We start from the raw sequence: 72,089 nt of genomic DNA on the forward strand, positions 1-72,089 counted from the left end.
ACCAAGCTACCTGCAGAAGTAACAGTTGATCTTTCTCTTGAATGCCACAACTGTCGATGTTGGAACTTCATAATACAAATCTTTAAAAAGTTTAAAAATAAGTATATGTGTCTTTGGAGCTGTACTTCATAATTTATATATTGTTTTACTCTTAAAGTTCACGATTTAAACTGTTCTCTCAGTACCAACGGGGCTGTCTAGAAAGGTTACTAGGCTGAGGTAAAAGGAAATGTGAATAACCACAGTGATTATTAACTTCCTGCCCAAAAGGGCTATTCCTTACCACAGCTGCTTTTTCCAATTATTTAATCCACCCCCACCCCATCTTTCACTTCTTCCCACATGCGTCAGAAGGATCATTCTGCTCCAAGTCAAAATGTTAGAACTATGACCAAACATTTTTATGTGGGGATATTAAACAAATATCCCATTGTGAATGGAAATTTATCCTCTCATTCTTAACTCTTAACACAATTTTCATAACAGACATAATTCTAACACATCAGTTTCAGTACTGCCATCACATGTACTGGTAACAGCTTCAGTTAGAAACCAAACAAAAAGCGTACAGAGAAAAGTCATATGGTGCACAGCTGTAAAGCTGTGCCTGTACATTTTTAAGAATATTTTCCCAAAATGTATGGCAAATCTTATATTTTGCTATCAATTTCTATATGTTATGAAATCAGATATGAAACTTGTAAATCCGATGATAAACAATCATGCATATTTCATGTATTGTTTTACTTTTGAAGTTCTTAAACTGGCACAGTAGGTCTGGTCATGTTCTCTGGTGGGTCTGAGGCTTGAGTCCTGCTTAGGGTGCCTTGTGACGGACTAGCTTCCCGTCCTGGGTGTTTCCCCTCCCACTCCAGCCTTATGCCCTGTGTTACCGGGTTAGGCTCCGGCTTGCCGCGACCCCACTTGGGACAAGTGGCTTCAGCCAATGTGTGTGTGTGCGTGTGTGTGTGTGTGTGTGTGTGTGTGTGTGTGTGTGTGTGAGAGTTCTTAAATTAAAGAACTTTCTTGAAAGTGAAATTTGAAACTTAGAATAAAGAATGAAGCTTAGAAAAAAATGAAACAAATTTCAGTTAGCAAAATATACTTCAGTTTGAATTTAAATGTATGACGAGATTTAAATCAGAGAGGTAAATCAATATTTTCCATTTGCTCTTTGTGAAAATTAATACCATCTATGAAGACCTGATTTAAACTTTGTTGGAACAATATCATAAGATATTTGGAATTCTGAAGTTTTAATTTAAATAGAGTGTTTACAAAAGGCACCCCTCAAATACTTGTCTAAGTTCATATTTTACACATTTTTGTTTGTTCTGCTTTTAACAAGACAACTTGATAGGAAGAGATCTGAAGCAACAAATGAAAAGTGCGCTACGTATCTGTTTTGTCACTTAAGAGTTGGGAAGACTCCACACAAGTGAAAAGTTAAACTCTATCTTGTAAAAACTATTTTATTGTAACCCAGCATATTTAAGGAAGGGTGGGAAGTTGCAGCACTGTCTGAATCTCGCCCACATGGTCACTGGAAATTTCTGGAAAAGGCACAAGCCCACTGGCTGGATCCCATTTACTGGAACTGCTGTGACACCTTTGTTTTGGATACAGCTTTGGAGGGCCCTACAGCAGTTACATGGACTTATTGCATCATAACACACTGTGACATTGTATGGGGTAGGGATTGCCACATGGGTGGGACAGAAGCTCAGAGACATCAGGTTTCCTCCATGGAAAAGGCTTAACTTACAAATGAAGCTAAACTGAAATGGGGACACGGCAAAACCAAAAGCATAACTAATGATGAGATGAAACAGAGAAGAAAGCAAACAGAAAAGAGGCTAGCATAATACAAAACCATGGCCTATTTCTGTCAAATCCTCAGACCAGCTGCCTTAAATGAGGGTTTATGAGTCCTCAGTTGGTAACCGCTGGTTGACATTAATTGTCCTTTGGCAAGGGCAGGTAGTAGGGAGCTGTCATGATCTAATGCACAGCTTGCCTGGGAATCACCACCAACCATTCACTCATCCTTCCCTCAGTTTAGGTCCATCCAGGTCCCAAGTGACAGCAAAATCAGAGCTGGTAGGAGGCTATAGTGCTTTCTCCCTCCTGGGTTGAAAGTAGTAGCCCAAACATTTCAGGGTGCCACTTGGGCACCAGGGCAGTAGTCCAGTCATTAGTCATGTTCCTGGTATCCTAGTTGTCTACCATCCTCAGATTCCAGGGTTCATGTAGCCAGGAAGAATTGTTTTGCTTGGCTGGTGTGTTTGTCTTCCTGGCTTGAACTTCTTCAGGCTCATCTGATTTGACTGTCTGGTCTCCATTTAACTTCCAGATGAAGAAGACGTGTGCCTCCTAAGCTGCCTTCTGCATTTGCTCTCAACCAGCAGGTTTTTCTCTTCTTTTTATTTTTTCTTCTATTACACTGCAGTGCTGCTTGATGCACAGGAGAAACATGACCTGTCTTGCACATTCCCTTCCATTCCATTCCCTTGTCCACAACCTCTTGTCTTGAGCAGGGTCGCTGTGAGCCATAGAAAGCAGAATATAACACTCTGAATGGCATTTTTTCAGTCATTTTAAAATAGACAACTTTAATGTCGCTTCAGTCCCATTAAAAAAAAAAGAAGCCACACAGTGGATTGCCATCTTTTCTGTGGTGCACCATGTCATGCACAATGTTCCCATGTTTCAAAGAGAATGGATCTGGAAAAAAAGAACATAACTTTTATCTTCAGAATACATCTTTTTGTATGTTTGTTTTACATATATGTTGTTTATTGTATGCCGCTTCAAACAAACACAAGTCCCTTTGGGATTCATTCATTCATCTCCAGCTAACCCTAGGGATTTATCTGTTTTATTAATAGTTTATTTACTGTGATGCAGTGGTTGGACTTATGAACACACACACACAAACACTTTCAGAACCGCTTGTCCCTTACGGGGTCACGGGGAACCGGAGCCTCCCCGGCAACACAGGGCGTAAGGCCAGAGGGGGAAGGGGACGCACCCAGGACGGGACGCCAGTCCGCCACAAGGCACCCCAAGCGGGACTCGAACCCCAGACCCACCAGAGAGTAGGATTGCGGTCCAACCCACTGCGCCACCGCACCCCCAATTGACTTATGAACAATTTCAGTTAAAAACATACTTCTGTCCCCAGTTATGTTCATAAGCTGAGGTCCATGTGTATTACAAGTTTTAAAAGTCAGTTTTTGAGACTTTGCTGGAGTGCTTTAGAAGACATTATTAGAAACAAGACTTAATACTGGAGAATTTTAAAGCCAAACTGTGAATCAGCCTTTTTTTCATATTAGATACACTTGAAATGAGCAGCCTTGGTGGAGTTCCTCATAGTCACTGGAACAAGCATTTCCTCCAGTTCCACACTGGTGATGAGCAGTGCCACTGAATCACTATGACGCAAACCACTCTGTGATATAGGGTCTTTTACTCACACCACAACGGAAATTTACGTATATTATGCGGGTTGTACGCACCCTTTCTGTGCATCACAATTTCCTTGACAACTATTACAAAACATACACATAAACTTTTCAAAAATCCTGTTATCATCAGCTAAATTGGGTCTTCGTGAGTCATGTCTAGCTATATTTAGTAACACAACTAGGGGTTTAAAACACATGTCAGTGTTGTCTCGTTTCACAACAGTGTCGTTCCACAGATGCTGGAAGGCTCAGCCAAATGTCAATAACAAATAATCTTGTGTGGTATAGGCTGTATTTATTTTGAGAACTGCTACTTTCTTGGCTTCAGGGTAATATATGATGCAATGGTGAATGGCCGTTTTCAGTTATCTTTAATTGGTCATATGTAAGACAGGTAAACGCAGAGAAGACGTGAAAAGTCACTTGTCGAAGCAGATAAACTGTCCCAGTTTACTAGTTGTTAGTACATAGAACAGTAAAATGTATTATTTAAAGCTCAATAAGACATTTTGATAGACATCTCTCCTACCATTAGTAAAATACACTTGTGGTTTCTATGTCAGTGGTGAAAAGCATCTGCTAAATCAATAAATGTACATGTGAAGAAAATAGCAAATCAGTATAAGTGATTTTTTTGCGCGGGGGTGTGGTGGCGCAGTGGGTTGGACCACAGTCCTGCTGTCCCGTGGGTCTGGGGTTCAAGTCCCGCTTGGGGTACCTTGTGACGGACTAGCGTCCTGTCCTGGGTGTGTCCCCTCCCCCTCCGGCCTTACGCCCTGTGTTACCGGGTAGGCTCCGGTTCCCTGTGACCCCGTATGGGACAAGCGGTTCTGAAAGTGTGTGTGTGTGTGTGTGTGTGTGTGTGTGTGTGTGTGTGTGTGTGTGTGTGTGTGTGTGTGTGTGTGTGTGTGTGTGTGTGTGTGTGTGTGTGTGTGTGTGTGTGTGTGTGTGAGATTTTTTTGCAATTCAAATAAGATATTTTGGAGAGGCTGATTCTATTAGAGGAACTGTAAATAAAACTGGCTTGTCAGTGTATAGACCAGTACCATGAACTAGTTCTTTTCACTGTGAAACTAACATTTTCCTAAAGATTTTACTTTAACTTAAACACTTTTCAAGCATTCCTTTGCTGCTAGAACTGTTGTAAATTTGAAGTATTCAGCACATCATACAGGCTAAAGCCATAATCCTTGCAGATGCTTCAGGTTAACAGGCTGCAATTATCTGTCATATGTTTTTATTCATGTGCAAAGGAAGTGTTGTCAAGGGGTAGAAGTAATTTAGAAATGAATAAACTATGAATAATTTCCTTGATAACAACTTGAGGACGTCTTGCCATGCTGTCATTCAACTCATCACAAATGTATTTGTTTACTGAACTATTCATTAAGGAACGAAAGCCTGTCTCTGTGTGAAAGTTGTGACTTTCTCTGAAATGTTGATAGAGAAAAACAAAACAATGAAATAATAATTTAACTTTTGCTCTTGGTTCCCTCTCTACCTTTAGATAATAGTGGCTCACTTTTCATTGAGAACCCTGTGCACGAGTCTCTCTACTGGTAAAAACCATCAGAGGTATTAAAATTTTAGGTTCCAAACTGTTCTTGAAGACACACAATCATTGGGAGACCTTTAGCAAAGTGCAACTTTTTTTTTTCATTGGACCATCGCCTTGCTGATCTTCTTCAAATTTTGGCCACTGAGTCCACCATCACCGCAAAAGACTAAATCAACAAAAAGTTAATTGTTGTAACCAAGATGGATAGGTTATATGTAAGCTAATTTGTTATTGTTTTGTCTGTTAGGACTCTAACTGTAATAGCATTTAAGCCAAACAGGTGTTCTTTACCAGTTTCCCAGTGCTGAACTTTCAGTTTTTATACCTATTAATGTACAGCATTCTTACAGAAAAGGCAATGTCAAATGATGTGTGGAGTATAACATTTTAGAATAACGTACATTTCGTTTCCTCTCTCCCATTTCAGTTACATTTTCCAGATTCAATTTGCAACAAGCTTTAAAATGCAAATGTGCAAAAACTATTTAATCAGTTCTTTTGTCATGAGAATTTTTATAACCTAAGACAAATTCATTTATCTCTAATAATGCTGCTCAGGGGCATATCTACGTGCTTGCCATGGGTGGCCAGTGCCACCCCTGACAGAAGCTCGGCCACCCCTCTGGCCACCCCTGTTGTGCAAAGCATTCTGACAACACTGACAGGTGACTTTTTTTGCCGCTCGAACTTGTATGACGCACATAATGATCCGTGCAGCACTATTAGGCTGAAGAGCCGTGAACCGCCCACACAGCACAAACCTTTGTGTATAGGAGATAGGAGTTGGAGCGGTAAAACTGAATTTCGGAGTGTTTCTCCAGCCAAGTCCAGCGTAAGTGAGCAACGCAAGAGGATACGGTGATAAAATCAGTGTTGTTCACCTACATTTCACTACTGTTTCACGAAAGTTTGTTAAAGTTGAGGTACTGCAATGTTTCATCATGAGAAACAAATGTAGCTTAATATTGCATAACTTAGCTAATGTTAGCTAAGATTACTGCAAACTGCTAGCTAGCTAATTTTTAAAAATAATGTTACCACATAAATGTTACCACATCATACGCTTACATTATGAGCCTGTCACTGTTTTTTGGAGGTAGCTATTCAATTTAATGACAATAAAAGTGTTTCTTATAGGTGTGTTTGTCTGAAGTAGAGAGCATGAAAAGGAAAGCAGGGGAAGATGGGAAGATTCTTTTTTTACAAAGAGGACTAGTAGCAGTGAAACTGAAAATGACAAAGAGGCAGGGGACATGTGTGTTGCTAGAGACAAGAAGGAAGAAGCGATACAGTCGGAGGGCGAGATTGTGGAGAGCCCTACAGAGACAGCACACGTCAGAGCAGGATCAGAGATGAGTAAAAACACTCATGCAGCCAGTCTTTGCCCACCAGGTATGTAGGTTACATCAGTTGTATTGGCAAACATAAAAAATTATTTCCAATACCCAGTTTGTATCATTAGCATCTAAATATACAAATAATGTAGAATAAGGATCATATTAAATTATATTATAATGTTATTTTACAGACATTTCTAAGTCCAGAGGTGAAGGTCCAGTACAGCCACGACTGAAGGTGTTTCCCAGGACTCTTCAGAGAGACAGAAGAAGAAGCTCTAAGAGTTAATGTTACACAAGTCACCCCTGGTTAGAATATTCCACAAGTGCAGACTCTGCCTTCTGTTATTTTTGTAGACATTTCAGCCTCCCCAGCCACACAGAATCCGCATTCATTGCAAGCTCAGGATTTAAAAACTGGAAGAAGGCGACGTTCAAAGATGGAGGATTAGCCGCACACAGTAGAACTGAGCATCACAGGGATGCGATGATGGCATGGAAAGAATTTGAGATATCTGAAAAAAAACAGGAATCTCTAATTGGAAATTGAAAAAAAGAGTACAATAAGAAGGTTAAAGAGAATGGGGATTATATTAAAATATTAGCTGAGGTTTTGCTTTACACTGAAACACAAAACATTGGCAGAAGAGGGCACAATGAAACAACAGAATCAGACAGGAAAGGGAACTTTTTAGGTATATTAGAGCTGATTGCAAAACATAATCCTAATATTTTGAAGAAAATTAATGCAGTCGGCAATGCAAAATATACAAGTGCCGATACCCAGAATGAGATTCTGTCTTGCTTAGCAGAGATGGTGCGCACCTCAATAATAAAAGAGGTCAAGAAAAGTGAGGTGTTCAGCATACTAGTAGATGAAACTAAAGACCTTAGCAAAAAAGAGCAAATTTCTTTTGTAGTAAGGTACTATTACAATGGTGCAATAAATTAAAGTTTTTTACAGTTTGAACAGGCTGAACACTTAGATGCAGAAAGATTGACACAAAGGATTATTGACACTCTGGAAAGATATGCTCTGGAACAAAAAAAAGTTTTCTGGTAAGTCAGTCTTATAAAGGTGCTGCAGTCATGAGTGGCAGGCATCTCGATGTACAGACACATGTAAAGCAGGTGGCAAAGCAGGCCTTTTATGTGCACTGTAATGCTCACTGCCTGAACCTTGTGCTTGTTGACACAGTAAAAGCCTTCCCAGAAGCTAATTGCTTCTTTTCCTTGTTACAAAAGCTATATGTCTCCATGTCTGGATCAGTGGTACACCAAAAGTGGCTGCAAATTCAAGGTGAAATGTATCTGGGTGCTCCCAGAGAACTTCAATGGTTGAGTGACACATGGTGGGCATGCAGGTATTTGGTCTGTGTCATGTCCACAGTAGGAAGTCAAGCAGCTCTAAACAGCAAAGAGTGTTTCAGATCAGGAATATTTTACCAGGTTTTGGACATGATGCTAAATGAGCTGAGGACTAGATTTTCAGAACAAAATTGTGACATAATGAGAGGTATCCAAGCTCTAAATCCATCTAGTGAAACATTCTGTGAAAAGGATGTTCTGTTTCCTTGTCTGATCTTGAAGACCTTGTGCACGAGCTGTACCAAGTAAAGAGAATTTTGGATCGAAAGGTAAAACAGGGGATACAAAAACCATCCAGTATATTAGACCTGACTGTTTTTCTTTGAGCCATTAAGGATGTTTCCCAGGAATTCTTTAGGCTGTGTAAAATTGCAGTTGCAATTCCAGTCACTATGGCTGCATGTGAGCGCAGCTTCTCCTGCCTGAAGCTTATCAAAACTCATCTCAGAAGTAGCATGGGAGAAGATAGGTTGAATGATCTGGGGATTTTGAGCATAGAATGTAGAAGAGCAAAATTGCTAAATCTGGATGAGTTTGTGGACATCTTTGCCAGAAATCACAAGAACCGTAGGATTCAGATGCTATAATCTGGAGACAAGTAAAATGTTAAGTCCCTTTAGTAAACTGATATTGTTCAGGAATGCAACGATTTGTCATTTGCACTTACACAATGCATTGTTCGTCTCCCCATAGTCTTGCAAAGACTCAAGGTTCTTGCTTTTTTGTTGTTAAATAAAGTGCATTTTTCACCTGTCAGTGTCCAGAGATTTAGTACTGTTGAACATTTGGATTTTAGTTTTTTTTTTTTTTGGCAATACATATAAACATTTACGTTACATTGCAGGAGTGGCTCTGTAAAGAATTGAACATTTATACCTTACAGGTATGAACATTTATACCTTACATGAACTTAAGAGATTTTATTTTAGTGTAGGACATTTCAGCAAACATATAGCATATTACATTACTGTATTACTAATAAGACTGTAAGTTTTCCTATACTATAAAAGCGTACAATTTCATTTCATTGTGTTTTACTGTCACTATGGTGTTCACTTGTTTTCCTACAGCAAGATAGAGAGGCTACACATATCTGCAGATGTCAACCAGAGGTATAAGCAGATACAGCAAAAACACGTTGCATAGTGTCGTTTGTGTTGAGCCTAGCAGTTAAAATTGGCACATCTCTCCTTATGTACTCATGTTGTAAGAGTATAATACATATTTCAACTGAAAATAGAAAACTCATTTGTGGTAACTATGTCAGATACTATATCATTTTAACATTAACTGATCTGGCCCAAAGACACACTGCATGTACGCCATCCACTCACATAATCTTTCTGACAGTAATCCCTCTGGTCCTGGTAACTCATGCTAAACTGCAGGGAATAGTTGACATGGTTCTTCCTCAAGAAGGGCAAATCCCACTCCACCCTGTTGCTGCACAACATAACCTCATCCTGACCCTGCTGTCAATCCTGATGCATCTCAGCTCTCCTTCCCTCTCCTCAGTGTGTCTCAGTGCAGTGCTGCTGGTACTCTTCCTGTCTCCGGGGGTAACTGTGCTCACTTAAACACTCCTCTGAGATGTCTGTGAAATGTCTCTCTCTCCCTTCCTCTATATGTTAATGTGACACCTGTGCTGCATGACATGGTTACTTAGACTGGATGCTGGTGACTGATACTCTAACTGTTGTAGTAGGTCCCCGTTTTCACCCTTAGGCACCTGAGTTCTTGTAAGTGATGTGTTGTTTCTGACAAATGTGCAGACACCCATCCATCACCAGTTGACGAAACTTAAATCAGGCTAATCCTTTTTATCCAAGGGTGCTAAATCATTTTTCTGGGTTTCTTTGGTGAAACTCCTGGCTTTCCACTGATGCTCAGGGCCACACAAATTAGGTGTTTACATTTATTTATTTATTTAGCAGATGCTTTTCTTCAAAGCAACTTTCAGTGAACTCTATGTACTATTATCAGCCCACACACCTTATTCACCAAGGTGACTTACACTGCTACATACACTACTTACAATGGGTCACTCATCCATACATCAGTGGAACACACTCTCTCTGTCACTCACACACTATGGAAAACCTGAACAGCATGTCTTTGGACTGTGGGAGGAAACCCACGCAGACACAGGGAGCACAATGCAAACTCCACACACACTGAGTGAGGACCAAACCCACATTCTCTCACACCACCCAGGCACTGTGAGACAGCAGCACTACTCACTGTGCCACCGTGCTACCTGATTGTCTATTTATTTTACAGTTAGCCTGCTGAGGTCACTGGCCTGTACAATTTTTGTTCTTGCAACAAGAAGTAGCATCATGGGCGCAGCCAGAACTTTTTTTCAGGGGTGGCCAGGTAAGAGCCAGTGATTTCATCAAGGTGACGAAAAAAAAAATAAAAAATATCACGACTATGACATGTTGTACCAAAAGCAAATTCTACAGACAGAAATTCTATCAATTCTACAGAATTTATTACAAATGTATACAAGAAATTTAAAGTTACCCATTTATTTCCAATGCCATACAAAAGAAGGAAATAATGTAGGCTAATAATTTCAGAATGAAATGACAAACAGCTTAGTAAAGTCGGTGAACAAAAAATCTTATGGGACTCTCATTAAACAAAATGAACACAAGTCTTTCACACATAAATAGAGTGTAGGCACTCTTCCCCTTCTTACTCAGTCTATGTTACAGCAGACATTCCTCAAATTTTTCATGTTTATTCCTTTGTTTGCCCAATGAAACTTTTGCCATAAAAACAGAGAACAGCTGTCAAGTAACACTGCAAAAAGGGAAGTGTTACAAATTAGGAACATCAGACAAGTTATCTGAAACAACACAGAAGCGTGCAAAAGAAAAAGAAACTGTAGTCATTTTCTGCATTCAAATGCTAAATAAATTATTAAATAAACTCAAATAATCCTATGTCTCATTGCTAACTAAGAAGGTGATTAGGAATCGGTGATATTCTGGTAAAGTTTCATGTAGCTACTGTGTGATGAACATTGGTTCATATGGTGAAGGAAACTAACTATACTTAAGAATCACACATCTGCAGCTATATCTCTTTCTCCTAATGTAATGCACAAATGGTATTTTTCTATGAGATGTATGTCGCTTTGGAGAAAGCGTCTGCTAATGAATAAATGTAAATCTAAATGTAAGCATTAATAATGTGTACACATTAAAATCAGACAGACCTCCATATCAAGTATTATTTTTATCACATTGCTTAGCCGAGGGTCAAAATATCTTACAATTATTTATTCATTAACACACCAAAATATTTTACTGGAACAATTCAGTTTAATCAACTTTGTAGCTTTTAAAACTTGCAAAAATTTGAAGGAACTTTATAACAGCAAGGCCCCAACGCAAAATTCAAACCTTAGTTTTTGCATAAGTCTGTTTCCTCGGTCATTTAGCTAAATGGTTCTTCATTTTTTTAAGTTAGTACTAGATTCTGACAATGGAACACAATTCACAGAAGACGTCACCCTAATATGTGCCCAGGTGGTCAAAATGGGCAGATATCCATTGTCACCTCCTTCAACCAGTCAGCCTGCTCTGTTTTAATGATTAAGGAACATGAAATCATCTACCTTCTCTTTACCACTTGTGTAAACACAAGTATAGCTTCTTTACTTGTATCTTTGCCTTAATATGAAATAAGCTGTACTTCGTTAAATTTACTTTCGCTTTATTAAAATAGATCATTAAAATATATTAAATATTAAATATTAGTAAATGTCCCTTAACAGGAATAATCCAAGTAAGCTTATTTCTATTTCCAGGCAACCTCTACCTCATTTGGCATGGGAAAAATGGCATTGCAGTATGTGTCATTCCCGGTACAGTCCAACAATACTAGTTCAGTCATTATGTACTGCTTTGATGGTATGTGACATATGGACTCTACACAAGAATCATGTGTCTGCATCAAAATCTTTCCTTCTGTTGATATGATGCATTTTTTTTATTGTTCCCTCAGATATATGTTGCTTTGGAAAAAAGTGTCTGTTAAATGAATAACTGTAAATGTAAATGTAATGCCAAGACAAAGGAATGTGCCAAAGGCCTTATTCAAAGATGTTGCCATTTTCCTCAGGAGAACAATCCTTAACTAAATGTGGCCTGCAGTACTTTTGGTAATAGCCTCAGGGAGCTATATGACGACACTTCTCAAGTAGAATGTGGTGGGTAGATAATGAATAATGATATGTGTGGTAAAGAACATCACAATATAGATCCCAATGTCTTAAAGAGCGAGGTTTCTGAAATAGACCTTTCCACAGAGATTGTGGTCTTCTGTTTGATTTAAAGCATCCATACAATACTGTAGTACTTGTAATTTAACTACTGGTGCATGCAAATACTAAGAATTTGAAGGTGAAGACAGTAAAAATGTAAAGAATATCCGATTTCATCGCTTCTGACTCTGTGGGGTAAATTTGAGTTATGAAAGGACATCTCTGTGGGTTGGTGTGGTGTTTTACTGGGGCAGTAAAGAGGTTATTCACAGCTATCACACTGGCATATGAAGCATTTGTACACAGCACCAGATCCCTCAAAACTTGTTAACAGGTGAAGTGGGGGGAAAGAAACATCACAAAACTCCGGAAACCTCATCAATGATTTAATATTAAAATACTGTGCCCATTAATAAAGGAAAAAAGCATTTATGTATTTTACATTTTTATTACAACAGTTTGAATTGTACCAATATCTTTTCCCCTCTTGTTTAAGAGTTTTTTGTAACGAGTTTCTGTGATTCACCATGTATAATTATTATCATTTTGCTCCTTATTTTAGGCATCACCAGAATATATCAGTATTAAAACTGATAATGAGGTGCTAAGCTTGAAGAATCTGAAATACTCCTAAGATGGCCAGAATAGAACAGGAGAGAGTTGATGACACAACAAGGTGTTCCTTGGAAAAAACAAGTGCAAATCACTACACGGGGAGAAACCATCTAGTGGCTGGAAAGTAGTACTACAGCTAATAATAATAATATTTTTTTTTTTTTTTGAACCGCTTGTCCCATACGGGGTCATGGGGAACCAGAGCCTAACCCAGCAACTCAGGGCATAAGGCCGGAGAGGGAGGGGACACACCCAGGACGGGACGCCAGTCCATCGCAAGGCACGCCAAGCGGGACTCAAACCCCAGACCCACTGGAGAGCAGGACCCGGTCCAACCCACCGCACCCCCTACTACTACTACTAATAATAATAATAATAATAATAATAATAATAATAATTGTCATCATCATCATCATCATCATGACTTGACAGTGGTTGTGGAATTCAATTTATGAGTTTGAAGGTTCTAAGCCAACATGTAAAATTGCTGTTCCACCTGTTAGAAGACATTGGTTGCTGTGTAACATCACTTTGGATCCAAAATATTTGGTAAAGAGAGACAGGATAAAAGGTAGACACTAATGCATGTTCAGTCAGATGTGATTTCTACATTCTGTATGCTGTATGATGTCTGCATATTCTACCTGTGCTATGCCATCTAAATTTGAGAAAAATATTTTCAAATGATGTGGGAGGTAGAAAAGGAAAAGGTTTGAATGGTGAGGGACTGCAATTCCTTCTATCAGCTTTGGTCAGATCTTAACATCGAATTGATCAACAGCCCAGAGTTTAAATATATGCAATAGGGAAAGAAGGAAAGATGAAAATGTGTGTATATCACCTTTCAGTGCTCTGGAGGCTTCTGTGACGAAATTGTCTACGGCCATCTGCAACGTCTCTTTATAGACAGAGTCTGGGACACAGTGACAGGTTGGAGGGAGGCATCACTCTCAGTGGTACACATGACTCTGTGCTCCCTAGCCTGTCTGCATCCCTTCTCCTACACCCATCCATTCACTCTTTCATTTCAAATTCTTTTCATTATCTCTTCATTTCTTTGCCTCTCTTTCTATGTCTCTCTGTCTCGTTCTCACTTTCTCTCCCCATTTCCCAAATAAGTTAAAATGGGGAGTGGGCAGTAGTAATACTGTAAAAAATTGCTGTTAAGTTTCTGTCAAACTCCACTGTAAGAGGTATGATCTGTTCAGACAGAACAGTCACACACAAAACTCATGTAAGAACTTTATAGGAAGTTCCTTGTACTTCCTTTTAATAAGCAGGACAAGTTTTTACTAAAGTTTTAATCCCGTAAGACCCGTGAAAATGAGCTGTTTCCTGTCTTGTGTGATAAAAAGTGCTAGTTAATGTCCTGTACATTCAAATGAAAGATATCTTTTAAACAAAAGATGATTAAGGGAGTGAAGCTGTGGCCAGAAAGATGTATGCAAGTGATCATGAAAATTTGGAAGTATTCATATCATATTGTTTTGTGTATCTCACTTATTCCTTTTGGAACAAAATCCGGCAGTGCATCTTACCAGCTATCCCAGTCCAATTACTTTCTGATTCTTATTGTGTTTTTGAAATAACACATTTACAATGTAATTCTTATATTTTAGAAGTATGTATCCCAAACACAAGTAAAGACTGTCATCAAGTCTATGAAGCACAGAGCTTATGCAGGAGTCCACATGGACACAAAAAACTAAAATCCACACAGCTGATACCTTCATCCTTAACAATTTAAAATAGCTTAAGAAAAACATTCACGGAGGTTATTTATACTGGATGAAAATGTATGACATCACAATACTGAATTGGCATTACATTAAGAAGAACAGAGCAGAAAACTGTTGTTTTTAAACATGTAGCATTTAACAGCACATTTCTGAACTGGTCATTAAATATTTCTTAGTAGCCTTCATATCATTAGATTCACCTTACACAATGGATGATAAGTAACTCCTAAAGATGATTTAGTGATGTTTAAAAGGCAAGTGTTTAGCCCTCTGCAGTTTATACTACAAACATGCTAGTGTTACACTCCCTAAGAAAGTTTCAAGTTGTGTTTTGTATTTTATATATCTGATAGAAAAGAGAAGAATAACTCTTGTGTGGACCATAGATCACTATCTACTAGATATTACTGTCTTGCAGGAGATGGAGGCATGTTAATGGAGAAAAGCAAAACACATACTTCATTATACTCTGCCACCTTGCGAGGAATGAATGTTAACTGAAACAGAAACATGTCATAAAGTGTGAGATGTTCTATCCAACTCATGAAAATCCATGCAAAAGTCATATTCTCTGCTTGCACAAAGGAAAAAGAGAAACACCGTCCACACCCCCACCTTTATTTCATTTCTTTTTCTTTCATTGTCTCACTCTCCCCTTTCTGTATTCCCACAATGCGCCACTTTTGCTGCAGAAAGGGGAGATGGAGTGGGGCGAGAAAGGGAGGGAGGGAGGGAGGGAGGGGAAAAGTGGAGGATGCAGTCTCAGGAAGAGATGAAAATGAGACCGGAGGGAGGAGAACAAAGTGAGGGGCTGGAGAACTGGACTGCAGTGAGGAGAAAGGGAATCAGAAACTGGCTGAAAAATTAAAGAAGTGGAAATAGAAGATTAAACATTCCCGTTATAAAGTAGGGATACTTAAAAAAAACTGAAAAGGACTGTTATGACAAAACAGATAAGCTTTTTAATACAGAAGGGGCAAGGAGGAGGACGGAGAAAGAAGCCAAGAAAAAAGGTGAGAGACTGGGGCGTGTAGTGGGAGGAAGAGCGAGAGTGGGAGAGGGAGACTACTAATCAAACCCACCGCCTCAACCTATTCTGCAACCCCCTCCTCCCCCCCCCCCCCTCACTGTGTCACCATGGTAACCAGACAGGGTGCCTAATACGGGGAGTTAATATATTTTCAGAGGCTGGGCGAGTTGGGTACTAATGCATTCATCTGTCTCCACACAGACAAGCCAATCAATACTGTGCTAGAGTCTGGTCCAGGACTGTCAAACTCAGACAGCGAGTCAGCAAGCGTCGTGCATTCGAGGACAGTTATCAGAATACGGACAAGGCCAAAAAAGGCAATGAAGGCACTTTGAAAAATAGCTCCAGTGGTCTGGGATTCTTTTCGGGTGTTTCCCTTACGAATGAAAAGAACAAGAGGTTTAATAATTAGAAGCTTTATTGCAAGATCTCTAGTTTGTGCACACAGTGGGATTTATTTTAGGATTACTACAATAACATTGAAAATAATAACAATGGTATAATCTAATAATAACATATGAAAACAGATAGGATACTGTACATCACTATTTTCCTGTTTCTTCATATAAACTCATTTTCTTTCACTCTTTGATGTAACAACAGCCACCGTTTTCTTTTATGGGAGGGATAAAAAAGTCTTACTGAAAAAAATGTAATGATTTGAAGACCATATGTTTTAAAAGTAAATGAATAATTCTCTCATTTTCATTGAAGGCAAATAGGTAAATGTGTAAAAGGCTCATATTTAATAACTAGATATTAAATAATATTTCCATCTGGGAAATAATATATATATGTACACTGTATATACAAATTACATATTTGTATACTTTTGTGTAATACAGTTTACTGTTTCACAGATTTATTGGTTATTGGGACAGAGATTAAAGATAGAACGTGACTGAAATGTACAAAAATGTGAAATATTTCTATTTTTTAACTTTGAGAAAGGCGCACAGCAAAATCTGTGGGATTGGGAAGCTACTGGTATTTTTCTTCTTTAATTGTTGCAGTGCTCAAAACAAAAAGCCAACAATTTAGGACAGAGTGCTAACCTACGCTCATATCAGTACAAAGTGGTCCAAAGTACCCAGAAAGGCTGTTAATTGATTACGGGTAATTATTATTATTATTTATTTGTCTGTAGGGCAGAAACCTATATTTATATGAAGACAAGTACAGAGCTTAACCCAGTCTGACACTGTAAGACTACAATAAAGCAGTAGCTAGACTTCCTTAGGACTGAGCACAGCATATCATTCTGGCTGTGGTAGTGATAAGATAATATGCATGTTCACACCACTCATGCTAGAAAGATAGTGACAACAACTTAATCATAAAAAAGCAAACTGTATAGCCATTCATACCTTAAGTTGGTGAAAAATTAACCCAAATATGAAAAAGTTCATTCTGGCATAATGGTTTTTGGGTATATCAAAAAATAAAGGTTCTCCCAGAAGCTGCTTGTCCTGTTTCGCACATGTGGAGCAAACACATGTAGCCCTGTTCCCGAGGACCTCACCTGTGACCTTCAGTGACCTCACAGGTTAAGGGTCTCAGGGACAGATGGACATGCATCGGTTTATAGCGTTTGCCTTCCAATTCCAGCTTGAAGAGGAGGTTACACCTACTGTATTGAAATGTACTTATATTAATTTCAGTTGTTCAGACACACACAAAAAGGCTCGTTAGATAACAATCCGTCACCTGAATATCACTATTGTGAAATGAATGCTATAACTGTTTCTTTCTTTTCAATGGTTCGCCTGAACCACACATTTTTCTCAAGCTAAAATTCCACCTTTAATACCGAACATAACTGAAATCTGTGAATAGGCCCAATTTTTACCCCAGTGTGTTCTGTAATTTACAATGAAGCAGTATAACATTAGTATATAGTATACAGTATGAAGCACTTTGAAGCTGTCGGAGCTTCCCTGCTGAGAACATGTATGCAGAACATTTTGATGGTATTTTCCAGGGCTTTATTGAACCTTGTGTTCTGCCAAACAAAACCACTTACAAAATGTACTTGACAAAATTTGCTACTTTTCTCGTACTAACACAAATGTTTGATCCCTCAGTTTCCTATGTTGGCATCCCAGCCTCCTGGTCCAGTTGCTATGTCTCCAGTGCCACTGTTGTGTGGTGCTTAAGTTGCTCTTGACAATGTAGAACCTTCTAGTTCACCAGTAAATTACATATCATTTCAATTTAAGTCAGCATGACTGTCCACTTACTACGGAACATGAAGAAAACGGCATGGGTCGGTGCGACAGGTTTTGATGGGGAACGTTGGCATTTGAAGATCATCTTATGATTCCATTTTGGGAAATTGTTATGAAATGCTGCTAAATTGTCCAACAGCCACCACTTTGGAATGCCACCTGAGGGAAGGCAGAGACAAACAGGGAAAAGGTTCTGAAGTTGAACAATGCATGAAGTCCCCACTACGAGTAATGAAGTGAGTTAGCACCACCTAGCAGCAGACTGTTAGACTGACTGACACACTGACTGTCTGCCTGACCGAATGCGCGTTGGTCAGAATTGAACACACATTATTTTATTGGTGTTATTTCCAATTTTTCTCTTGTATAAATTGGGAAAAAATAAAACTGTGTTGCACTGAATATGAATTAAACATACATAAGCACATAGACATCAATTTTGATAAAATTACAAACATTGTAATTAATATACAAGTCAGCTGTTTGAAAGCATTACATGACCAATATGATGACAAAAAAACTACATCATTCCCTTTCTCAATTTGCCATCTTCAGGTCTTTAAATCACCAAAAATGGACCTGGCTGAAATAACAAAGGGCAATTAAAATAGAAAGAATGCATTTTAAAAAATAACATAGCACTGAATTATAAAGGCACACCTCTGTCTGAGAAACAGCTGAATTTAACAATGAATGACAACTGGAAATTGCATTAAAAACAACATAGTTCAGGTAAGGAATCCTCTCATAATTTATACACCGTTCTAATAATTTGAAACACAACGCTGTTCAATGGCACACTTCAGGACACATGATATGTAAAACCTTGGCATACATACAAACACAGGTGTGTGCACATGCCAGCATGCGACTTGGAACAGGGGACACATGTAACGTAAATTATCAGCAAAATTACATTTTAACTCTATTTATTCTCCGCAATATTATGAAATTCCTCCATTTCCAAGCTTCATGAACACCACAACCCCCAACAGGAAACAGGACGTCCATAAGGAAAGCAGAAAGTCAGATGTGAATGGAGTAAAAAAGGGGAGGAGGGATGGAAGAACAACAGCTTTTTTGAAGAAATAAAACATTAATTTAAAAAAATGTAAAGTGAAGGATCAATAAGACTGACAAGAAGAGCATGCTGACTGACCAATGTTCCTTTCCTTTCCTGTCTGCTAGTGTAAATGCTCACTCACCACTTGTTTCTTGAAACACATTTGCCATTGTTCTTGTGACACAAGCACAAATACAGACACAAACACAAAAAAAAGAAATTTGTCCCCTTTCCCACCTCTTTCACCCTGCTGCTGAGGCCATGTCTTGGCAGAATCAAACATGCTCAAAATCATCGTGCATCAGATGATTGTGACAACTCAAAAATGAAAAAAAAAACCTTTTGCCCCAGTCTTCCTGGTGTTCATTTTTCCATGTTGAAGAAGAAGCAAAAATCATACTGTGCTGAGCGCTCCCCTTCTCTCTCCTTGCCCGTTTCTGTGTGGCTTCCTTTTCGACAGGCTGGAGGACTACAGGCAATTAGAGTTTACCCAGACAGTCAGCTAAACAGCAGGTACAGTGCAGACAATGCTATTGATTCCATTATTTGGTGCTATACCTACCTCCCCCCTCCACCACCACAGCCACTTCGCTCTCTGTCCTCTCATGTCCGTCTGTGTCACCAATAAACACGGACATAGACAAATAAGAAACAAAAACGCACGATTGCATACACTCCCTATCTATCTTCCTTGTCCAAAATCCTTTTTAATATCCCTGTCATTTTTCGACTTTTTCTCTCCTTACTCAGCCACTCTCCATCTTTTGCACTCCGTGTCCCCAATCTCCATTTATTTCTCCGTCTCCCTCTCCTCTTACTCTCTCTCATTCGCATGCTCGTGCTTGCTCTCTCCCTCACGTTTTTCAGGCATTACATCTCTAGTCTCCCTCTCTCTCCTGCGTGCGTGTGTGCATGCGGGTGTGTGTGTGTGTGTGTGTGTGTGTGTGTGTGTCTGGGAAAGACAAAACGTATGTTGAAGAAACAGAGGGGTGGGATGCAGTACGGGAAGGTAGGAAGAAAAGGAAATAGTGGGAACTATGTAAAAATCAGGCACAAGGTGAGAATCAAAAGTACATCAAGGGCAAAAGATATGAACCTCAGAAAATGCTTCTTCCTACCTACCTAACCAACCAGGTTTACTTTGGTGACCTCTTTGTTACAAAAACATTATCGAAACATAAATATAAATATAAAAACATTTAGCATGAACAGTACCCTTAGTGAATATGTTTGGCATAAATACAGTTTCACTTGGATTTTGAGCAATATGTCTAGATTACTGTATACATATGAGTAAGATTGAAAATATTTTATTTGGGATCAAATCCCAAATATTTGTAAATAGATGCACATACAGTGCATTTAATATCCAGAAAAGTTGAATTTCACTCCAGCATTACTTAAAGCCAGATTTAACATATTTAAAATGCAGTAATGGTGACATTCTTTTCTGTGGGAATCACAAAATTCCATTTAACTTCCAGATCTTACCTGTCTATAGGCAAATGGCCTGTCTCCATATTTAAAATTAAATTTGAACAGATTCAGACAGTTTTGGCAGTTGACGTTTATTCATTTAGCTGATTCTTTTTTTCAAACAATGTTAGGCTACATACAATAATTGACTCATTCATACATCTGAGTAATTCTTACTGGAGCAATTTTAGGGTAAGTACCTTGCTCAGACATACAGCAGCTGGAGGTGGCAGCCAAGTCCAAATACAAGAGCACTAACCACTACACCATTTGATGTACCCCAAGACAAAGGCAATTGTTGCTGACTGGTTACTGATGTTGTAGTAGAATGTGTAAAAGTAGCCTTCTTTAATTATGAAAATGTATAGCTCCTGTTGTGCATTCGTCATGAGGATAATCTGTTCGGCAAGTCTCATGAGCATCTTAAAGACGTGCACTTGTAACTGTATATGTAGCCCTTTTGAAAGCACTATCATCAGAAAGACTAATTACATTAAAGGAGAGCATAATGATTGAACTGATCGCGTAACATTTATCAGGGATTTAAAGACCTGGATTATCTTTCATTTCAGTCAGAATTATTTTTAGTGTATTGTGTCATCTGGATATTTGTTGAGGTGATTTAATACTGAGTCAAACATACTGTACAGTTTTGCTTTGTAACAACATTCCTGTATATGGCGAAAGTTTCGTTACTAGGTAATAATAGGATGAGGATACATATAATGAAAATCAATGGCCAGGGTAAAATTAGTTACATTGGCCTTTTGTCAGTGCCAATGCAATACTATAGCATGGTAGTTTAGGACAGAGATAGTTAGACTATGAAGGAGGCTAAACTTGAGTTTAAATCATATTGTCCCTAACTCCAGCAAGGAGCCTCTCCCCGACAATGTCAAATGACCTCACCCGCTGGATCCTGATGTGGCCTTTTGGAGAAGCCTCTGGAATGCACACAACTCTGGCCATCTTTCACTTTCAGTCTCGGCTTTCCTCAAGAGCGCCATCCTGCAAAACTGCTTGGAGGCAGATATGGTGCGGTAACATTCGTTTTGGAATGGCACAGTTCTTCCTGCCTCTTTCCCTGTCTGGAAGATGCCACTAGGTATTAAACTTCCTTTGTATGTTTACTCTGCTCTCTTTATGCATATGCTTTAACACAGATCTGAAAGCTGTGCTGTATTCATGTTTTCCAAGCTCCCGATATATGGACAAACTGTATCGCTTGAATACATGGCAATTTGCCCTGATCAGCTTCGTGAGCAAAGCTATCTTAAGCAAAATGGCAGCAGCAGTATCAAAGGATTTCTAATAGACACGATGCCCGTGGCACGATGAACCGGGTCAACTAGTGTCACATGCGCGGGGTGATTGTGTAAAATTACTATAGATGAAATCTTCAAAAGCAATGGGAGCAGGGAGGTGTAAAAAAAAAAAAAACGTGCAAATGGAATCAGAATTACACGGCCCACGAGCGACAGACAAAGGTGAACTTTTTCCACCAGGGGTGGCAAAGAGAATTTTCAGCGCGTGTGGAGCAAGCAATGTGGAGCACGGAATGCTGATATGCGCCCTTTTCCTTACAGGAGTGCTAGAACGCAATGCGGATACTGACTGTCTGAGCCACTAGCCAGACACACTGGGGGACTAACGAGAGGGGTGGGGGGAGGGGGAAACGCACGCAGCCACCACAGACACTTTGATACAAAGAAGACCGCATGGACCGAGGCAGCAGCACAGCTGTGGAACTTCACCTGGCGGACAACGGATTGACTAAGAACTGAAAATCGCTGAGTGTCTGGGAGAGGTTGAGACAGACAGTTGTTAAGAAGTGACAGATAAGCGGTTACACTGAAGGTGGTAGAGAGCCACTCATTATCATTGATCAGTACCGGCCAGAACCAGACACACGTGCGTGAAGTGCAGCGCAGCAATCCCAGCCGATTCAAAGAGATCTATACAGCAGGCAAGGTGCGTTGAAACAACAGCACCGTTTATTGAACGGACACTTGCTGTGCTTCCATGCAGAAATATTTCGACATGCACGAAACGGGAAATTCTAGATAGTTGAACCAGGATATAACGGTCATCGCACCCATAATACAACTTACTATGCAAGACATTTCAGGAATTCTATATACAATATACCATACATGAAATATCTTTTTATGCACGTGTAGAATTACTGCAGTGAATCTTTATGAAATATAAATTGATATTCACTACATGCCTGTAGGAATTGAATATAACACTAAATAATTCAAGGCTGCCGTAACAGGATAACAATAGAAAAGAAACTGTTATAAATTCAAAATAAATCCTAGAGAAAAGGAGGCAGGGTAGAGAACCAGCCGGTGTCTAGAGACGGAACATACAGGATAGCATGCACAAAAGCTCAGGGTGTTTAACAGTCCCAAGAGTGACGTTGCAGCTCGCACACTACTCTTTCGGTCACAGCCAGAAGCCATGGCAACGAGACAAAAACCACTGCATGGTTAACTCAGCAAATGTTGGCGGTCCCTTACTTACTGTCCTGTGGCTTGGGGAGTCTGGGTGGTCTTCGCTGGCTTGGTTGCTTTTGGTGACACCGCGGGGAAAGCTAGAAGGTTGTACAGTTATCTCCGGGCTGTTTATTATGCGAAACCATACAACCAACTACCTCACGCCGCAGCACACTTGTGTTGCACTCCCCCCCCCCTTCAGCCCCCCTAGGACCAGGCCTGGCCCTTGTTGCTGTTCGTCCGTCTGTCTTTCTAGCCGTTCATACGTTGGTGCATCTTTCCACCACCCTGATGATCTCAGCGCTTCTGACCCTGGCAGAATTTTACTGACAGTGTGATGATGAGTGAGCTTTTTTTCAATTAACATGTACCTGGTATGTACACTGTTGCTGGTCTGTTGTGTCTGCTGAACAAATGATCTTCAGTGGCTTCACAATGTCCTTGAAGAAATCTTTATTTTAGACTCAGTGAAGTGGTACCATTCTATGTTCTGCTGCACCAAACTTTTATTACACACTTTGCTGCACTCAGAATACCTAGCTATAGTCCGGCTGACCATTTTAATTAATGTTTTTGTCCCGATGGCTTCTGATGATAGGCACACCTTTTATTAAACAGGAAAAGGATACATACCTAAGACAGCCAGGTATGCTCTGTATTAAAGGGTAAATGGCATAAGGGTAAGGTAAAAACAAATTTAAAAACACAAGTAATTTTATTTGAAATACATCTGAATAAATGTATAGGGTGTTGTCTCCCTCTAACGGTTACTGGTCAAATCACATGTGTTGACCCTCCCCCCACCCCCATATCCCCCTGACTTTGCCCACCTCATCCCCCTCCACTCTTTTACTGTACTGATCTTCTCAGCAAATACAGGCCCTCTCACAGCCATGGTGCTTTCAAACCCATTTCGTCAGTTACAAAAAAGAATCTCCCCACAACCTGAATTATTCATGCTGACCTGATGATGGTTTTTATAATGCTAGAACACATCACTCTGTATCCTATCGTCCCAGCTCTCATTTAGGGATTTACATTATCAACAGGCCATGAAATCAGCATTAGAGTTTTGGTTATCACAAACATAACCATCAGATTCTCATTGCTGCTTCTTGATTCTCTGTACACCTTTTTGTACAGATCTTGGACGTTTCAGACAGGCTCATACAAATGAGAGCGGAGGGATGCTTTGCTCCGACAGTACAAACTGGAGCTGCATGTGTCTAGCCATAGGAGGGTGTTGTAATGCCTCACTGAGAGGTGTCTTTGATTTGGAGCATGACAAGCCACACGCATACCTGCAATTCCACACACGGCGCACGTGCACACACAAACACAAGTAAGAATCGATATTGCTTTACTGCAACCCCTCCCCCATGAGACACTGGTCTAATGTGGTGACCTTTTACTGCAGTTCTGCTGAAGTTCAATGCTACACTGAGCCGAACAAGTCAGTCTGCCTTTTCTGAGAAGGAGCTGCCAGCAAAGACTTTGATCTGAACATGTATTTGATCACTTCTGCAGCAATCAATAGGGACAGGTCCACTTCTTGTAGCAACCGGCTGAGATCTTTGTCTGGGCATGAATGCAGACAATTCGTCACAATGTGGGGTTAATTACTATGCTACAATACCTTGTTGTCAAGTGAAGGGAGAGGATATGGGGTAGGCGTGTGTAGTATTGCTAGTGAAAGAGTATTTCAACATGGTTTTTGTTGAGGGACTTGTTATTAATCAATGTTATGTGACTCTAGACCATGGGCTAGTAATTTGAATAGCCAACAACTCCCTTGCAGCGCTTAGGTTCCTACAAAGAAGATGCTAGACAGGAGACACAATGTGTGAACAAACTGGGTGGTAGACATCCTGAACATCTTGGAAGTTCTGTATCAAATCCAGTCAGCTGGTTGCCATGGAAATGCAAACAGCATCATTATTACATTGCCAAGCTGGATTTTTCCTGGTTTTCCTTCTTTTGTGAGGTAGTATCCTGATCCCTTTGATATTCCCGACAGGTTCCCTGTTCTTGTTTCCTAGTTCTTACACCTTTGTTTCTTTCCCTTTCATTTCCTTTTCTCTCCTGCCCTAATTGTTAGTTTTTTTGGTGACCATGCTCCTACATTCTTTGTCCAGCTCAACACTGCTCCTGGGCTGTGTTGCTCCCTTATTGCAGTCTCAGCACGCAGAAATGCAGTAGAGATGTGCCAGTGCCAGTGCCAGATCTCCTCTCTGCTAGTCTGTCTAACATGCCTACCAAGGCCTGATAAAACCATGTTAGGATGAGTGTCCTTTTAGAGGAATTGGTTTTGGATTGAGGAGTGGAGAGGAACAAACAATGTTGTCTAGTAAACACTGAATTGTCCCATGGGGGAAAAAACCATAAACTGAGCCTCAGTAACATACAGCTAGCAGTTTTTTGTGAAATGTGCACTTAAGAGTGCCAAAAGTCTCATGCATGACCTGTGGGAAAATAAATCAGTCAGTGTCCATGCTGCTCAAACTAAGCATGTATGCGAGTGGTGAACAGGTACAGCTCTCACCAGATGGGAAACACTTTTGCACTAAGAGGTGACTTATGTCTGCAGCATATTTTAATCATCTGACTGACAGTAGTCAAAGCTAATATTGGCAGATTTTCAGTTTTACTAACCATCTGGCACTCAGTCAAGGAAATACAGTAAATGCCACCATTTTCCTAACAATAAATGTTTGTAAAAATAAGCTGAAATCTATTTTGCATTCGTACCCTGATAAAAGAGAATGTCAAACATCAATACGGGTAAGACAGACACCATCAAGTCAAGATCGACTCAAAATGACCAGTTGCATGGTTTCCAAGGAATGGCAGTAACACAAGTGGTTTTCCATTGCTTTCTTCCGTGCATGTCTTGGGGGTACAAACACGGAGAAAAGCATCTGAACGTCACATGTCACACAACCAATGCTGGAATAAAACCCAATGTTTACCACATAGCTCAGGCACTGTGATGCAGCACTTTTACCCACTCTAGCAGTGGGTCCCCATGACAAACTTCTGTGCCAGTACTATAGACATTTTTCAGTTCAATTGGTTTTAACAGTTTTTACACTTTATCTGTCTTTAATGGTAAAAAAATACAACTGTCTACTAAATAGGCAAAAATGTTTAGTGTTTCCTCCAGTAAACTGGCTGAAAAGATAGTTTTAAGAAAAAAAAAAATGTTTTAACACTATTCAAAATAAATTTCTTTAAAAACCATCTCTGGTTGGCATTGTGAATCCTTGTGTGTTTACATTAACTTTCATCTTTGGATGGTTTATCAGTTTGTAATTGCTTAGTCTGTATACGAGGGGTGTGGTGGCACAAGGGGTTTGGCCTCTGCCTGCTCTCTGGTGGGTCTCAGGTTCAAGTCCTGCTTGGGGTGCCTTGCGATGGATTGGTGTCCTGTCCTGGGGGTGTCCCCTCCCCCCTCCAGCCTTGTGCCCTGTGTTGCTGGGTTAGGCTCCAGCTCACTGCGACCCCACTTGGGACAAGCAGTTTCAGCCAGTGTGTGTGTGTGTGTGTGTGTGTGTGTGTGTGTGTGTGTGTGTGTGTGTGTGTGTGTGTGTGTGTGTAGTCTGTACATTGTTCTAAATGGAGGGAAGAGCCATACTCATCAAGACTAGAAACAACTAGTTGAATGATGTTGGAGCAAGTAGATAGGGGAAAAAAGAGACTCTAGCTGAAAAGCAACTTTGAACTCATTCACTCTGGACAGTAAACCAAACAGTATATCTGACTTGTGAGTAATTGCTACTAAAACAAGTTATAGCCTACTCAAAAAAAACAATAATGTGCTACCATAAAGTAATCCCATTGCATATACAGACACATTTTTGGAACCGCTTGTCCCATATGGGGTCACAGGGAACCAGAGCCTACCCGGCAACACAGGGCATAAGGCCGGGGGGGGACACACCCAGGGCAGGACACCAGTCCATCGCAAGGCACCCCAAGCAGGACTCGAACCCCAGACCCACTGAAGAGTAGGACCCGGTCCAACCCAATGCGCTACCATGCCCCCATATATATATATTCATAAATGGCATTAGAAAGGAACATCTAAGGTGTTGATACAGTGCCTTGGAAGCCTTGTTAGTGGTTTACAATGTACAAACATACAGTATGTGTAGTATTTCATCTTCTTTCATGTTTAATCTCATCCTTGTTTGACCTCTCATACCCAAGAAGCAAAAAAATGTTACCATGGGAACTAGTTTCCCCAGCAACCCCCCAACTTGGCAAAATGCCAAACTGTGGCTAGGGCATTGTTGTCAATCATTGCTAGGGGCTGTGCCAACCATATGGATGTACTTAGGATATATTGCAAAGATATTGGATCATATATGTCCAAATTGTTCACTTAAACATTGCCAGGGTCAGAATAATGAGGTGAATGAACCGTGATATGCAAAAGGCTGCCTTCAAGGCATACATAAATCCTATTATCCTTGAATCATAACACATATTTTCTATAACATGCTTTAACTGAAAAAAAGAATAATGTTTAATGTTTAGTTGGTACTACAAGTCATGCAGCACTAAAGCCTTGTTTTTACTACTCATATATACGTAGATACTAGTAGGTCTTAAATAAGGAACAATGTGAGATTAGGCCCATACCCTAAAGACGCCTATAGGCTTTTGAAACAAGAATCATCTGAGAACCTTGAATTTCTAAAGTCACAATGATAGGCAGTTTAACTATTACAGTAAACCAACTGAGAGTTTACAGCACTCAACCACTTTAACTACTGTATACCAATTAACACTAAATAACTCAAACATTTTATTAAATCTGAAAGGCTCATTTTAAAATGAGACAGCTGTAACTGTAAGATGCATTCTAATATTGACAAAAATGCTTAATAAAATTTGACTGATTATTTTATCTGTATAAGGATTATTTTACTAGGGTGTATGAAAAGTGACATGTCTGTATTATTAAACTGTCTCAGTCATGTGCTTTTTGTATGGTTTGAGACTGTAGTCACTCATTAGAGTCACTAAAAACTTCTCAGCTACTTCTGGAAAGCCACAAGGGGGAATTATCAAAATCCAGACCGAAAATTACTTTTTGTGTCAGGAATAATAAGGGCTTGAGGTGTTTTTTGTACTGCAAAGTAGGTCTATTCATCTGTGGTGATGTGTGTGGGGTGTGCATGTAATGTTGTAAAGTTACCTGATTGTCTGTGACTGTCTTCTGCCTGGCTTCTAGGACAGTCCTACAGGTGAAGCCCTAAATTACTGATGTAAAGACAAAGAAAAGAAGTAGTCGGAACTAGGAACAAAGAGTATCCACAGTGGCAGAAGGTACAGTACTTTGATACAAGGTGAAGGGTGGCAACACATTCCAAAAACACCCTACAGTCAGCAATAGTTTCTGCTCATTTTCACAAAGGTTTTTACAGCACAGTTCAGTCAACTTCCTCCCTAATTATGGCCCTGTACACAATGGGCTTAAACAAACACATTTTTGTAATTTACTCTTCCGATGTGAGACATAGGAAACATTGCTCAGCCAGATATTTTGGAGACTTCGAAAAGCCATAGACACTTCATGGGACGCTCTGCATTTAGTATCAGATTGCAAAATGTTGATCTTGTTGGAGCACTAGTGTCAAAACTTTGGTGGAAAAATTGTGCATATTTAATTTTTGCTGTATTCTAGAGTTTGCTTGCATGCATCACAGTGTTGCATAAACTATGTTTAGTACTTTCTTCATATCTTCTTTCATAAAATGGGAAAGTGTCACCCCCTTACTCCCCTCTTTATTAGCCTGCTCAGTTGTAATGCCTGATTGACCACAGAACCCCTCAAAAGGGTCAAAGGGCAGACTAAACAGTCTGGTGTCATGGAAACCCGACCATCACCGAATAGAATGGGAAAGGGTCGGGTAGGGAGGTGGGGCAACTGAGGAGCTGTCAGTCAGACCTTTTCAGTGCCACTTTAGGCTTACAAAGGGCCCAGGGAAGGTTGATTTGCACCTGCATTCCCAAAACAGCTTGAAGTCTCCCGGGCAGACATGAGTTTTCCGCTACCAACCTTTAATGGATCTGTATCCTCTCATTTCATAACATACACATAGCATGTCTGTAACAAAGAATGTAGCTACAAAAAATCAAATCTGGCAATGAATCTAAATGTGGATTATGAAGTTTTATCTTCCACAGTGTGATGAAATAAGAATCCTTAAATTTGTAAGAGATCAAGTTAATCAATTCTGCTTCTTCGAGATGTGTACATTACAGACACAAATATTTTCCACATGACCATTTTCTGCAGTTTTAGGACAACCATGGAGAACAGGTGCATCAAAGACTCAGGAGCTCATTGGCAGTGGCCAAAAAATCCCTTCAGTATGAATACAAAGGGATCTATTGTCTGTCTGGCTGCACTGGCTGCACTGGCACTATCTGCAAAAATGTCAGAGTACTGACTAACTGCAGCAGTACAACGGTGCCAGTGGCAGGTAGAAGGGAACACAGAGCATGAAAGCTCCATTGCTACATCCACCATGAGTGTCTGCACAGATTTGTAGGTAAGGATTCACTTCTCATTATCTAGAGATCACCAGCCCCATGCAGTATATGCTCAAGATCTAGAAATAGGTTAGATGAAGAATGAATATACAGGAGTAGATTGGTAGAACAAAGTGTATGTCTGCAGCAATTCCCAGATGCATATTTGAATGATATTAGTGTATGTAAGACAATATATCTCAGTGGCCTCCACCCAACTGAGATGATTTGGCATGACCTCAAGAAACCTGTTTATGCAAAGAATCCAAGAAATAACAATGAAATTAAACAGTTTTGTATGGAGGAATGGTTTTACATTTACATTTACATTTCTTCATTTAGCTGATGCTTTTCTCCAAAGTGACTTACAATGTTAAGGTTACTATTATGTGCTTACAATTATTTACCCATTATACAGCTGGGTAGCTACAAGGTTTAAGTTGGGCTTAAAATTCCTCCTAATCATTGTGCAAATCTGATCAACAGCTACAGGAAAAGTTTAGTGGACACTATTGTAGATGAAGTTCTACCAGTTGCTAAATTTATACTTCACATACTTTTTCCAGCTTGCACTGTCAGAGTTTAAATGGTGTATTTAATATTGACAAGACAAAGTGCAGTTATTTGTGTGTTATGTTAAGCAGGCTGTGTGTGTCTATGATTGTGACCTAGCTAATAGGAAGGTGATTAGGAATTGCCAATATTCTGGTAAAATTTTATGCAGCTATTTGTGTGATGAACATCGGTGTAAATGGTGAAGGAAACTAACTGTACATAAAAAATCACACATCTGCAGCTACATATCTTTCTCCTAAGATAATGCACAAATGATATTTTCAATGAGATGTATGTCACTTTGGAGAAAAGCATCTGCTAAATGAATAAATGTAAATGTAAATTAATGGAGAAATCCAATTCAATTCAAAATGGGATCACAAACTTTTTCTTGCAACCATATTAGGTGACAATGTATACAGAATGTATTCTGGTCTAAAATGGATTAGTGTGTTCAATATATTCTGATTGACTCTATGTATTTTACAACTGTGTGTAGATATACAATATGTCCTAGTGCTCTACATGTGTTCAGTGACTATGTACTGGCATACATTTTTCCTCTTTCCTTCAGGTCTTTTTTGTTCTCTCACTGCAGCAGAGGGGCTGGAGAGAGTTTAGTGGATCAATGGGAAGCAAATGGATTCAGATCAATACTGAGCTGAAGGGATTGAGAGAGCTGGAGGGGCAAAAGTGTGATGGGGGTGGAGCAGTGGTTTGTAGGTGGGTGGAGCTGAACAGATACTTTAACTGACTGGACCCTATAATGAGGATTGCACAGACTGCGAAAGAGACATACAGAGAGAGAAAAGGGGGTTGGGGGTTACAGATGGGGAAAGAGTAGAAAGGGAGACAATTCTGAACTTTTTTTGACTTTCCGTTAAAGGTGTGAGCCAGACTCACAATTTAGCATTTAGGATGTGCAAGTGTTGTGAATTTAAGAATATTGTGTATGGACAGCTGTTATACTTGAATAACTATGGAGGCAATATGCTCAATACTGTCCCTGCAGAACCAGCCCTGTCTCAGAATGATGATGAGAAGGACTTTCACTATGTAAGTTTTTTCTATTTTGCATTATCTTAACTTACATAAATAATTTACAATTATTTACTCATTTATGCAGCTGTGTAATTTTACTGGAGCAATTTAAGGCAAGTACCTTGTTCAAAGGTGCTACAGCTGTAGGTGGGATTCAAACCTGCAATCTTTGGGTCGACAGGTAGCAGCTCTGTCCACTACAGTACCATCTAGTACGTATGTAAAAGATTCACAAATATTAAAAAAAAAGCCAATACATTGTCAATACATTGTGATTTCTATTTTTTACCTTTAATACTGCCATTCAATCACTCTGAAAAGGTCCTTTGGAAGAGGAAAAGAGGGGGAAAGGAGCCAAAGGGAGAGGAAAAGGAAGTGTTGTGTTTCCCGGACCTTGACCTCTGACCTTTGAACAGCAGCCTTTTGAATTGTCTGCAGAGGCCCAACTAGCTGTAGCTGAACACAGAACTACCTTTGACTCTGCGCACATGGCAGGGACCCCCTTAAGCACTACCTGTCTGCAACACCCCACCCCAAGTCTACTTATGGCAATCATGAGCATTTTTCCGCATCTCAGTCACTTTGTAGTTAATACTAAAGCCAGTTTATCAGAGCAAAGGTTAGAAGAAAAGGCCGTCATTTAATTAACACCATAAAGAAGCTGAGGCTCACTTGGGTTTAAAACAAATGAAGAAATACTGAATGCCAATACACTGATACAACCTGTATGAGCCTGTTTACTTAAATTTACAGAATTTTTAGCCTTTCTTATTTTATCATCATCATGAAACTATACAATGTAACTGGCACTTTATTCTTCAGTCCCTATCTCTGATTACCTCTACACAAAAGTCACGAAAGCCAAAGAATTTGTAAAAAATTTTACTATGGCCCTTTTTTAAAAAAAGCCTCTCACTATACATTTTACACTGACAAGCAATGAAAAGTATTTTACTATTTTGGACTTTGAGGGGTAATCTCTGAACTGGATTGTTTCAATTTAAGACCCGGGATGTACTTAACATGTACTCCTTTGTTATCTCTATTGTACCATAGTTTCTCTCGGTTGATGTCAAAATACAAGACACATCAAGGTATTATAGCTTAACCCTCAAGGGCTTGACTTCGATTAGTATAATTGGTCTTTTACTGTTCAATTATTTCGTCATTTTTAAAAGCCAGAAATTGCAAAACCAGTTTCCTCTAAAGAAAGTGTTACTCTATACTGTAGCGCTACAGTATTGCCCAAAGATAGAAACTTATGCCTTTGATTAAATGAAAAGTGGAATTCAGAGCTGCCATCAGTTTGAACAATACCTGTACTGCACTTATGATGGGCTTACCCGCCCCTTTCATTGTCAGACTTAAGAAGTGTAGGCCACTAAAGGTTGTCTATTCTCACAGATATAAGCTGATCCAAAGCCTTATGTCTGTCCTTAAATGAACCAGTCCAAAAGCAGGTTCTCCATTGCCATTCACTGCATGTTGTCTCAAGGTGATACCTGCAGTGGTTGTGAGCAATCATGGGAAACATCATTATTATACGTTTAAAATTTTACCATGTTAATTTCCTATTTCTGCCTCCATTGTGAGACAATTCCCAGATGCTTGCCATAACAGGGAAAATCTACAGTGTGGTGCCATTTTTGAGCTGTGGTAATTTATATTTATCTCTCTGTTTTTTCTGAAAAGTGTCATATATTTCGGGGGTGCGGTGGCGCAGTGGGTTGGACCACGGTCCTGCTCTCTGGTGGGTCTGGGGTTTGAGTCCTGCTTGGGGTGCCTTGCAATGGACTGACGTCCTGTCCTGGGTGTGTTCCCTCCCCCTCCGGCCTTACGCCCTGTGTTGCCGGGTAGGCTCCGGTTCCCCGTGACCCTGTATGGGATGAGTGGTTCTGCAAGTGTGTGTGTGTGTGTCATATATTTATTGCTTTAACGGGTACTTTTTTCCAAAGCAACTTACAATGATTCACCCATTCACACACCTGGATCACTTTTCCTTCCTCAATAGAAAGTAAATACATTGTTCAAGGGAGCTTCAGTCTAAGCTGAGATTCAAACCTGAGCCCTCCAAGTTCAAAAGTGGCAGCTCTACCCATTACCTACACTGCCTGCTGTTGAGGTCTGTGCGAGATAAACTGCAGAAGTCTCTTTGGAAGTTAGCTTTGAACCAGGAAGACAGTACCATGCTGTGATGACTACTTAGAGAGATGTGCATGATCTCAGGCAATACCTACAGACAGATCAAGCTCATTTAAGCATCTCCTGCCATATTTGTTGAACCACTACCTCTACGTCTCTGTTCGTCCTGCCCCCATCCCTGCTGCCCAAACCTATCTACCACTGATGTCTCCTCCACACTTTCTGTTGTACTGTGACATTTATTGTCATGTTCCAACACACCAACCTGTCATAGTGTCTGACATCACTTGTGTGACTCCCCCTGCCCTGCCCACACAGCCTACTTCTCTGTGTGTGGTACCATAGTACTGGCACACCACACACCACAAAGACCATGGTTGTACTGGTTGGAGGTAGTCATTGTTTGTGCCACTGTATGTTTTGTGTACTTGCATCAAACAGCGAGACATACAGTAATTTCATTCAAGTGAAAGTAAGCCCCTTATTGAGGGAACCTGTCTTGTGTTAAGACAGCCAGTTCAGAAATCTTGTGAGTCAGCTGGAAAGCATGTTGGAGTGTCAAACTCTCACTGATGGCAATAAGATGGCTGGTGTATATGTCAGTTTTGAGGATGTTAGCATTTGTGTTGTTTTCTTTGGTGTTTCTGTTACTTGATGTCCCTTAGTTGCTTTTTTATCTGTCAGTAAGAGTATCCATCCATCCACTGCTTAGCACAGCTGACAGATCACCCTGCCAACATGTCTGGTTGTATATCACAGGGGCAAGTTTCTGTACTTAGTTAGACAAAAATAGGTTGTTTGGTAACTCGTTTAACCTTCCATTGAACAGCAATGGCCCAGGATTAATGCAAGGCGTGATTTTACCCGTATATGAGTTGCATCACTGGGAGCCTTGACAAGGCATACGCTGCTCTGCATTCAAAGGACACACAGCCTCTCTTGTCTCTCCTTCACCCAACCCCCAGCACCCCAGGCTTTCAGATGCATGTGCATGAAAGTAGAGGCGGGGTTGAAGGGGGGATTAGCGACAGAAGATACTGAGAAACAGAAAAATGAAACAGAGTGGAAGAACACATGCACGGGATGAAAGGTAGATGGGCAGAAAGAAGAGTGAAAAGATAGTCAAAAGGAGAGAGCGTGCTAAAATAAGCGGCCGCCTCTTGTCAGCGCCGTGACCTACTAATGCATCACTGAGGAATTCTCACTGTCGACCTGAACACATTCCTATGGCCTGCAGACTTTAACTCACACACTGCCGCCGTGTCAGGCAGTAAGCAGGTTCCACTAGCTCCCTGAGCAAATCTATTTACTTTATAATTGTATTTTATAATTTAGTTAATTGATTGCAAGACACTTATGTACAATGAATACATGAACAGGACTGTCTGCATAGCTAAACAGTGGCCTATAGGAGGCATCCAGCTAAAATGTACCGGGCTGCTTTGTATCAAAATTCAAATTCTATAGCAATGGGCAGAACAAGTGCATTGTACATAACAGGGATTGTGCTGGGTTGCCTTTTAAAATTATTTAAACCACTACTAAGGTTCTCACTGTGTGGTACAGTACCAGTGGAACAAAAGTCCAAGACGCTGCAGAAGATTATTGTACATAACAGCAAACATAGATACCCATAAAGCATCTAAAGCATCTTACAATTATTCCCCCATTTACACAGCCATGTAACTTTTACCGAGAAGAATTTCATCTAAGTACCTAGCTCAAGGGTACTGCTGTTGGAGATGAGATTTAAACACTCATCCTTCTTAGGCAAAGCAACAGTTCTAACCACTACACAACCTGCCTTAGGACAAGACACAATAGAAACACAAGACCTGGCTCAAAACATAAATCCACCTTTATTTAAGAATTGTGAAAGCTCCAAGGCTAAAAAATTGAATTCAAGGGCAACTTGACCTTGGAACTATCACTTGAACTAAAGAATATAAAGACTGCTTACTGCAGTGTATACAATACACTTACATGTACATTTGTTTCATTCAACTTAACCTATGAGTCTACTGATTACTACAGTTTAGGTTTGTTCAGTGTGGATCCTACTTTTCATCTCACAGCATTTACTGTTCAAGTACTACCCAGGATGCTATGTTTATTTGAGGATCCACAGGTATATACAGTATAGACCAAATTCAGTTTATTATCCTGGCACTGGTCCCTTACATTTTTCAGAGAGTACCTTTGCTTTCAGCTCTTCAACTAAACTAAAGAAATGAATACTAAAAATATGGTTCCAAGACATGAAAGAGAGATGCTATGGGAATCCATAATGGGAGAAACAACAGTGAGAACAAGTGAGTTCTAAAGCTCTCCAAAATTTTGGCCCTTGATGCCCTCATCGCAAACATACGTTACGGTTACGTTTATTCATTTAGCAGATTCTTTTCTCTAAAGCGACTTCCAATGAACAGTATGTAGTGTTATCAGTCCACCCCTTATTCAACAAGGTGACTTACACTGCTAGATACACTACTTATAATGACTCTATAAATCTATACACGAGTGAAAGACGCTGTCCCTAACAATCACAGACACACACACACTATGGGCAGCTTTTTTACAGTCACCAATTCACCTGAACAGCATGCCTTTGAACTGTAGGAGGAAACTGGAGCACCCAAAATAATCCCACACAGATACAGAAAGAACACGCAAAACCCACACAGACTGAGCAGGGATCAAACCCATGATCTCTTGCACCACCCAGGTGCTGTGAAACAGACACAGCAATGTTGTGCACAGCATTTGAGGGGTTAAAATTACAGAAGTGCGTCATTTGGATACGGGAGAGCACATGGTATCCAGAGACCCCACTCCAGTGTCTGACAAATAACTTTCACATACAGCCAGGTGAACCTTACATGAAGGAAGCTAGGAAACATAATACCAAGGAATGCCGGGACAAAATATCATGGGACAAAGGATCTGATACATAGTATTCAGTTAAAGGAAGGGAAATTTGCACTTGGTAGTTAAACAGACTTAAAAGTAAATTAAAAAAATTGATGGGTTTACATTAAAGTGACAGCATTTACGGTGGAGAGACACTGCAAGGAGAGCATTCTTAATGCAAAGGTGTTATATTTTTCTGTGGCCTTAGCATACTTGAGAAAATGTCTGAGTATAGGCAAGATGACATTGACGCAGTCTGGAACACTGATTCCTCTGGGATTTGCTTAACATGGGCCATGAGTACAGGAGTATGTGGGCGATGATCACATGCTTCCCCCCACACGAGGCTCCGTAGCCTGTGGCAAGTAACCCCTTGAGCACTGCATAATTCATAGACCTGCTGAGTAATATTTCATAAAGTGAAACACATTAGCAGTATTGATTGTATGGTGATCGGAACCGCTTGGTGCTTTGTTTTAACGTGTTCTTTAGGAGTGCCATCACTGGTCTGTAGTTAAATGACTGCTGTATAGGGTGAGAACTCATTGTTAAAACTGACAAAGACACATATGACACATATAATAGGTAGTCATATTATTGAGCAACTGTATAATTTAATTGTCAGTGTGCCATATTCAATTGGATCATTTGAGAACATTGTTTTACGGAGACCGGAATTTCATGAAAAAGCAGAACATCTACAGTCTGAGGATTTCAAAAATCACTTGAAGAAAAATATCTAATATTAATCTGAATTGTTGTATTTAAAGGAAGACAGACTTTAAAATCCCAACTGGTACTCAGACACCTATGCTTAGTATATCTGTTGTTTTGTTCTTGACCTCTGTTACATGTCTTTCTCATTTGAATTTGTAAGGACATTTTACAGATCGATGCTGGCACAATACACCTTATGATGAGTCACAAGTAAAAGGTGTCATGAGAGACAATTACAAAACATTAAAATAATGCCTCTGTATCAACCATGTATCAGGAAACCAGCAGAACAACAATGTAAATTTCCAACTAACAAAAGAAATAAGCAATATAAAACGGTGTTACCAAAATGGTGCACAAAAACACCGTCTTGAAACATGCACTCCACTGAACAGTGTAGCTACAATGAAGTATTTGCCATAATTGTACTAAATGCTAAACCATAAGCCACATTATACCGCTGTGAAAAACTAAGTGGCACCTGGAGTTCTTTAATGGGAGTGGTCTAAAAATCACACTAGTACTATCAGTGCAGTGGGTAGATTGTTTTAATACACAGATTAAACAGCCTGAACTGTCCTGGTCATGAATGGCACATGGTACACAGATACAGCAATTGACTGAAGGGCACTTTAGTCCTACTCTCCATCTATTCCCAGGCATCACTAGGTAGGGTATCACTGTGTTAATATGTCAGTAGAAAAGTTTGGTGGTGGAGTTGTTGGAGTATTTGTCACTTTGGTCAAAAGTCATTTAAACAAAACAATATTCAAATAGATTTTGATCCCAGTAGGTTCAGCAGCAGAACCTGTCAAGCAGGGGTATGTTTAAGGATTAGTGGGTTATGGGGATTTGAATGAAGATAGTTAACTTTGCACAATCTTGTAATAATCGCCATACAGTCACACCTGATCTTCTGTCACTGGGACCTTCTGCCACACATGCATGGAATGTGAGGGTGGCCTTTCCGAGGAAGCATGCCATCAGAAAACACAATGTCTCTCCACAGATGCAGAACAGTGGCGTACGCAGTGGACAGAGAAATCCTGCACACATGTGTGGTCTGGCAGACGCATGGAAATCATACAAATCAAACAATGGAAGGCAAGGCTGAAGGACGGTGAGACAGCACCATCGGTGAGAGCGCAGCATTAGCACTTACTCAGTTTGTAATAAGCTTGACGCACAGTTGGAGGGATTGTCGTTTATGTTCCTTTTTAAACGGTAGACCCAAGTATAGACAGATCGGCGAAGACACAGATTGACAAATGGCGAACAGAGGAGTGAAAGAAAGATGGGAGGAGCATGTTATGGAAAGGGGGGACCCCCTTAGGAATGGGACTACGTTTTGTTTGCCTTGTTTCTTTTTTCGATGATGTCTCTTTCGACAGCAAATAGAAATTGTCTGAGTGATTGCGAATTAAGATAAAAACTGATGGTTCTCTCATGCACACAAATCAGTAAAAACTCTGAAAATACACAAATGAAGCAGCGTGGAGTAACACAGTAAAATGAGCTAAAAAAGATCGACCCCCACCTTGCCTATCGTCCTCTTTTAGCTTCCCACTTCTGGGCCCCTGTACTGCAGCTTGTGTTCATGAGTACACAGATGGAATCTAAATCTCACATGAGAGCAGTGTCCACAGGAACAGCTAGACAACAACAACAATATCCAGGCACCAAAATCCAGGGCAAAGCATTTCAATTTGCAAAGAAAAACAGGAGAACAGGCAAAAAAACTGATGCGAATGCAAAGGGACAGAGACAGGATTAACATCTTCAGTTCAAGAAATGTAATTTTTCAAATGTTAAGAATCATGGAAGAAATCGGAGTTAGTCAGAATAGAAGGAAAGTACAGTGAAGGGGTGATTAAGATGGGGAAAAGATGTTAAGAGCAAACATGCAGACTGAAAGGGCAGAGAAGAAGCGGATTAGGAGAGATTATTCCTAAAAGAAGAGACAAATTAGGCAAAATTAAAAAGAGAAAGAATACCAGCACATTTTGGATGACTGTAAGCATTTCTCCCCTTTTCCCGTTATTTCACCCGATTCCCATTCGGCCATTTCTCACCCTTTCTCGCTCCCTCGCTCTCCCTCTTTGCTTGTCTCGCTGCACAGTGCCAGTCCTCACTCAGATCCTGTTCTTCATTTTCTCTCTCTTTTCTGCCTCCTCACTCCCTTCTTTTTTCCTCATGGACACTGCTCACTTGCCTTTTCTTCCTCTTTATTAAGACGCAGGAGAAGGGGGTAGGCCAGGAAAAGAAAAAAACTAAAAAGAGGAAATAAAATGTAGAGAAACAAAACAAAAAAAATGGCATGGGTAGCAAGGCCGGCAGGCAGCGCCTAGAAACAGGCGGGCAGTGGTGGCCTTTTCTGGAGGCTGGGTTGAAGTGAGCCATGCGGAGCAGCGTGGGGCCAGTTTCTCTATCCGCTAGCAAAAACACAAACACGGGGAGGGTAAAAGGAAAAAGTCTAAGACTGGTGTGGTTTCTGCGAGAGCATAGCGTGAGGTAGAGAGGGAGGGAGTCGGCAAATGTGTGTGTGTGTGTGTGTGTGTGTGTGTGTGTGTGTGTGTGTGTGTGTGTGCGCGTGTGCATGTGCATGTGCGTGTGCGTGTATGTGTGTGTGTGTGTGTGTGTGTGTGTGTGTGTGTGTGTGAGAGAGAGAGTGTGTCAATGTGCGCACAGGGTAGGACGGGAGGAGAAAGGGGGGAGGGGGTGGCTTGTGAAGAAATATCTTAGAGGGAGTGAAAGAGGAGGAGTATATATATGGAGAGAGAAGGGGAGGGGAGCAAAAGACTCCCCCCACTCCTTCCGGTTGTCTTATTTTCCTCCCTTTATATGCATTTCTGGGATTTCAGTCTGGTTTCATTACTTTGTTAGTTCAGCTCCTCCCCTTTCTCTCACATTTTCTTTTCCTTCTCATTGCTATTCAGGCAGTTTCCTACACATGCACTTGAACTCGAAATGCTCTCTCCTGGCTCTTCCTTCCCATCCCCTCCTTGCATGCTTCTCCCTCCTTCTCCCCCTCTCTCTCTCTCTCTCTCTCTCTCTCTCTCTCTCTGTCTCTCTCTCTCAATATGTATCCCTCTGACACAGAGACATGAAACAGTGCTTGCAGGCTAATAGGGAGAGGGAGAGAGGGAAAGGGAGGGCAAGAAAAAGGAGAGGGGGACAGAAGGGGGAAAGAGACACAGGGAAGGGGGAAGGGAAGAAGATCTGGGAAGTTTGGTTCAAGGTTGAGCTGGAGTTCACATTTTTGTCACCAGGTCTTCGAATCAATTAAAATTCCTTCCCCTGCCTCGTAGATCTAAACACAAGGTATTTTCTGGATTTTTTTAGTCTTTTTTAAATCTCTGTTATTTATTTTTTATGTTTTATTCCTGCTTAAATAGGAAGGCAACCAAATGCAATACTTATTTAACAAAGGCTATTAAAAGATGTCAGTTTTCATTTAATCAGTAATTTATGCCTCCACATCTTCTTGTGTATAATGTTACTACTCAATCTTTAGCACTTCCAGATATTCAAAAATAAGTATTTACTGAATAAAAATATAAAGCTGTTAGTATTTGAATATACCACATTATTTACATTTAGACTGTGATTTTGTTTCTTCCACAATACAACACATTTATTGAATAGGTGAACTTTTGACATTAATTCATTTGCAATAATCATTTATCAAATTCAGAGTCCTGAGCCTATTCTGTAAGCATAGGGTAGGGTAGGATACACCCCCAACAGGACTCCAGTCAATTGCAGGGGAATAATTCATATTCATTTGTTCTCTCCCTCCCTCTGTCTCTCTCTCTCTCTCTCTCTCACACACACACACACACACACACACACACACACACACACACACACACACACACACACACACTACAGACAATTTAGTGTCACCAATTCACTAGAAACAACTGTTTTTAGGTTGTAAGAGGAAATCGGTACAACTTGGGGAACCCACATGAAGATGGGGAGAACAGACACAGAGCTAACACAGATTCAAGTCCACAGCCAAACGCATGGCCCAAGAGTTGTGAAGCATTAGATTTTTGCACCACAGTGCTGGTTTTATTTATTTATTTATTTTTTAATCTTCCTAATTACATTTCTGCAATTACTGCCAAATGCATACTGCCACAGTAGACTCCTGAGGACCTGTTTCAATAGTTGTTGAACAGATCTTCTTATTGGTGATAGATAAAGCTAAAATTTCAACTTCTATTTTGTGTGGTGAGTAGTTAATATATGTCTTGAACAAACTCAGCTATATAAGCTACTGTGTTTCATGGGTCCAACTCCAGTAGCAACATCCTCATGCTGCCAGTAGCCCCCACACTGCAGACTACATTAGATTAGACAAAACAGTGGCTAGGTGATAGGGATGAGTTTTAAGTGAAAGAAAGCTGGCTTTTGCAATGGATGGGAGGAAGCACAAGGTACAGTATGATATATCTCAGCTAAATGAATAAATGTACATGTAGACTTCAAGATGAAAGCTTTAAAATCAGTATTACAATGAATTGCACTTTGTTGTGAACAGATTATTGTACAAATGCAGTTTTTATTATCTGTGAGTCATTATACTGTACTTTAAAATTATAACATCTATCTCTGCTTAACTATACGTTTTTATGATTCTCAACTGTGATAAAGTTTTCAGTATGCATCCGCAAGTGTAAGGTTTTCTATGGGAAAACATTTGAGCCACCTTTTCTAAACCCATGTAAAATTATGGCAACCATCAGTCGCCATGGTAACAACTGTCCTTAGGAGTTTATAGCACACTATCCTCAAAAACTATATTCACTTATATTATATAAAATATATTTCACAAACAGCATAGCAACATTTTTACATTTAAATTCATACATTTAGCAGACACTTTTCTGCAAAGTGATGTACATCTTAAAGAAAAATACAATGAGTGCTTTAAATCAACAGAAAGAAAGACTTGAATGCAGACAGAGCAATTTAATTTGTCACATTATTCAACACTTATAATGACAAAATTATTGAACATAAACATTTACATGTTTATCATGCACATAAGAGATCATGGGAGAAATGAGCCTGAAAGAGGTGAGTTTTAAGATCCTTCTTAAATGCAGAGAGAGATTAAGCAGTTCTGAGTGAGGGAGGTAATTCCACCACATCAGTGCCAGAACCAAAAACCTTTGTGCTTTTGATTTTGTACCTTTCATTCGTGGGACCACCAAGCAGGTAGAGGTGGTGGAGCGTAGCGGTCTTGGTTGGGGGTGTACCGCATGATCAGGTCTTATAGATCCATTGATGTTTTGTAGGCTATAACCAGAATCTTAAATTTGATCCAGGCAGCTATAGGAAGCCAATGCAGAGAGACAAGGAGGGGAGATACGTGGGAACGCTTCAGCAGGTCAAACACAACTCTGGCAGCAGCATTCTGTATCAGCTGTAGAGGTTTGATGGCAGAGGCTGCAAGGCCAGACAGTCTTTTTTAATATTGAATCATTTTAAAGAATAATGTGTGTGTGTATATAAATGGCATATGGTGAAATTTAAACAACTACTCTTGAAAGCAGTATTCATATGTGTGGCACAGCAAAATGCAGAAATAAGGTCAACTGAACATGGGCATCAAAGACATAATGAAAAGTCAAGGGAAAGACATGTAGAATTCTCATTCACCTTCATTAAATAGCTAAACACCCCTGCAAACATATTTACACAATTACAGCTGGGCTGAACAATTCCATTAAAATCACTTCACTACTAATGCAGATTATCCTCCTGGCCAAGGACAATCATTACAAGAGCTGGAGAGAGAGAGGAATGTTCGCTGGCTACTGATCTTGAGAAGCCAGGGGTATTGATTGCATTAGGCTTGCTGTGAAACAGGGAAATCGATAGGATTTAAAGGAGAAGCAGGTAGCGCACAGCTCGCGTGTGTGGACTTTGCTGATATGAATATAACTCAAAACAGTGGTATCTGGCAGAAAGCTGAAAAATGACCACAATATGAGGTGAACATCAGAGACACACTGATAACTATCAACCCTTATCCCAAGGCAAAGAGCTTCTCGCAGCATAAAGAGAACCTCATTCACAACGGTTGATAGCTGTGAAGGAGACATAATGAAAAATGTATTTTAATTCAGGGGGCGTGGTGGCGCAGTGGGTTGGACCGGGTCCTGCTCTCTGGTGGGTCTGGGATTCGAGTCCCGCTTGGGGTGCCTTGCGGCGGACTGGCGTTCCATCCTGGGTGTGTCCCCTCCCCCTCTGGCCTTACGCCCTGTGTTGCCGGGTAGGCTCCGGTTCCCCCGCGACCCTGTATGGGACAAGCGGTTCAGAGTGTGTGTGTGTGTGTGTATTTTAATTCATTCACAGCACATCAACTACTGTAAGCCACTGGCATATAGTACCACAAATCCAGAGTCACTCACAGTCTGCTGAAAGTCTCCTCTGTTTGAACCTTACTTTTCACTTCTATGTCAAGATATTAAAATTCAGTTAAGAGGATAAAGAATTCCAGGTGAAATTTTAAGATAATTGTTCATTGCATGTAATAAAAGCAACAGGAGCCCAGCCATCAAGTGCAGCATTTGCCTGCTGAAATGGGGCAGGTGAAAAGTTTGAATAGAAAGGAGTGCCAGTGTAAACTGACAACGCACATAGAACAACTGGCAGAGGGTATTAAACATTTGAAGTGGACATAAGAAACTTTATATTTGAATTTGGACATTTTCATTTTTGTAGAAATATAAAATTTTTTTACATCTTTTTCAGATATGTGGTTGTACATTATAATGAGGATATTCTGTAGACAGACAAGCATGGTTACAGAATAATAAAAGAAAGAAAGAAAGAAAGAAAGAAAGAAAGAAAGAAAGAAAGAAGCTACGTGAATGCAAAACAGAGCCAGATATAGTGACCCCTGGATGCCTTTACAGTCTCTCAGACACACACAGGCTATGTAATCATTTCCTCTTGAGTTGGCATCTGGGACAGAGACTGTGATCTGGCTGGGCAGTCAAAGGAGAGAGCTGAAGCTGGAAAAAGACTATGATGTTCACTGGGGAACATAAGCAAAAAATATATGCGTACAACATATAATGTGTAGGATGATCTACAGACTGAATCGTGTAGGTCTTTAACCCTTTTCTCATTTATTTTCTTTTCTTAGCTACTTGATCCACCTTTTTTGGGCTTTATGGATGCTTTCTTTAACAGCTGAAAAAACTGAGGAACTGAAGGGTGAAGGGGGGACACCGTGCAAAGAAAATGGCAGTTATAAGGAAAATCAGAAGCATAAGGATTCAATTTGAAAAAAGAAATGGGCGACACTGTAAGAAACGCAAAACTTTTGTGCCATCTGCTGGTCATTCTACCACATGTGCAAAATATTTATTGAAGGATAAAATGTAGGGGGGGGGGGGGCGCAGGGGCGCGGTGGCGCAGTGGGTTGGACCACAGTCCTGCTCTCTAGTGGGTTTGGGGTCCAAGTCCCGCTTGGGGTGCCTTGCGACGGACTGGCGTCCCGTCCTGGGTGTGTTCCCTCCCTCTCCAGCCTTACGCCCTGAGTTGCCGGGTAGGCTCCGGTTCCCCGTGACCCCGTATGGGACAAGCGGTTCTGAAAATGTGTGTGTGTGTGTGTGTGTGTGTGTGATAAAATGTAGAAAAGTATAACTTGAAGATGGAAGAAACCACTCATCAACGTTTAATTGTTCAGACACACTCATGCAGCTTCATATGATCAGAAACTGTCATTTTAATGTTCACTAAAAGGAGATTAAATTTACATTTATTCATTTAGCAGACTTTTTTGTCCAAAACAACAGAAAAATACAATGAGTGCATTGTATTAAAGTGTATTGTATTGTATAGATTACTTATAAATGTCGTTGGCAGAACTGAATATGACTGTTTAGAAGTTTTGTTCAGGTCTACAGACTGCAAAACAACCTCCTTGTAAGTGGACTTCATCGTAAGCTGCAAAACCCTATACTGTATTATAAAAAGCACAAAGATTTGCAAACAATTAAAATGCATGACTGCTGCGTTCTATAACACTTTTTATGCAGTTTCACGCATTATGTATGTTAAAATAAAAACAGAACAATATAATTCCACTACAGTTGTCGCGACCTTAGAGTGTAATACCACCAGTGGCCGGTAAAATGTTAAAATAAAAACAGAACAATATAATTCCACTACAGTTGTCGCGACCTTAGAGTGTAATACCACCAGTGGCCGGTAAACAGTCCCCTGTCCCAACTGGGCCAATGAGCAGAATTCATTCCTCTTGAGTTCAATTTACATCATGGACTTTAGAAGAGAAATTGGCAAGAGTCACACTGGGAATTTATTCTCAGAAAATACACACCTATGCTCTTGCCTTGCTTGAAAGCTCTGCCCTGTGTCCCATGGGCTGGTCTTCCTGCTACTTATATTCAAGATTCAAGAGTTTATTTTCTTGTGTACAGTAAACAGTTTGTTACACCATACAATGAAATTCTTACTCTATGAATCCTCTCAGCAGCCTATGACATAAATTGTAAGGACATAAGGAAAGAAAAACACAAGGCGTAAATCACAAATTTACTAAAATTACTGTTAGTGCAAAAATCCAAGAAACAAAGTTATATACATATATAAAGTGTGCAGTGCGCAATGTAAACATGGAAGACGTACATGTGCAAAGTCCTGCAGAGTAGATTGGGTCTATTCGCAGCTGAAAGGGGGTGTGTATTTGTGTACGTAAGCTATGCAGAGGTAGTCTGTGGTTTCTGATGTTATTGGTGTTGTGGATGTGTATGTGTGTGTTGGAGGGATGGGGGTAGTTGGCACCTCTCAGGCTCAGAGGGTAATCTGTATCTGCCGTGATGGGTGGAGAGGTGAATGGGTGTCGTTCACAAGCCTGATGGCCTGTGGGTAAAAACTGTTTTTCAGCCTTGAAGTTCTGGCTTTAACACTCCTGTAGCATCTACCTGATGGTAAGGGTGTGAAAAGGCTGTGCTGGGGATGACTATTGTCCTTGATGATGTTAATGGCTTTCCTGATGGTTCTGGCCTGGTATAGGCTCTCCAGTGATGGTAAGGACGTTCCAGAGATGGTTTGTGCGGCTTTCACCACTCGCTGTAGCGTCTTACGATCCTGTCCTGTGCAGCCTCCAAACCACACTGTGAAAGAGCTGGTGAGGACGCTCTCGATTGCACACCTATAGAAGCTTCTGAGAATTCGACTTGGCATGCCAAATTTCCTCAGCCTTCTCAAGAAGTGCAGACGCTGAAGTGATTTCTTGACCAGATGTGTAGTGTTGTGAGACCAGGTGAGATCTTCTGTAATGTGAACACCCAGGAATCTGAAGCTGCCCACCCTCTCCACCACTGTCTCATCAATATGCAGTGATGAGTGTTGCCCCCTCCTTCTCTGTGGATCCACTATCAACTCCTTTGTTTTGTTGACACTGAGGGAGATATTGTTGTCGTGGCACCACTTCACTAGGTCAGCCACTTCCCTCCTGTATGCCGACTCATCGCCTCCCGTTATCAGTCCAATGACTGTTGTATCATCAGCAAATTTGATGTTGCTGGTGTTGTTCTGGGAGGCCACATAATCATGGGTGAAGAGTACGTAGAGCATGGGGCTCAGCATGCAGCCCTACAGAGTTCCTGTGTTTATGATTATTGACCTGGACGTGTTGTTCCCAATTCTAACGGACTGGGGTCTGCTCATTAAGAAGTCCAGAACCCAGTTGCAGAGGGTGGGTGGCACACCAAGATTGTGAAGCTTGTTGATGAGCTTCGAAGGTATCATTGTGTTGAATGCTGAGCTGTAATTAATAAACAGCATTTGAACGTAGTTGTCCTTTTTTTCCAGGTGGGTGAGGGCAGTGTGTATTGTTATGCTGAAGGTGTCCTCTGTGGATCTGTTCTGTCTGTATGCAAACTGGAGAGGGTCCAGAGTGTCTGGAGTGATGGTCTGGATGTACCTCATGGCGATTCTCTCGAAGCACTTCATAACTATTGCAGTCAGTGCGACGGCTCGATAGTCATTGAGGTAGGATGCTTTGTTGTTTTTTGGCAGCGGCAGGATAGTGGTCCTCTTTAAGCAGGTGGGAATTGAGGTTTGTGCAAGGGACAGATTGAATATATCCGTAAAAACATCAGCTAGCACCGATGAGCAGGTTCTAAGTACCCGTCGAGGGATGTTGTCTGGGCAGGCTGATTTCCGTGGATTTGTTTTCCCAAAAGTCTTTGCCACAACTGCAGGTGCGACCATGAATGGAGGGTTCTGTGTGTTCCCACCAGTCAGTTTAATACCCAGTAGTTCATTGTTGAGTACCTCAAAACGGGCAAAGAATATGAACCTGTATGATATTTTCAGCATCTTCGTCATGTTCTCCGAGTGCCCTCAGTGCCAAATTACTGGACTGTGAGTATCCTTTTCATCATGTTTTCTGAGTGATTTAGTCATCTATCTTCTAAGTCTCCCTGTCATTTTGCAGTCAAGTTTTCATTATCTCACAGCACAGACATCAGACTGATTCCTATTGCATTGTAAATAAACCCTGCAGTTCATTCATGATCTTCCACACCTGTCTGATTATGATATAATTATCATAATTATGTTTCCACTTGCTAGTCATTGTAAAAATGACAAATCACGAATGCTGATAAACTGAATCAATAAGAATTTAGCTGCCCTCTAACTCATTGGCCATCTGACACTGTTGCACAGCAGAGGGAGGAGATGTTAGACATCATGAGCAAACGTTGGGATTCAAATAATACAATAAGGTTGACGGGACAGCTGACACAGGTATCTCATCCTAAGTCACATATAAGTCGATAACTATTTGTATCTCACAGGGAACAGAGCATGTGGAGGACGCTGGACCCAAGTGCAGTATCATTTATTCAGGAAAGAGGGATCTGACAGGTACTTGTGGTTGGGGACAGGCAAATGGTTGGTAGATTGGCAAGTGGGGTGATAGTGAGAATCAAAAGATGTGGTTGAGTGATGAAGCAGGTCGTCAGATTCAGGGAGCAGGATAAGGGGACGGAGAGTGAACAGATATGAAACAAGGTAGCATAGAAGGATACAAGACCATAGAGGAGATGGTTGTCACAGATGAGATTCTGCAACTGGGAAGTAATACTCTTTATAACCATCATCATCATCATCATCTGAAACCACTTGTCCTATATGGGGTCACGGAGAGCAGGAGCCTAACCCGGCAACACAAGGTGAAAGACTGGAGGGGGAGGGGACACACCCAGGACGGGACACTAGTCCATCACAAAGCACTCCAAGCGGGACTCAAACCCCAGGCCCACTGGAGAGCAGGACCTGGTCCATCCCACTATACCACTACGGCCATACCACCCTGAATATGCCTGATCTTGTCCGATTTCAGAAGCTAAACAGGGTCGGGTCTGGTTACTACTTGGATGGGAGACCACCTGGGAATACCAGGTGCTGTAAATGGCCATACCACCCTAAATACACCCGATCTCTTTATAACCAGCTTCTCTAATTGAAGCCAGGTGCTCAAATTATAGCCAGGTGCTTCTGGGTGAGGTGCAGGCATGGTTGTGACAGTACCCTCCCCATGAGCAACTGTTGCTACCCTGTGACCTCTGGAAGGGGAGCGACCTCTGGGATGGGGTGCTAGCCAGTTTGGATGGTCTCTGTGGCAGTCAGTGATGAAGGACTGGTCTAGAATGTTGTGCGCCGGAACCCAGCTGCCATCCGCCAGCCCATACCCCTCCCAGTCTACTAGGGAGTACATGCCCCCACATCAACACTTGGAATTCAGAAGGGTGCGGACAGCATAGGCCGTCTCCTCGGGAAGTGCAAAGCAGTGAGGTTTTGTAAGGCTTTAGCAGAGAGACATGGAAAGTGGGGCAGATATGTATGTAAGTGTGGGGGCAACTGCAATCAGTAAGTGATGGGAGAGATGCATCTAATGACCTTGTAGGGTCTGATACAGCAGGGGCTGAGTTTTCTGGAGGGGACCTTGAGGCAGCTGTTCCAAGTAGAAAGACATACCCTTTGTCCCAGGTGGAAGGTCAGGGTGTAGTGATGTTTATCAGCCTGTTGTTTGTAGTGGTGGATTCTCTAGTGCAGGTGCTCCTGAACAGCATACCAGACCTCCTCACTGTTCTGGAAACAGGTATCAATGGCAGGGACATCTGAGGGGCTAGGGTACCATGGGATCAGGGGAGGTTGGTACCCTGGGAGACACTGGAACAGGGAGAGTTCCATGGAGGAGTGTGAGAGGGAGAGTTATGGGCAGACTCAGCCCATGGTAGGAACCATGCTTACTGGTCCTGCTTCTGGCCACAGTAAGTCTGGAGGAAGCGGCCGAGGTCCTGATTCAGCTGCTCCACTTGTCCGTTGGCCTGGGGGTGGTAACAGAGGTGAAACTGATGGAGACATTGAGTTTCTGCCAGAATGCCTCCCATACCATGGACATGAATTGTAGCCCTCAGCTGGAAACAATCTCTTGTGGCAACCCAAAGATGTGAAACACGTGGTGAAACAGCTATTTGGCCATGACTAGAGCAATGGGGAGTCGATTAGACGGCAGACCTTGGAGAATCTGTATATGACTACCAGGATCATGGTATTACCAGCGGAGGGAGGTAAGTCCATAAGGAAATCTACTGCTACGTAGGACCAGGGCTGAGATCGAACTGATAGTGGTTCCAGCAAATCAGTGGACTTTCGGTTTGGGGTTTTGACTTGGGCACAAACCTCGCACCCCACCACAAATTCTTGCACGTGCTCATGAAGGGAGGGCCACCAGTACACCTTTTCAAGCAGAAAAAGAGTCTGTCAACTCCCCGGGAGGAAACTGCCAGGGCATTATGTTCCCAGTGGAACAGCTGTGACCACATCCCCACTGAGATGTATTCCTTGCCTTCATGAGCATCCACAGGTCCTGGACCCCCTTCTTGGACCCTCCGGAGATCCTGTGTAAACTGCCACCGCACAGGGGCCACAAAGCATGACTTTGGCAGGATGATTTCCTGCAAGGCAGGGGCTGGGTCCTTTTTATAGAGCCTGGATAGGTCGTCGGCCTTGGTGTTTCTCGAGCCCAGGTGAGGTGAACCGGAACTTGATGAAAAAGGAAGCCCAATGGGCTTGTCCAGGGTTTAGTCAGCAGGCTGTTCGTAGGTATTCCAGGTTTGGGTGGACCATAAAGACGAAGAATGGGTGAGCGGCCCCCGCGGTGCCTCCATTCTTGCATTGCTAACTTAATGGCCAGTAGCTTCATATCCCCAATGTCATAGTTGCACTCGGTGGGCAACAGCTTAGGGGAGAAGTATGCACAAGGATGGAGCTTTGCAGGGGTCCACTGTCTCTGTGAGAGAACTCCGCCTGTGCCCACAATCAAAGCATTCACTTCAACAACAAAAGGCAATGAGATATCAGTCATTTGAACTTCTGGAACGCCTTCAGGGCTTCTGGCTGCCAAATCTGGGACCCCGTTTTCTTGAGCAGGGAAGTGAGGGGCACGGCGATGCTACTGAAACCGGGAATGAATCAGCAGTAGAAGTTTGCAAACCCTTTAAACCCTTGTATAGCCTTTATGGAGGAAGGACAGGGTCAATCTGGCACTACCTGGACTTTGTCGAGGTCCATTGCCACCCCGTCTGGGCCAAGGACCAAGCCCAAGAAGGCTACACTCTCCTGGTGAAAGAGGACAAAGACATTAACACCCAAAAGATGGCGCAGACCCTGACGTACACGTTACACATGCTCAGCCATAGAACGTGAGAACACCAGTATGTTATCCAGTTTTACCAGGATGCATTTGTTAACCAAATCCCTAAACACATTGTTTACGAAGGCCTGAAAAATGGAGGGAGCATTAGCTAGCTCAAATAGCATCACCAAAAATTCATAGTGACCGAGGGCAGAGCTAAATGCCATCTTCCACTCGTCATCCTCTCTTATGCAGATCAGGTTATATGTGCTATGTAGGTCCAACTTGGTGAAAACCTGTGCCCCATGGACCTGTTCCAGTGCCACCATGATCAAAGGCAAGGGATGGGGGTATTTCACTGTTATTTCATTAAGACCATGATAGTCAATACAAGGATGCAGCCCACCATCCTTGTTTCTCACAAAAAAGAAGCCGGCAGAGGCCAGCGAGGTAGATGGTCTGGTAATGCCCTCTACTGAGTTAGCGAGAATGGATATACACGGCCTCTCAGAGGGGAGGTTCCTGGCAGGAGGTCAATGACACAGTCCCACAGCCAATGTGGGTGCAGGGCAGATGCTCGGACCTTACTAAAGACCTCCGCGAGGTCTTTGTATTCTTCCGGGACAGCAAGAGGCTATGCAGACCCAGGGCTTTTGATGGAGGTGACCTTACATTTACATTTACATTTATTAATTTAGCAGACGCTTTTCTCCAAAGCGATGTACATCTCATAGAAAATACTATTTGTGAATTACCTTAGGAGAAAGAGACATAACTGAAGATGTGTGGTTTTTAAGTACATTTAGTTTGTTTCCTTTACCATATGCATCAACGTTCTCCAAACAAGTAGCTGCATAAAGCTTTACCAGAAAATTGCCAATTCTTAATCATCTTCCTAGTAGTTTTTTTTTTTTTGGAGATACATATAAACATTTATGTTACATTGCAGGATTGCTCTGCAAAGGATTGTTCCGAGCATGATCATGAACATCTATATCTTACATAAACTCAAGAGATCATAGGCGAAGTGAGTCCAAAAGAGATGAGTTTTAAAACCTTTTTTAAATGTGGACAAAGATTCAGCAGTTCTGAGCAAGAGGGGGAGGTTGTTCCACCACAACGGAGCCAGAACTAAGAACCTCCGTGCTTTACCTTTTGGGTATAGACCACCAAGCAGGCAGATGTGGAAAAGCATAGCAGTCTGGCTGGTGTGCAGCAAATGATCAAGTCCTGTAGATAGCTGGAAGCAGTTCCATTGATGCATTTGTAGGTCATAACCGACACACACACACACACTGGCTACGTCCCAAGCAGGGTTGTGGAAAGCCAGAGCCTAACCCGGCAACACAGGGCACAAGACTGGGGTGGAGGGGACACACCCCAGACAGGATGCCAGTCCGCTGCAAGGCACCCCAAGCAGGACTTGAACCCTAGTCCCACCACATGGCAGGCCCCAGCCAACCCAGCCAAGGTTTGTACTAAACCTTGTACTAAAGGAGAATACTGGACCTGCTAAGGCTTCCGACTCCAGTGCGAGCTGATATTTGCTAGCCTGCCACATACGTATCAGACTGATAGCAGAATTACCTACCTGCTGTCCCTGCTGACTCGTCCGGCACTGAAATGGGTCACAGACATCTGGGGGAACCCAGCTCCAACCACCTATGAGCTATTCAAACAATGCTTCAAAACTGTGTTTGACCTTTAACTCACAGCATAGGACGCATGTGACCGGCTGATGCAGATCAAACAGGGCAACCGCTCGGTTTTGATGTACTCCCTGCAGTTTTGTACCCTCGTGAAGTAGAGTGGGTGCAACGAGGCGGCCCTCATGACCAGCTTCAGGAATGGCCTCAATCCTCGACTCCAGGCCGAGCTCACCTACTGAGGGGAGGGCTGGACCTTTGACCGGTTTGTGGAGGCCGCTGTGAACATCGACAATCTGGGCCAGCAGCAGGCCCCCCAGTCCAGGGAGGCAGCCACTTCATTTCTGGGACCCCCCGACGCACAGGAGCCCGGCTCCAGAACAGACTGTGGCTGTATTGCAGGGACCCCGGACACCTCCATGCCTCCTGCCCGGTTTGACCCCTGCCACCGACAGGTTCCCACCAGGAACCACAGGTCAGTGTCTGCTCTCGCTCTGTCTCCCAGCTCACAGTACCCATGGTTCTCTGCTGGGCTGGGGACCAGCTCAATGCTCGCGCGATGGTGGATTCAGGGGCTGCGGGCTGTTTCATGGATGCAGGGTTTGCGCGCTCCAATGGCGTACTAATAAGGGGCTGTAACGTTATGCTATGGGTCAGTGTGGTAGATGGGCAGCCTTTGGGCTCCGGGGTAGTGGAGGCACGAACGGAACCTATCAGCCTATGGGTGGGGATTTGCCATCAGGAAATGATTGTTTTTTCTGATCCTATCTCCAGACACCCCCATTATCCTGGGTTTCCTGGCTGACCCGTCATAACCCGGTGTTCGCATGGAGCAAGAGTGAGTTGGTGGAGTGGAAGCCGTGATGTGCTGACACTTGTCTAGTTCTCCCTTGTAGGGCCCACCTCCATCGAGAGCCCCAAGATGGTAAGGCTGGTGGTGATTCCACAAGACTATACAGACCTTGTGGAGGTCTTCAGCAAAAGTAAGGCTGCAGCCTTGCCCCTTCACCAGCCCTGGGATTGCATCATAGACCTTTTGCCAGACACCTAACCCCTTAGGGGTTGGATATATCCCTTGTCCCTGCCTGAGCAGCAGGCAATGCAGGAATACGTAACCGAGGCGTTGGCCACAGCTTCATCCGCTGTAGCAGGGTTCTTCTTTATTGGAAAATAAGATGGGGGCCTACGCCCTTGTATTGACTGTCAAGGTCTGAACGCCATTACAGTCAAGTATCCCCATCCTTTGCCAAAAATCACCGCTGCTCTGGAACAGGTCCATGGGGCCCAGGTATTCATGAAGCTGGACCTGCGGAGCGCATATAACCTCATCCGGATCAGAGAGAGTATGAATGGAAGACGGCATTCATCACCACCATAGGGCACTATGAGTAAACGGTCATGCTATTCTGTCGGTTTTTCAGGCCTTTGTGAATCATGTACTGGGAGACCTGGTCAATTGCTGTGTTCTGGTCTACCTGGACGACAAACTGATCTACTCGCCTTCGCTGGAAGAACATGTTCGGCAGGTAGGAAAAGTGTTAAAACAACTGTTGGAGAATCGACACTACGTCAAAGGAGAGAAGTGTTTGTTCCACCAGACCCAGGCCCCCTTGCTTGGATTCTTGTTGAGCGCCGATGGGGTGGTGATGAATCCAAAGAAGGTCCAGGCCATGGTGGACTGGCCCAGACCAGCAACCATGAAAGGGGGTTCAGTGCCATCACCTCTCCCTTCACAGCACTCACCTCAGGTAAGGGGGCCCAGCTGGCCTGGAACGATCAAGCAACACGTGGGATCAAGCAATCCGGGGATAAACCGGAGGGCAAGGAGTATGTGCCTGTTTGCATGCGGCCGACGCTGCTGCAGTGGGCCCACGATTCCCCAGCTGCAGGACGCCTCGGCGCCCACCGGATATTAGCCCTCCTCCAAGGTCGCTTCTGGTGGCCTTCGCTCTCATCTGACGTACAGGAGTACGTGGAGGCCTGTGCCGTATATGCCCAGGCAAGAACCCCCAACCTGAAGCCCGCGGGCCTGCTGGAACCCCTCTCGGTTCCAACCTGGCCCTGGTTGCATGTGGTGGTGGACTTCCTAGTGGATCTGCTTCCATCTGAAGGTAACACTGTGGTCCTGACCATAATCAACTGCTTTTCCAAAGCATGCTGCCTGATCCCACTACCCAGGCTCTCTACAGCATTCGAGAGGGCAGAGGCCCTGTTCCACCATGTCTTCAGGTTCTACGGTCTCCCTGAAGACATCGTTTCTAACAGGGGACCCCAGTTCTCTTCCCAGGTCTGGAGGGCGTTCTGGCGTAAGTTAGGGGTGACGGTGAGTCTCACGTCGAGGTACCACCCCGAAGCAAACAGTCAGGTAAAGAGGTTACATTAGGACATCGTCTAATTCCTCAGGAACTATTGTTGCCACCGACAACCTCAGTGGTCCCAGTTCCTACCCTGGACCAAGTACGCTCATAACGCCTTATCCCATGCCTCTACGGGGGTCTCCCCCTTCCAATGCGTTCTAGAGTATCAATCCCTGTGGTTCCTCTGGCATCCTAGACCCAGCGAAGTACCCACAGTCGACACCTGGCATCAGAGCAGCGAACAGGCCTGGGGTGCCGTTAGAGAGCACCAACAACAGGCTGATTGGCACCGCCACATACTCTCCTTCCTTCCTGGCCAGAGGGTCTGGTTGTCCACTTGCGACATCAAAGTGTGGCTCTCCTCCAAAAAAGCTCAGCCCTCGATACATCGGCCCCTTCAAGGTGCTCCGTCCGGTCAACCCTGTGAGATATCGGGTACAGCTGCCACCAACGATGTGGATATGTCCCAAGTTCCATGTCTCCCTCCTCAAGCCATATTGCACCTCCCTCTTTGAGGCCCCACGGGCGGTCGCACCTCCTCCGTCTGTGCACGTAGGAGATGCTCCCGCATCCTCTGTCTAACAGGGGGGCTTACAGTATCTGGTGGATTGGGAGGGCTGTGGCCCAGAGGAACGGTGTTGGGTACCCACTTGGGATGTTCTGGACCCAGGGTTGATCTCTGATTTTCACAGGGACCATCCGGACCAGCCTGCATCCCGGCCCTAGGGCCGCCCCAGGGGAGTGCGCTGAGAGGCTGGAGCCGCCTGGTGGGGGGGTACTGTCACATGCTTCCAGCCTGCACCTGCCCCTCATCAAGGCAGCAGGGGTTAAAAGGACTGGGAGTCCACGCCTGATTGCGGATCCTCTCATGAGCAACCGCAACCTCAGTCTCTTCAGCGATTCCTGTCTGTTCTACATTCTGCTCTCCAGGCTTCTGACCTTGTTTCGTTTCAATGACTACGTTCCTTGTCTGTCCTCGAAACCCCTCAGCCCTTGGTGAGATCCAGTGTGGAATAAAAGCGAGCAGACCCCACTCGGTCCAGCAAGTCATCCACCCAGGGCATGGGATAAGCATCAGACTTTATGACTGCATTGACTTTTCGGTAATCCACACAAAAGCAGACGGAGCCATCCGGCTTTGGTACCAACACCACTAAGGCTGCTCCAGTCACTGTGGGATTCCTCAGTGATTCCCAGCTGCAGCATTTTTTCAAGTTCATCCTGTATCACTTTGCACTTTTGGACAGGAACACGGTACGGCCGACTATGCACCGGGCCCCCCCCGAGGAGCTGAATGTGGTGCTATATGAGTATTGCCCGACCCGGCAGAGGGGAGAACACATCACCAAACTCCTTTTGCACCTGGGTCGCCTCCTTATGCTGTAGGTCCAAGAGACCCAGCCCTAATTTGACAGGGGAGGGGTTCTTACCCAGGTCAGGCAGTTCTGGACCCAACTCATCCCGCACTGGATCCGTGGCGGCTAGGAAGGCGACTGGTGCATCTTGCTAGCGTTTGAGGAGGTTAAGGTGGTATATCTGCCAGGCCCCGCGTCTGTTGGACCAGAAGACCTAGTAGTTGACCTCCCCTATATGCTGTGTGACCACAAAGGGCCCTTGCCACTTAGCGAGTAATTTGGACTGCAACATGGGAAGTAACACAAGTACCTTATCACCCGGGGTGAAGTGATGTAACTGTGTCCTCCTGTTGTATGCGCACGCCTGCCTCTCCTGAGCTTGCTGTAGGTGCTCCCGGGACAGGCGATTGAGAGCATGTAAACGCACCCTCAGGTCGAGGACATGTTGTATTTCATTTTTACTGGGGCTGGGTCCTTCCTCCCACACCTCCCTTACGATGTCTAGTACCCTTCGAGGAAGTCGACCATACAGTAGTTTAAAGGGGGAGAACCCTGGGGAGGTCTGGGGCACCTCTCGCACCGTAAACAACAGGGGGTCCAATAGTTGGTCCCAATGTCTGGGATATTCAGCAACGAATTTTGAAATCATGTTCCTCAGGATTCTATTGAACCACTTCACCAAGCCATCGGTTTGGGGGTGAAAAACACTGGTGTAAACGGGCTGAACTCACAACAGTTTGTACAAGTTCATGAGTGCACATGACATAAACGTGGTACCCTGATCCATAAGGATTTCTTCTGGGACACCCACCTTCGTAAATATTTTAAAGAGTACCTCCACCACTGTGCTCACTGACATATTCTGCAGGGGAATAGCCTCTGGGTACTCCCCTCATGAGGTACACACTCATGAGGTGTCCCGCCATGGGGTTTGAATGGATCGCGTGGAACAACATTTCCTGGCAGCCGCAGGGAACTAACAGCTGGAGGCTGTCCTCCATAGTGTCCAGGTCGCAATGTACACGATAATACCAGTTGTTTATTACACAAAAATGCGGATAGGCTAGCAGCTCTGCGGGGCAGACTGGCACCCCATCGATTTTAGTGACCTGCTCACGTGCATGCTGAAGAGTGTCGTCTCGCAACTGCTCGAGGGGGAAGTCACTTACCCCTGCAAACCACGCGGTGCCCGCCTCCATTCCTGTGCCATTCCCCTTCGCTTTTGCCTGTACAAGAGCCCTGTTGAAACCCCCCCAGTCGGTGCCCAGTATTAGTGGAAAATGCGGGCCGCGGTCACACTATGTGTTTGGCCCCCCACCTGGAACGAAATCCTCGCAGTGGGATAAGGGGAACACACCGAACTTTCCCCATGAACACACCGAAACATCCCCATGAACACACCGAACTTTCACTGTGCAACGCGTACACCATGCCCCCAGCGGTACTAGACTTTGTTGGCACCCGGAGTGCAACAAAGCCCAGCCAATACCCCCTCGGAACCTTACCGGGACTTGGTATCGAGGAGCTGGACTGGAACTGGCCGCACTGGCAGTGTCATCAGCGACCTCTGCTGCGCCAACATCCATAACGAGACAGTCCTGTTGGAGGTGGCCTTGGTCTCCACACCACCAGCATTGCAGTCCCTACATTCCGGCTGCCTGAGGGGCCCCCTGGGGAAAGGAAAAAGAAGAGGCTAAAGGGACGGGGGATCCTCTGTGATAGAGGGGGGCCAATAGAGGAGGGGCAGGCCACAGGAGTGGAAGGACGTATCGGGGCAGTGGTGGCCAGGGATTGGGGAAGACCTGGCGCGGGCGGCAGGCTACGACTTGAGTGGCCTCAGGTCGCGGGTAGGGGCTGTTACGGATGGGGGTGAGGGGGCCTCATGGTTTGTGGCCAAGTGATTTTCCGCCCCGGCGGATGGCATCAGTGAGGGTCTCCGGCCAGTGGCACTGGAGCCAGTCCATGGTGGAAGCTGGCATCGCCGCCATAAACTACTCCAGGGCCACCTGCTCCACAATCCCCTCCGGATCTTGCCAGTCTGGCTGCAACCATCTCCAGGTGGAATCCAGGACTCACTGTGCAAAGAGGAATGGCCAGGCTGACTCGCCCCACCGCAGGCCCCGCAGGCGTTGGCGGTGTCCCTCCGGCATCAGCCTGACCCGTTCCATCACAGCCTCCTGGAGGACTCTGTAATCTGATGCCGCTGCAGCATGGGCTTGCTGGGCCGCCATTACTACCTTGCTCATGAGGGGTGAGTTGCAGAGCCCAGTCCTCTGGGGACCACCGGCAGAGGCATGTGGTACACTCAAAGACCTCGAGAAAGGTCTCTGGATCATTTTCCGGGGCCATTTTCTGCAGATAGACAGGGGCGGTCGCCAAGTGGGCGCGGCGGTCTGCGAGGATGGCCAGGGCTTGCACTAAAGCACGGTGCTCTGCCAGCTGAACCGCCATCAACATGTCCAATGACTCCAGCTGCCGGAGCTGCATTCGCTGCCTTCTCTCCAGGTGGTCTCCATCCATCGTGCGAGACGTCCCAGGTTTCGGCACCACTGTAACAGACACATGCCAGAGACTGCAGATGTGGTGCTCATGTCTGTTTTATTTGTGGTTCCCCTGTCGCGGGGAAGGAAAGGGGGGAAAAGGGGGAACAGGGAGCAGGTATGACAGGGCTTCTCGGGGATCGTTCGGGACAGGGGCCACGGTTCGGTCGCTGTGACACCATCCGCGTATTTGTACTCATGCTGGGGCTCGTGCTCGTGCTCTCCTCCTCCGTCCCCCTCTTCTGTTGCAGAAAGGCGTAAAAGTAGAGCTACAAATAATATGTAAGTGAACAAACGACAGAAGTGCTTAGGCAGCATGCATACCTGTATATACATTGACCCCCTCAAAGGACCATCCAGCTTAAAGGCACTCACCTGGGGCAGGCGTCCTGAGCCTGACTGCCGTAACTCCCGGACCCTGGGCCTTGAAGCGTGTAAGCAGAGTTCATCCTCTTCTTTACTTTGCCTCGGCTCACCCACTGAAGCGGCTTCCTTCCCCTGTTCCCCAGAGTCACTTGAGACCACCGATTCGCAGTCGGAAGAGCTGGCCGAGTGGCACTCAGAGCTAACGCTGCCTTCAGTTTTCCATGGTCCCTCGTACCCTTCTCCCATCATCACTTGCTTTTCAAAATGGAGTTTGAAAAAGGACTGGTCTTCCTTCAAACTTGAAGAAAAACAAAGCAGAAAAAGAAAGGTCGGTCTCTGTCTATTATTACTTGAGCGTATCACCTCCCTCATCTTTCTTCTCCTGATCTCCTGAACTCCTTCTCCTTCTTCTCTGCTGTTCCCCACCCGTTCACTGCATCATTAAGCTTTACCTAACGAATAGGTTCGGTTCTCTGCAGGCATGAACGAGGAAGCCGGTGCTCCACCCGTTCTCTGTAAGTTTGAAAGCAACGAGCTGCGACTCACCGAACGCACACTTCCTCGGGATCGATCCACACCGTGATCTCGGGCGGCAGACCAAGCTCCGCCGGACTGAGGTCGCTCTCCTCACAGGCTCTCAGCACCGACCCGTCCAAGGGTCCGCTGCGGTTAATCCTGATGCACCTGGGAATAGACACAATGGCAGGTTGCACAATGCAAGAGGGACACCTTCTTAATCATTTTAGTCATACTGCCTGTGCCCCATGAACCGAGCAGCACGCGTCAACATTGTTGCGTGGCTACACAACTCTTCATTTGTGTTACCTGAACGCCTGGCCCCTGCCGGGGTTTTCCGGGTACCAGTGGCTTGCGTACTTCTCGCACAGCAGCTCCTCCAGCTTTTCCGCAAAGCGCCGGGCTCGAACTTGGTCCACACCTCCCCGTCTTTGGGCAAGGTTGCTCAGGAAGTCCACAGCGGCCCTCACTTCTGTCCTCATTGCTCACTGCAGGGATGGAGTTAGAGAGAATTTAATACATATATTCGTATTTATCGCACACAGCTAATAGTACCCGAAAAACAACGAAACACGGTACGGAGCGCGACAAACACTAAGCTGGAACATTACGCCACTGACTGTCGAAGGGTCGGAAAGAGAGACGGAGGAATCAGGCCGCGGATTTTATGAAACTACCGGTGAGTACCAGTACCAGTACTAGCAGTGCTAGTAGTAGTACCAACTTTTTTTTTTGCAGGCCAGCCAGGTTCATGACATATAACGACATAAAAAACTATTGCCGTTTTCTCTGCGATATATTCGATACGTGCAATTCTCGTGTTGGGTTTATATATTTGTAGTGCCTCAGATCATGCCGAGAAAAAAAGTGTTTCCATTCGTTTATTTTTTGGTGCGCGTCTTCAGTACAGCGAATAATAGGTATAAAATCAGTAATAAACGAGTCTTGTTGAAATAAGTGCTATTAGTCCGTTACTTTTACTAGCGCATCAATTAAAAGAAGCGAGCAAGTTTAGTTTACAAGTGATTTCTGTCATAGAATGAATTAAATGTTTAGTTGTAGCACTTTCTAATGTGACAAATTAACTGTAATTCAGAATCACGTGCCGTCTGCATCCGAGTCTGTTCTACTTCTGTTGATGTAATGCACTCATTGCACTTGTCTGAAAACCAGCCGTTGACTTGAGAAGTACTGTCTGGGCACCTCGGTGAGGAGACAGCCACTGCTACTTCAGTCACTGTATAACAGCCCTCCGTCTGAGAAGAATAAGTAGTGTCAGTCAGTGCGCTCGCATCCCTTTTAACCCGCTTCGATAGTACAGGACACACCGGCTCGCTATGACGTCAGCATGCGTCGCTCAAACGGGTGCAGCTTCCGACCAATGATCTTTCATTGTCATCACTTTTAGTTAGTGCAGTCTTCCCCCGAAATACTCCCATTCCAGTTACTATCAGACTACCACTTCAGGAGGTGTTTCACTTTAAAAGCCCTGCTTCCACTTTTGAGGCACTTCCACTTGTATGGGCACCGAATTTATTCTTCGTAGAATCAAGTCAGTGAAAATCCTCGTACGCTCTGTGACTCACCCAAAACATGGAAAAATGTATTTAAGTAGGAAAAGATGTCTCCGCTGATTTAAGTATTTATACTAGCATCCAGTCATAAATATTTTGGCTCATGTAGTAGGCAATGCACAAGATAAAATAAGGCAATTCAAATAAAGCAAAAATTAGAAACATATGATAGAAATATGAAGAATATATAATGATTAAGAATAGGATAAAATTAAGTAATATTATAAAATATAGTGGTAAAATAAAATGAAATAAAAGTTTTCGTCTACAGAGGATTATTGAGATTCCGTGTATTTTCTTGAAATAAAAGACTGTAAAACAATTTGAAAAAATTAACATAATTAGCAAAACGTACTTCACACTGCTGCATCTCCAAGTGTTGGAACAGTTGGATGTTAATGACATTAGCAGGCCAGGTGATTAAGGCACAAAGCTCATTCCACTTTTGGGAGCTATTCTAATGAAACGCAGTCTACCAGACATGTTTGAAATAATTAACTGGACACACAGTTCACTGACTCTCTGTGGATTTTAAAAACAATAGACCCTCAGCCAACCACAATTTTCACCACAATCACCACTCTTCTTTACATGAGCAAAAGTATTTGCCCCAAATTAGGATTTTTCCCAGCTCACACCTCCTGTCCAAGGCCCTTATCCTCTCTGTGCTGTTACCACACATTAGTGCTTTACACATCACACAACAGCAATCAGGTAGTAATAATCTTTGCTCAAGATTAACAAGAAACCAAAAAGTGATTTCATCAAATCTAAGAACAATCGAACTATTTCAAAATGGCACTTTTTATCAAAAGAGAATCATTAAGCTATTGATAAGCGTAAACATTACAAAGTGAACATTGCATGCAATCAGTCACCTGTTCATTCCCAAACACACCCCTCATCATTACACGAGAGTTGTTCAGGAGTGCACTTTGGTGAGCTGAAGGACAGCACCCCCCCAATACCCCCACCCCCACCGCCCATTAAAATGCATAGTTGTGTCCTCATGTGTTTCTGTGATTAGCACATAGAAAAACATTATCTTAGATGTGACACACAAAGGACTTTCAACTACCTGGATTTCAACACCCACATCCTTCATGCGTGAAGTGAGGAGTACCACAAATTGACACCTATTCATTAAACCATCACTTTTCTTTAGTGTGACTTTCTGTATTGTTACCTGCAACTCTTAATCGATTTATAAAGCTGGGTACTTTTGAGCGAGGTACTTAACTGTTATATCCCCACTTTAAAAAATCCTTTGGGTTTTTGGATCTGAGGTAATGTTTTCTATGTGCTAATCACAGAAACACATGAGGACTATGCAGTAATATTGCCATTTTGAAGTAGTTGGATTGTTCTTAGATTTGATGAAATCACTTTTTGGTTTCTTGCTAATCCAAAAAGTGCTGAGACTATTACTACCTGATTGCTATTGTGTGATGTGTAAAGCACTAATGTGTGTTAACAGCACAGAGAGGATAAGGGCCTTGGACAGGAGGTGTGAGCTGGGAAAAATCCTAATTTGGGGCAAATACTTTTGCTCATGTAAAGAAGAGTGGTGATTGTGGTGAAAATTGTGGTTGGCTGAGGGTCTACTATTTTTAAAATCCACAGGGAGTCAGTGAACTATGTGTTCAGATACAGCTGACTCTTGAACAACACGGGTTTGAACCGCGCGGGTCCACTTATGCGGATTCTTTTTTTCATCAAATATATTGGAACATTTTTGGAGTTTTGCGACAATTTAAAAAACGTGTAAACGAACCGCGTAGCCTCGAAAAAAATTAAGAAAAAGTTGGTACGTCATGAATGCATAAAATGTATGTAGATACTAGTATATTTTATCATTTACTACCATAAAATATACACAAATCTGTTATAAAAACTTAAAATTTATAAAAACTTACGCACACAAACACTTACAGACCGTACGGTACATGCCATCATGGCATTCGCACGCGAGAAAAATTTGAACATAAAAAATGCAGGATTAATCATAACTGCAGAAAATTAACTGTAGTACATACTGTACTAGTGTAATAATTAATCTATTTTATTGTTTGTTACCATAAATTACACACATTTCTTAAGGAAAAAAAGTTACGATTTGGTAAAACTTCGCAAATACGTAAAATGCAGACAATCATTGAATCATCTTCCCGCGAGCAGTTCCGTTCGTACAGTCCAGTACTGTAAATGTATTTTCTCTTCCTTATGATTTTCTTAACATTTTCTTTTCTCTAGTTTACTTTGTATTGTAAAAATACAGAGTATATGATAATGATACAGAATATGTGTCAATCGAGTGTTTATGTTATCTGTGGCTTCCACACAACAGTCGTTAGCAGTTCAGTTTTTCGGAGTCAAAAGTTATACTCGGATTTTCGACTGCGCGGGGGGTCGGCGCCCCTAACCCCCGTATTTTTCAAGGGTCAACTGTAATGATTTCAGACATGTATGAGAGGCTGCGTTTCATTAGAATAGCTCCCGAAGTGGAATGAACTTTGTGTCACATAAAACTGTTACAACACCTTGAGATGCAGTGGCGTGAAGTACGTTTCGCTAATTATGTTAATTTCTTCAAATTGTTTTACAATGTTTTATTTCCAGAAAATACAGGGAATCGCAATAATCCTTTGCAGTAGACGAAAACTGTTACTTTATTTTATTTTACTGCTGTATTTTTATCTTTCTTTATTCATTTTATCCTATTTTGTTAATTTCTTCAAATTGTTTAACAATGTTTTATTTCCAGAAAATAAATGAAAGCTCAATAATCTTTTGCAGTGGACGAAAACCATTATTTCATTTTATTTTACCACTATATTTTTATCTTACTTTATTTATTTTGTCCTATTTTTATCATTATATATTCTTCATATTTCTGTAGTATATTTCTGATTTCTACTTTATTTGTCTTGCCTCATTTTTATTCTCTATTCATTATTGTTAGTATATATTAGGGACAGTCGGAAAAGCATTTCACTGCACGTCGTATTTAAGTACGGTTGTGTCCGTAACAAATATAATTTGAATTTGAATATGAATTTGAAAACATAAAGGAAGCTACTTAGATATGTTCATTTTTAATAGCAATACTCGCCCATGTAAAGTGTCCTCGATTCAAACTTTTCAAAAGTTCATCAGCGATTGAAGTGACATTTACATGATGGCTCAGTGATTTCTCATCTTTAAAAAAATGTATTCATAAGTATGTTTCCTTTATTTCTTAATCCCTTCTGTATCACACTGTGTCACACTATGCCTCTTCTGGGGAACAGATCCAAGTTGTATAGTTGGACCGAAGTGGTGGTGCACAAGGCCATGGATGATGGAGCTGAAGAATGCAGGCGGCTTTTATGGTGGCAACATCAAACCCACATCATTCCTGCTTGTATCTAAGGCTGACGATGCCGCAGGTGGAGCTAGAGAAAGACACCACCATCGTTGTCATCGTCACTAAGTAAGCGCGTGCCTGTAGGTTTGTTTCGTGCCGCGTACATTAGACTGTTACAAGTACCTGCAGGAGCCTAAAAGCCACAATCAAAGTGGAGAGTCTGAGCTGATGCACAAGGATGAGTTCATTGAACTTGTACCTGTATTCCGGGAGTCAGTGTGCGCCTTCCTTGCCTAGTTATTGGGATGAACAAAATGTGTACACGTTTATTTCAATCTACACCCTGTTAACTTAAGCACATTTTTCCATGTTTCGGGTGAGTCACAGAGCGTACGAGGATTTTCACCGACTTTATTCTAAGAAGAATAAATTCGGTGCCCATACAAGTGGAAGTGCCTCGAAAGTGGAAGCAGGGCTTTTAAAGTGAAACACCTCCTGAAGTGGTAGTCTGATAGTAACTGGAATGGGAGTATCTCGGGGGAAGACTGCACTCTGACTAAAAGTGATGACAATGAAAGATCATTGGTCGGAAGCTGCACCCGTTTGAGCGACGCATGCTGACGTCATAGCGAGCCGGTGTGTCCTGTACTATCGAAGCGGGTTAAAAGGGATGCGAGCGCACTGACTGACACTACTTATTCTTCTCAGACGGAGGGCTGTTATACACTAAGCAGGAACATTACGCCACTGACTGTCAAAGGGTCGGAAAGGAGAGACGGAGGAATCGGGCCGCGGATTTTATGAAACTACCGGTCAGTACCAGTACCAGCAGCAGTGCTAGTAGTAGTACCAACTTTTTTTTTTTTTGCGTGCCAGCCAGGTTCATGACATATATAACGACATAAAAAAACTATTGCCGTTTTCTCCGCGATATATTCGATACGTGCAATTCTCGTGTTCTCGTGTTGGGTTTATATATATTTGTAGTGCCTCAGATCATGCCGAGAAAAAAATGTTTCCATTCGTTTATTTTGGTGCGCAACTACTTCAGTACAGCTAATAATAATAATAGGTATAAAAACAATAATAAACGAGTCTTGTTGAAATAAGTGCTATTAGTCCGTTACTTTTACTAGCGTATCAATTTAAGAAGCGAGCAAGTTAAGTTTACAAGTGATTTCTGTCGTAGAATGAATTAAATGTTTAGTTGTAGCACTTTCTAATGTGACAAATTAACTGTAATTCAGAATCACGCGCCGTCTGCATCCGAGTCTGTTCTACTTCTGTTGATGTAATGCACTCATTGCACTTGTCTGAAAACCAGCCGTTGACTTGAGAAGTACTGTCTGGGCACCTCAGTGAGGAGACAGCCACTGCTACTAGTGTTTGTCGCGCTCCGTCCGTGTTTCGTTGTTTTTCGGGTACTATTAGCTGTGTGCGATAAATACGAATATATGTATTAAATTCTCTCTAACTCCATCCCTGCAGTGAGCAATGAGGACAGAAGTGAGGGCCGCTGTGGACTTCCTGAGCAACCTTGCCCAAAGACGGGGAGGTGTGGACCAAGTTCGAGCCCGGCGCTTTGCGGAAAAGCTGGAGGAGCTGCTGTGCGAGAAGTACGCAAGCCACTGGTACCCGGAAAACCCCGGCAGGGGCCAGGCGTTCAGGTAACACAAATGAAGAGTTGTGTAGCCACGCAACAATGTTGACGCGTGCTGCTCGGTTCATGGGGCACAGGCAGTATGACTAAAATGATTAAGAAGGTGTCCCTCTTGCATTGTGCAACCTGCCATTGTGTCTATTCCCAGGTGCATCAGGATTAACCGCAGCGGACCCTTGGACGGGTCGGTGCTGAGAGCCTGTGAGGAGAGCGACCTCAGTCCGGCGGAGCTTGGTCTGCCGCCCGAGATCACGGTGTGGATCGATCCCGAGGAAGTGTGCGTTCGGTGAGTCGCAGCTCGTTGCTTTCAAACTTACAGAGAACGGGTGGAGCACCGGCTTCCTCGTTCATGCCTGCAGAGAACCGAACCTATTCGTTAGGTAAAGCTTAATGATGCAGTGAACGGGTGGGGAACAGCAGAGAAGAAGGAGAAGGAGTTCAGGAGATCAGGAGAAGAAAGATGAGGGAGGTGATACGCTCAAGTAATAATAGACAGAGACCGACCTTTCTTTTTCTGCTTTGTTTTTCTTCAAGGTTGAAGGAAGACCAGTCCTTTTTCAAACTCCATTTTGAAAAGCAAGTGATGATGGGAGAAGGGTACGAGGGACCATGGAAAACTGAAGGCAGCGTTAGCTCTGAGTGCCACTCGGCCAGCTCTTCCGACTGCGAATCGGTGGTCTCAAGTGACTCTGAGGAACAGGGGAAGGAAGCCGCTTCAGTGGGTGAGCCGAGGCAAAGTGAAGAAGAGGATGAACTCTGCTTACACGCTTCAGGGCCCAGGGTCCGGGAGTTACGGCAGTCAGGCTCAGGACGCCTGCCCCAGGTGAGTGCCTTTAAGCTGGATGGTCCTTTGAGGGGGTCAATGTATATACAGGTATGCATGCTGCCTAAGCACTTCTGTCGTTTGTTCACTTACATATTATTTGTAGCTCTACTTTTACGCCTTTCTGCAACAGAATGTATCACCGGAGCAATTATGGTTCGGTACATTTCTCTTTCTACAGCGTTAGTCCTTGTGGGACAATGACCAGTAACGGTCAAGTCATTAGTCTCTAATCGCTAGTGCTGTCTGACTCTGCCAACCCACTGCATGTAGAGCTTTTCATTCTGAACATTTTGCGTTCTGCTAAAGTAACTGCCTCCAGTGATACTATTAGCAACTTAACAACCCATGGGAATATACACATAAAGAGAAAAATATATGAATATAAACCTGGCACTCACAGTGGGATCTTCAGTAGAGCCCTGTGATGTCACACAGGTGGTCACTTTGTCACACAGAGAAATATTTGTAATGCGAAACAAACTGTTCCAGAACCTTTGTTAGTTCCAGTTTGTCTTCCATCGCTAATGATCTGAAAAGCTAATGTTCTGCTTTCTTCTTTGTCTTAATTCACAGGTCCACGGACACCAACCTGTTTCCCGTCCTTGGCGCATCATCTGCAACACAGACTGCCCAGTAGACTCGGCCCCGATGCTCGGATACTACATCTACCCGTACCCAAAGGCTGATCCGCAGTTCGTCGTGATCTAGGCCACATTGCTGGTGAAAGCTCTGCTTGCATTTGCTGCGATGCCCATGGATCGACACAGTAGTGGCACAGGACTTATGAGCTAGTTGGGGCCATGGGGACTGCAAAGAGACTGGAATGCTGGGTTTTAAGTTTATTTTACATACACTGTGGTGCAGAAGTGTGTTCTGGACCGTGTTCCTCTAAGGAGCGTAATTCAGAAAGTTGCTGTTCTGTTGGAAATATTCTTGCCTACAGCATGACTACTGGAGTTCTTCTCTTTGACTTCTCCACAATGTGGATTTTGCACAAATGTCACTCAGTGTAATTGCTCTGTAAACGAATTTTAATCATGTAGCATACTGCACCATTAAAACACTGCACTGATGTCATTTTTAGTACTTATTAAACTGAATGTATGCAAAAAGCAGTGGTTGTATATTGTAGATGTAGTACGCATTTGATTAAATAATGTTTCAAACAAACTTGCTTGTGTCTTCCTTTCAATTTATATTTCCTTATAAGCATACACTTTATCAGTGTCTATTTTTTCTACAATCAACATCACTGCAATACGAATTGGAGAGATTATTCTGCTCGTCTTGATTGTGTACATAGGCTGAGATTATAAGGAAAGTGTAAATGGAAGCTGGTGTAATATCTACGTTAATGCAAGCATTGTTTTTCACTTACAGTAGTTTACAGTTGCTCGGAAGCACCTTTCCCCGCAGTTCACTGTTAGAAATCTTCACACAACCCCCCACAGCAATATGAAACTTGGCACAACTGTTCATCTCATGTCCAGAATGCACCAAAGCTCTCAAGACACAGCAAACTCGTCTCAAAATAAAATAATCCTATCAAAATACCAGCACTTTATTCTTGCCACAAGAATACATTGTCCATCAGTGCACAATGACCCGAAAAGCACTAGACAGGTGCCATTGCAGTAGATGCTGTTTTTCTCACCAGGCTTCCATGTAGCAAATAAATTCGTGTTTGCTAGTTCCTCCATTGTGATTACAGGTTTTCATTTGTTTCTTCTGTAAACATTTCTTACAATTGTTGCATTCCAAAACGGTTTAACACATGCTCTACTCCACACAATGTATAACAACTGGTCAATTAACCTAAAAAAAGACAAAGATGAATTAAAAGTGACAAAATGCAAAAGCACTAATAGTAATAGCAGCAAGTAATTACACAGAATACGATGAGTTGTGTACAGGAGCCCTAATGTCATTAGTGACTGCAGGTCTTGGACTTCCTCTCAGCTGTCTTCCAACACACGTATGTACTCCTGTCCCCTCCGTATTCTGATCACTGTTTTCCCTCGGCCAACCACTTCCCTCTCTCTGCCTGTTTCCATGTTTACGCAGAAACCACCCGCTTGGTGGTCTCATGCACGAAAGGTAAAGCATGGAGGTTCTCGGTTCTGACTCCGTTGTGGTCGAACGACCTCCCCCTTTCACTCAGGACTGCTGAAACTCTGTCCACATTTAAAAAGGGTCTGAAAATACCTCTTCCAGATTCACTTTGCCTATGATCTCTTAATTTGATGTAAGGTGTAAATGTTCATGCAGTATAACTTTATGACCATGCCCAAATAGGCCTGTAGTACTGTACACAGCTGCTACTCTTGTATTGTACTAAATGTTTGTGTATCTTTAAAAAAAAATTGTAGGAAGGTGATCAGAATTCGTCTATTCTGCCTTTTATGCAGCTACTGGTGAGATGAACATTGGTTCAGATATAGTGGAAAGAAAACAACAAAATTTACTTCAGAATCACACGTATGCAACCATGTCTCTCTTTCTCCTAATGCAGACATTGAATCATTGTATTTTCAGAGATGTACGTCACTTTGGAGAAGAGCATCTGCTAAATCAATAAATGTAAATGTAAAATAATTCCAAAAATAAAATTCAATACGAAACTGCGTAGGTATAATTCAGCTGCACTGGGCGTCAGCTGTGGTCTGGCCATTTTTTTTTTCTTTTATAATTTGAACACATTTCAGTATGCTGTTATTGTACACATTCAGTAAATTGCTGTCTAGTTCACTTCTGCGTTTTATTTGAACTGTTTGGAAAGAGTATGTAAGCATGTTCAATTATGGGCTCTAGATGCACACAGTGAGTGTTTCAGGTGGTGGAGTTGGAAAAGAATTAATGAATTTTGAGAAGTTTGGTCATCTAACACATTCGTGTCAAAAGAAATGAAAAATCCACAAGACTGACGTCCAGAAGGACTGATGTTATGCAACTGGATGAGGGGTTTTGAAAAAGTTAACTCGGTGCTGAGCAACGCAAGTACGAATTGGTTAATAAAAAATTTAAAAAAACTGCAGGTATTTTCTCCAGCTTTTGAATGGCTTACAGCTCACGAGAATTTTTCCGACGGTTTCACAGCGAGAAAGCATTGCATTTGCTGAGTCACTTTGCAGTCGCCTGTTGTCTTGGGTGTTTTAACCATAAATGCGGGCAAATTCAGAGAATAAGGCTCATAATACATTTCTCACGCCTGGTTATTGAATCACTGTGTGTCAAGACGGAGTCGGGCGCAGGTGTAAAGTGATAAAAGCAAAACCTAGCATAGCCGGCATAGGGAAATATGAAAATAATGACTAAAACCGAAGACGCCTGCACTGCACTGCAGTGCCGAAAGAAGGTAATCAGTCACGATTAATGGTTACGATGATGGTCGTGTTCCAGTGGTTGGACCTGCAGGTTGTAAATTTCTAAAAATTGTTAAGTTAATGTTATGCAGAATTTGCCTTACACCCCTCAAAACCATTCAAGTTCATAAGTAATTATTGCGTACATTCCTGAAACACCGTTGGCGCAGCCATCTCTGCGTTAGAGAAGTGGTAAATTAATCATACTTAACGGAGGTAATAAAGTACACGCTCACACCGTCGGTTTTCTTAAACCGGAAGAGAAGAACAAAGAACATTTATTTATTTATTTTATTTATACGCGCTTCATCAGAACACATCACGTACAAAGGTCATGTAATCGATACTTCACCAACGGGAGCACGCTGAATAGAACCTCCAACACACCGTGATGCATAATAATTATTACATTTTCTTTTGAAGAAAACTGTGATTAACAGGTTGTTCCCCGTTCACTCAACATGCATTTATATATGATTTGTCCGCTGCTCAGACAAACGGAATTTATATAATAATATTGCATATACACACACACACTTTCAGAACCGCTTGTCCCATATGGGGTCACGGAGCCTACCTGGTAACACAGGGCGTAAGGCCGGAGGGGGAGGGGACACACCCAGAATGGGATGCCAGTCCGTCACAAGGCACCCCAAGCGGGACTCGAACCCCAGACCCACGAGAAAGCAGGACCACGGTTCAACCCACTGCGCCACCGCACCCCCTAATATTGCATATACACACACACACATTTTCAGAACCGCTTGTCCCGTACAGGGTCACGGGGAACCGGAGCCTACCCGGTAACACAGGGCGTAAGGCCGGAAGGGGAAGGGACACACCCAGGACGGGACGCCAGTCCATCGCAAGGTACCCCAAGCGGGACTTGAACCGCAGACCCACGGAAGAGCAGGACCCGGTCCAACCCACTGCACCACCGCACCCCCTAATATTGCATATATTTTTATATAATTAATTAATACAGCAAAAATGCAAGGAGCTTGTGGCGCAGCAGCCACCTTCTGTGAACGTCAGTGACAGCATGTCAGTGAATGACTTATGCGTCAGGAACAAATACAACAATCTTTATATTGAAGAAAACCTTAAGACAACATTCATCTGAAACGACATGGTAGAGGTATACATTTTTTCAGCTGTAGTGAGTAAGACTCTTCATGTTGTGTACAGATGTTCAGGTGATGGTCCAAAAGTGCGGCAAGAAGGAATTGAAGCAGGGTGAACAACTTGTTTACCAAGGTCAGGCGACTATAACTTATGCTGAAGACCGATCGAGAATTATGTTTTCTTTTTTGTTCACTTTAATTTAGTAATAGAGGCGCTTTATGTGTTTGTGCCTGCTCCAGTAAGAAAGTTTCTTGGGGCAGCTAAGCATCATAGTGGTTACAGTTGTTTTCTTCAGATAGCTCGCAGGTTTAAATTGCACCTTGAGCGAGGTACTTACCTTTTATTGCTCCACTTAAGTACCCAGCTTTGAAAATCTGGTAGGTAACACTACAATGTAAGTCGTACTAAAGAAATGTGTCAGTTTAATGAATATGCTAATCACAGAAACACATGAGGACACAACTATGCATTTTAATAGGGGCGGGGGTGGGGGTATTGGGGGGGTGATGTCCTTCAGCTCACCAAAGTGCACTCCTGAACAACTCTCGTGTAATGATGAGGAGTGTGCTTGGGAAAGAAGTGACTGACTGCATGCCGTGTTCACTTCGTAATGTTCATGCTTATCAATAGTTTAATGATTTTGTTTTGATAATAGTGTCATTTTGAAGTAGCTGGATTGTTCTTAGATTTGATGAACTCACTTTTTGGTTTCTTGTTAATCTTGAGCAAAGATTATTACTACCTGATTGCTGTTGTGTGATGTGTAAAGCACTAATATATTATATGGTATATATGGTATACCATATTATATATACCATATATGGTAACAGCACAGAGAGGATAAGGGCCTTGGACAGGAGGTGTGAGCTGGGAAAAATCCTAATTTGGGGTAAATACTTTTGCTCATGTAAAGAAGAGTGGTGATTGTGGTGAAAATTGTGGTTGGCTGAGGGTCTATTGTTTTTAAAATCCACAGAGAGTCAGTGAACTGTGTGTCCAGATAATTATTTCAAACATGTATGAGAGACTGCGTTTCATTAGAATAGCTCCCAAAAGTGGAATGAGCTTTGTGTCTTAATCACCTGGCCTGCTAATGTCATTAACATCCAACTGTTCCAACACTTTGAGATGCAGCGGCGTGATGT

At 42.7% G+C, this 72,089-nt stretch overlaps 1 protein-coding gene, 1 long non-coding RNA gene and 1 pseudogene across 4 annotated transcripts; 2 read left to right on the top strand and 1 right to left on the bottom strand.

The window, feature by feature from the left end:
- Positions 1 to 1,490: 1,490 nt before the first annotated feature.
- Positions 1,491 to 39,148, bottom strand: LOC108922173 (uncharacterized). Of its 3 annotated transcripts, XR_001965115.2 has the most exons (5): positions 38,642 to 39,148; positions 19,247 to 19,297; positions 18,922 to 19,153; positions 17,634 to 17,780; positions 1,491 to 2,724 (listed from the first exon to the last, which is right to left on the bottom strand). It is a non-coding gene; the product is annotated as an uncharacterized LOC108922173 (long non-coding RNA). The 3 variants fall into 3 exon arrangements; XR_001965113.2 differs by lacking the exon at positions 1,491 to 2,724 and having other exon boundaries at positions 17,347 to 17,780; XR_001965114.1 differs by lacking the exons at positions 1,491 to 2,724; positions 38,642 to 39,148 and adding an exon at positions 21,070 to 21,174 and having other exon boundaries at positions 17,347 to 17,780.
- An 8,777-nt stretch (positions 39,149 to 47,925) lies between these two features.
- Positions 47,926 to 48,044, top strand: LOC114909136 (uncharacterized; annotated as a pseudogene).
- A 16,573-nt stretch (positions 48,045 to 64,617) lies between these two features.
- Positions 64,618 to 67,165, top strand: LOC114912574 (protein BTG2). The gene is made up of 5 exons (XM_029260092.1): positions 64,618 to 64,783; positions 65,460 to 65,638; positions 65,780 to 65,917; positions 66,166 to 66,454; positions 67,031 to 67,165. Exons 2-5 carry the CDS (start codon positions 65,466 to 65,468, stop codon positions 67,163 to 67,165), a joined length of 735 nt encoding a protein of 244 aa, XP_029115925.1. The 5' UTR covers positions 64,618 to 64,783; positions 65,460 to 65,465.
- The last annotated feature ends 4,924 nt before the right edge of the window (positions 67,166 to 72,089 follow it).

This window comes from Scleropages formosus, chromosome 18, assembly GCF_900964775.1.
Source record: "Scleropages formosus chromosome 18, fSclFor1.1, whole genome shotgun sequence".
NCBI classification, from domain to species: Eukaryota; Metazoa; Chordata; class Actinopteri; order Osteoglossiformes; family Osteoglossidae; genus Scleropages; species Scleropages formosus.

Coding starts and splice junctions, on each gene's coding strand:
- LOC114912574 (XM_029260092.1), top strand. CDS start 65,466: ATGAGGACAGAAGTGAGGGCCGCTGTGGACTTCCTGAGCAACCTTGCC. Junction 65,639..65,779: donor GGCAGGGGCCAGGCGTTCAG/GTAACACAAATG, acceptor GTCTATTCCCAG/GTGCATCAGGATTAACCGCA. Junction 66,455..67,030: donor GCTCAGGACGCCTGCCCCAG/GTGAGTGCCTTT, acceptor CTTAATTCACAG/GTCCACGGACACCAACCTGT.